The sequence below is a fragment of the Jaculus jaculus genome, chromosome 7, assembly GCF_020740685.1.
Source record: "Jaculus jaculus isolate mJacJac1 chromosome 7, mJacJac1.mat.Y.cur, whole genome shotgun sequence".
Lineage (NCBI taxonomy): Eukaryota > Metazoa > Chordata > Mammalia > Rodentia > Dipodidae > Jaculus > Jaculus jaculus.
Genome location: NC_059108.1, coordinates 143,599,381 through 143,670,005, shown reverse-complemented (window position 1 = coordinate 143,670,005; position 70,625 = coordinate 143,599,381). Strand labels below are relative to the sequence as shown.

The 70,625-nt window shown below is 47.4% G+C and overlaps 2 protein-coding genes and 1 non-coding gene across 4 annotated transcripts in view; 1 reads left to right on the top strand and 2 right to left on the bottom strand.

Moving 5' to 3' along the window:
• Nucleotides 1-2, top strand: part of Vrtn (vertebrae development associated) — a 2,184-nt gene extending 2,182 nt beyond the window's left edge. Inside the window, exon 1 of the mRNA XM_004649413.2 lies at nucleotides 1-2. This exon is cut by the window's left edge and continues 2,182 nt beyond it. Within this exon, the coding sequence (XP_004649470.2) occupies nucleotides 1-2 (2 nt within the window).
• Nucleotides 3-28,369: 28,367 nt separating this feature from the next.
• Syndig1l (synapse differentiation inducing 1 like) lies at nucleotides 28,370-55,193 on the bottom strand. 2 transcript variants are annotated; one of them, XM_045155043.1, is made up of 4 exons: nucleotides 55,121-55,193; nucleotides 30,660-31,136; nucleotides 28,701-28,841; nucleotides 28,370-28,571 (listed from the first exon to the last, which is right to left on the bottom strand). In XM_045155043.1, exons 2-4 carry the CDS (start codon nucleotides 31,074-31,076, stop codon nucleotides 28,413-28,415), a joined length of 717 nt encoding a protein of 238 aa, XP_045010978.1. In that variant the 5' UTR covers nucleotides 31,077-31,136; nucleotides 55,121-55,193; the 3' UTR covers nucleotides 28,370-28,412. The 2 variants fall into 2 exon arrangements, with proteins under 2 accessions (XP_045010978.1, XP_045010979.1); XM_045155044.1 differs by having other exon boundaries at nucleotides 28,436-28,571; nucleotides 28,654-28,841.
• A 13,135-nt stretch (nucleotides 55,194-68,328) lies between these two features.
• On the bottom strand, nucleotides 68,329-68,491 carry LOC123462680. Its single transcript, XR_006638461.1, has one exon. It is a non-coding gene; the product is annotated as a U1 spliceosomal RNA (small nuclear RNA).
• Between the last annotated feature and the right edge of the window lie 2,134 nt (nucleotides 68,492-70,625).

Below are 70,625 nucleotides of genomic sequence, written 5' to 3'. Positions count from 1 at the left end.
GACGGGGGATGTGCGAGAGGCTGGATGGAAGGGGAACCACTTTGGACAAGGGTGGGGGACCCGCGATGTTCCCCTGGCCTGACCGGCACGCCCTTTGCTCTGGCTCCCATGGCTGCTTGCAGAGTTTATTTGTGTTATTTCCTGGCACTGGCACAGAGAGCCAGAAATCAGCCATCTGGTCTCCCCATGAAGCAGTGGAGGTGCTGATGTTCTCTGCTTATTGGCAGTTAATTATTATTATTTTTTTTTTAAAGTTGTGGTTTAGGTTTTTTTGTTTGTTTGTTTTGACTTAGGTGGGTTGGCTGGGTCCCTTTGCTGGTGTTGGAAGCTGCAGCCTCGTGGAAGGAGGCACTGAGAGGCTGGGTAGCTAAGGCTTCCTGCAGTCTTTCTTAGCCCCAGAACACTACTGAAGCATGGCCATCTTCCCAAGGGGAAGAATGAATGTATGAGTTTGCTTTTCTTTGAGGATGGCATCCCCTTTACTCAAAGGTTTTCCCCAAAGGAACTTTAGAATTAAGTGCGGGACAGGTTGGGGTCTCCTGTTCTGAGAGACAAGGTGCTAGGGTCCCTGTGAGCAGCAGACACTTGGGAAGAACCTCCAAGGAAAACCCTGAGGCTCCTGAGATTACAGGAAGGCCTGCTCCACCTGCTGGTGTGCCCCCTCCCCACCCCAATAGGTCCCTGCCAGATGGCTGGCTGTTAAGGTCCTGCCTTTCTGATGAGCCTTTTCAGAGACTGAGCCATATCTTGTGGCCAGGGACCACAAGGTGGCTAGGCAGGTGGGAAACTGGATTTGCGTTGTCCAAAAGTAAAGTTGGAAAACCAAAGAAATAAAATGCTGCTGTGTCCAGAGCCCTTGGTCTCAGGGTTTGTTTTGCTAGGATGTGACTGCCTGTTCCCAGGCTCCCTTTTGTCTTAAGGTGATTAAGTGACCCATTTGTCATCATTCCCCCCCCCCCCCGCCCACAGTTCTGCCTTTTGATAGGACATATTGAGGATGAGGACCTGGGGGGGGGTGATAGAAGGGCTCACTTTGGGAACTATCTTGAACTGTTTTGTAGAAGTGACATTGGGTGATTATCCAACTAGGGACTGGTCTTTGGCTACCAACCTTCTTCCTCTGGGAGAGACCTGTTATGCTATGTGAGCTCAAGTCCGTTACAAAAACATTAAGGGTGGCCGGGTGCGGTGGTGCACCTTTAACCCCAGCACTCGGAAGGCAGAGGTAGGAGGATCACTGTGAGTTCGAGGCCACCCTGAGACTGCATAGTGAATTCCAGGTCAGCCTGGACCAGAGTGAAACCCTACCTCAAAAAAACAAAAAACACTAAGGGTGAAGTGCCAGGCCCGTGTTTGTTCCTAGCACAAAGTAGGTCCTCATATTTGTCAAAAAGAGAAATGAAGTGGGACCTCTGTTCTTTCCTTACTGTTAATACATTTGGATCTGCTTTTGTTTTTTTGGGGGGAGGGTATTTTTATTTATTTAAGAGTGACAGACAGAGAAAGAAAGAGGCAAAAAGAGAGAATGGGCACATCAGGGCCTCCAGCTACTGCGAACGAACTCCAGATGCGTGCGCCCCTTTGTGCATCTGGCTAATGTGGGTCCTGGGTAATCAAGTCTTGAAGCTGGGTCCTTAGGTTTCACAGGCAAGCGCTTAACCGCTAAGCTATCTCTCTAGCTCCTGTTCTTGTTTTGAGGTAGGGTCTCACTCTAGCCCAGGCTGACCTGGAACTCCCTCTGTAGTCCAAGGCTGGTCTCAAACCCACAGCAATCCTACCTCTGCCTCCTGAGTGCTGGGATTAAAGGCGTGTGCCACCCTACCCATCTTTTTTTTTTTTTTTAAATCTCTGATATTGCAGTGTTTTTCTTTTCTTCCTTTTTCCCAGGTAGGGCTTCAGACTTGCAGTGTTTTTCAAATGGACTCTGTTCAAACTATCCCATTGGGTCCTCCTGATTAGAGCAAGAATGATCTTAGTGACACCCCAATCTAATCCACTGCTGGTTTCCTCTTGAGCACAAATCAGAACTGTAATGAGGCCCACACAGGTCCAGTCCCCACCCACCTCTGAGCTTGTTTCTCACATTCATAATGTACCCCTTATACAGACTACTCTTCCCTGTCCGCCTCTCCCAGCCCCCCCAGTAGGGCTAAATAGAGAGCATTGTTGAGGCCTGCTTGTCTGAGCTCCTGGGTCTCCACTGACCCACCCACAAAAATTTGGTGAAGAGATTGGACCAGGGGCTGTTCCCCTCTGACCTGTGATTGCAACCTGTAGCCAGCAGGTGGCAGTGTGGTGCAGCAAGAGATACTCAAGTTTCCAGAGGGCACAGCCCAGCTGGTTTGCAACCCCTTACCACTTTGGTCATCAGAGGGTAGCCCCAGCCTCCCTCCTGAGAATGCCCTGATGGAGGCTCTGCATTATTCAGTTGGCTCTCTCTCTCTTTTTTTTTTTTAAATTGAGAGATAGAAAATTGTTGTGCCAGGGCCTCTAGCCACCGCAAACAAACTCCAGATGCATGCGCTACCATGTGCTTATGTGGGGTCTGGGGAATCGAACCTGGGTCCTTAGCCTTCACAGGGAAGCACCTTAACTGCTAAGCCATCTCTCCACTCCCCAGTTGGCTATCCTCCCTGCATACAGCACCAACGCAGGTCCTCTGATCCTGGGAGCAGTTTCCTAGTGGGGTCTAAAAGCCACCAGGGGGCTATGGCTGGAGCTCAGTGCACCTGCTCAGCATGGGTGATGACCTGGGTGTTGCAAAACCTGAATCACCACCCTGTGAGGGATTTCTTGGGACGGTAGATTCCAGATCCACTGATGCCCACTTTAGACATTGGTAAGCCTCACTTTCCCTCCTGAAGATTGGAGATGGGATTGTAGTTACTCCCCTCCATAGTGTGGTCTCTCCCCTGTTGAGAGATAATATATATATATATGAGAGAGAAAATATAGGCATGCCAGGGCCTCTAGCCACTGCAAATGCACTCCAGAAACATGTGCCACCTTATGCATCTGGCTTATGTGGGTACTGGGGAATCGAACCTGCATCCTTAGGCTTTGTAGGCAAGCACCTTACCTGCTAAGCCATCTCAAGGATATGCTTGCTCAGGGTTACCCTCCAATCACACACTTAACTGCTGAGATGGAAAGGTTTTTTTTTTTTCTGTTGGAAAAAATTAAATACAAATGATATGTCAATATTTATTGATTTGGAAAACAGTTTTGTAAACAAGGTTAAATTATCTTTGTGTGGAAGAACTGTTTCTTTTATAATCTGCTTAGAAAGGTAGAGTTACCTAAGTGGTGGTCATATTTACCAAGAAGGCTTCATGCTGATTTTGAAATTGACATTTGATAAAATTATTTGTGGGTTTTCTTTCTTTCTTTTTTGGTGCTACCTTCCATTCTGGATGCCTATACTGGAAGAAACCCCATGAAATAAATATGAATACAGGAGGAAAACAGAGTGTGAGATTAGCTTTACCTTCTCTTAAAATTCTATGCAGTTTTGAGGTTACAACTGCTTCTAAAGATTTTAAAGTAGCAATGCTGCTCCCTAAAAACCAGTTGAGTGAGACATGAATAATTTTTTTTTACCTCATTTCTACATTCATCACCATAGGAAAGGGATCTCTATTTTTTTTTCTCCCTAGGATCTCTATTTTTTATTTTTAAATATTTTATTTTTTTATGAGACAAAGAGGGAGAGAAGGAAAGAGAATGGGCATGATAGGGCCTCCAGCCACTGCAAATGAACTCTAGATGTATGTGTCATCTTGTGCATCTGGCTTATGTGGGTCCTGAGAAATCGAACATGGGTCCTTTGGCTTCACACACAGTCAAACGTCTTAACCACTAAGCCATCTCTCCAGCCCGGATCTCTATTATTTTTGTTCATTTTTATTTATTTGAGAGCTATACATAGAATGGGTGCACCGGGGCCTCCAGCCACTGCAAACGAATTCCAGACGTGTGTGTCCCCTTGTGCATCTGGCTAATGTGGGTCCCGGGGAATCAAGCCTCGCACCGGGGTCCTTAGGCTTCACAGGCAAGTGTTTAACTGCTAAGCCATCTCTCCAGCCCCAGATGTCTATTTTTTTATGATTATCTTGTTTTAATAATGGCACATCTCTTGCCCCTCCAGTATTTCTCTGGAGTTAGCCGAGTATGGTGACACACACCTGTATTCTCAGCATCTAGGAAGGAGCCTGAGGTACCAGCTCCCATCCCAGCTGTTCTCGCCAGTGCCTCGGTCTCACTCACTGCCATTGTCTGTTCACCTTCTCCCCCTCCCCCACGAGCTCACTTTTCTCTGTATCCTGGTTATGGCAGCATCTACTGATAGTTGAACTGGCCAGAGGCTGTTAGCCTAGAATGTTCTCTCCCATGTCTCCATCCCAGCAGGGCTATAGGAACGTCACAGACTTTGGGAAGTTGCATGCTGCTGGGTTTTCACAGGGACAGAATTGATTGTCCATCTCACCCTTTCCTCTGAGCTCAGGCCTCATGGCAGGTTATACCTGCGGCCACTGCCCAGCCCAAATCTGGTGGAAAATCGAGCAGGCGTTCCCTGCTCTCAGGGAGATGACAGGCATAATAATAGGCTCCCACCCAGTGACCTCTCATAGGCCGGGGTCTGTGTTGTAAGCTAAGGAGAGTTAATTGGCTGCGACTTGTCTTTTCTAAGGCTTTTGTGGCAAGACAGCCTTCCATATGAAATGCACTGAGCACAGTAGGATCGTGGGGCGCACGTGCTGATGTCGCCTGGCATCTCAGCTCATCCTCAGGGCCCTGGCCAACCTACAGCTGCTTAGCACCAACCCTTCTCTGAGAAATGCGGCCATTGCTTCTCAGGTGTCCCTGGTCCATGGCTTGAGAAGACCCATCGTGGGGGGCCAGGGTGTGGCTCCCTAGTAGAATCCTGCCGAGTATGTGCAGCCCTCACCCTTCCCTGCCCTGGAGCAAACAGACTCCTGTCAGATTGGTGGGCACCGCAGGAAGGCTGAGAAGCAATGCTCTGTGGGTGCCCGGGAACCCCTGTCCCACTTCTCCCAGGAAGCTTCCCAGCTGGTGACAGCAGTTCCCTGCGGGGACAGTGTTACCGTCAGTCCTCAGTGTTCCCATTGCTGGTTTATGTCATGGAGGAGGAGGAGGAGGAACGCTTTCAGGAAATGAGGGACAGCAGAAAGTAGGCTTAATGGCATGAACTTGTTTTGTTCCATGGAGAATGACCTCAAACATAGCGTGAAATCTGCTTAAGTCTAGCAGCACCTCTATGCTGGGCGCTGCCAGGGGTGGGGTGGGTGGCAGGGAGCTGCTCATGAAGCACTGCCTGGGGCAACCACTGAGGTGGCAGAGAGCAGAAGTGGGGCCCTTGGTGGGACTGGAGGAGGAAAGCCAGACCGTGGGAGACACTGGAGAGCACTGAGTGCCTTTGGGTTCCCTGTGCCTCCTCCCCAGGCCGACCTGGCTCAGATCCGAGTCTCTGCCTTACCTGGCTTGTGGGTGTTGACAGTTTCTAGGCTCCCCTGACTCTGGCAGAGGATGGAACTGGGGGCACACCTAAGCTGTTTGACAGAATCCGGGGACAAGAGAAGGCTGTGGGATAGGGCAGAGGCTCGACTCTGGATATTGGACGCGTCTTTCAGTCATCCACAGTCATCGAAGCCTGAGGGTGAGGGAGAGGGAGATGACCAAGGAAGACCCACCCTGTGCCCACCTTGTTTCTAAACGTTACCTGTGCATCTGGTTCATAATTCCGGGTCCCAGGGACCCAAAAAGTGCAGTCTGTACTTTATGTCTGTCTTCAGTTGGAATGTCTTAGAAAATCATAATTTTACAAAAGACATCAAGGCAGGACTGGAGAGCTGGCTCAATAGCTATAGGTCTTGCTTGAAGAGCCTGTTGGATCAGGTTCAATTCCTCAGCACCCATATGAAGCCAGACACAAAAGTGGCACAATCATCTCGCATTCATTTGCAGTGGTAAGAGGTCCTGGTGTGCACATGTACACACACACACACAAATATCCGCCCCCGCCCCCCGCAAAGTAGGGTCTCACTGTAGACCAGGCTGACCTGGCACTCTGTAGTTCTAGGCTGGCCTTGAACTCATGGCAATCCTATCTCTGCTTCCCAAGTGCTGGGATGAAAGGTTTACTGGGATTAAAGGCATACATTACCATGACTGGCCCTAAACATGTTTTGTAAAAAGACATCAGCCAGGTGGGGGGGTGTGGGGATGGCCAGAAGTAACCTGGGCTACAGTGAGACCTTGAAAAATCTAAATAAATAAATAAATAAAAATAATTTATAAAAAGGAAGATGAATAGGGAGAGAAAGTGGAGAAAAGGTCCCTGTTGTTCTAGAACCTTCCCAGCTGGATGAGAATGGACCAAATCCATCAGGTCCTTGTTTTGGGGGATTAATGAGTGTAGCAAATATCATTTGGATTTTCATTAAAACAAAATTATTGGCACGTGTGTGTGTTGGGGGACGCTAGCACCTCTTTTCACTGTAATGTACTCCAGACACATGTACTACTTTTGCATCTGGATTTTTGAGGGTACTGGCGAACCAAAGCTAGGTTGGCAAGCTTTGTAAGCAAGTGCCTTTAACAGCTGAGCCATCTCCTCAGCCCACAATTTGTTTTTTTCTGAGATAGGTCCTCTCTAGCCCAGGCTGACCTGGAATTCACTATATAGTCTCAGGGTGGCCTTGAACTCACAGTGATCCTCCTACCTCTGTCTCTTGAGTGCTGGGATTAAAGGCGTGTGCCACCACGCCCAACTAACAATTTTAGTACAAGTATGCTCCATGCATCATCTGAGACACACCTCAACAATTGTGCATTGCTTACCTGATGTCTAACACGACATAACTGCAGTTTTCCTCTGGGGAGTCAGTGGTATGTTAGAAAGTGTCCCCTGAGCCCTCTGATTTCATGAATGTCCTGTTTCCTCCTATCCGGGCAATGGAGGGATGGCAGGGGACCCTTTCTCCAAACAACTCCATCTTCGTCTCCAGGTTTCCTGAGACACCTTGAGCTTGACCACTCTGAGAAGCTTTCTCTTGGCCTCCATGGAGCAAGCAATAGACTGCCTGGGCCTCACCAGTAGACAAATCTTGCAATCACCAGGGTACTTTTTAAAACTAGCTTTGCTGAACGTGGTGACGCATGCCTTTAATCACAGCACTCAGGAGGCAGAGGTAGGAGGATCGCCATGAGTTTGAGACCACCCTGAGACTACATAGTGTATTCCAGGTCAGCTTGGGCTACAGTGAAAACCTACTTGGGAAAAAATAAAACAAAAACTATTTTTGCCCAGGTCAACTGCACACCAATTAAAACCAGAATCTTGTGCTGAAGAGATGACTTAGCAATTAAGGCACTTGCCTGTGAAACCTAAAGACCCATGTTCAATCTCTCTCCAGATCCCATGTAAGCCAGATGCACAAAAGTGAGGCAGGTGCAAGGTCGCACATCCCACTAGGTAGTGCAAGTGTCTGGAGTTCAATTTCAGTGGCTGATGCCCTAGTGTGCCAACTCTCTCTCTGACTCTCAAAAAAAAAAAAAAAAATAAGACTCTTTGCATGCTATCATTAATCTGTCCTGTGACTTACTACCTTACTACCTTCTAAATGTAGACTCTGACCCCTTCACTTTTCATCCACTAAACTGTGTTGTACTTCCAACTAATCTTGTCTACATGCATTCTACATGGATCCTTCCAGAGCTAGGGCAATGTGTGTATTAGGCAAACACTCTGCTGCTGAGGTAAGCTACACTCAGTCTAGCCCTCCTGGTCCTCTTCCTTTCTCTCTCTTTAAAAATATTTATAAAGGGCTGGAGAGATGGCTTAGTGGTTAAGCATTTGCCTGCAAAGCCAAAGGACACAGGTTCAATTCCCCAGTACCCACATAAGCCAAATGCAGAAGGTGGCACATGCATTTGCAGTGGCTGGAGGTCCTGAAGTGCCCATTCTCTGACTCTCTCTCTCTCTCTCTGTCTCTCTCTCTCTCGCTCTCTGTCACTCTCAAATAAGTAAATAAAAATATTTTAAAAATATATTTTGTTTGTTTATTTGAAAGAAAGAGGCAGTTAGAGAATGTATGCTCCAGGGCATCTAGCCACTGCAAATGAACCCCAGATATATCTGCTATTTTGTGCATCTGGCTTGTGTGGGTACTGGGGAATCAAACCTGGGTGCTTAAGATTTGTGGGCAAGTGAATTAACCCCTAGGTCATCTCTCCAACCCTAAAAATATTTTTATTTGCCAGGTGTGGTGGCAAACACCTTTAAGCCCAGCACTCAGGAGGCAGAGGTAGGAGGATCAGTGTGAGCTCAAGGCCAACCTGGGACTACAGAGTGAATTCTAGGTCAGCCTGGGCTAGAGTAAAAAGCTGACAACATTTATGTGTGTGAGAGAGAAACAGAGAAAAAGACAGACTGGGTGCACAAGGGCATCTAGTCCCTGCAAAGGAACTCCAGATGCATGGGCCACTTTGTGTGTCTGGCTTTATGTGAGTGCTGGGGAATCAAACGTAGGCCACCCATCTCTCCAGCCCCCCCCCCCCTTTGTGAGACAAGATCTTACCATGTAGTCCAGGCTAGACTGAAACTCTCCACCCTCCTCTGTTTAGCCTCCTGGCGTTGGGATTCTAGGCATGTGCCACTGTGCGTGGCTCCCAGCTGATCTGTTCTGTAATTGGTGTGTGTAAGTGTGTATACCTGGGTGAATGCATTTTTGCATGCATGTGAGCACATGCATATGCAGGTGCACATGTGTGTGGAGGCTAGAGGTTGATGTCAGTGTCTTCCTTCATCACTCTCCATCTTATTTATTGAAGCAAGTCCCCCCTTGCTGATTTGAGTAATCGAGCTAGCCAGTTTGCCCTGGAGATTCCCCCATCCCCACCTTTGGAGCCCTGGGGTTGCACACCTGACATTTTACAGAGGTTCTGGGATCCAAACTCCAGCACTTGTGATTGTGCAAGGGCACCATCCACCTAGCCGTGGTGTGATCTATCTATACTGCAAACACAAATCTAAATCTGCCATCTTCTTTTAATATTTTATTTTTATTTATTTATTTGAGAGAGAGAGAGAAGGGTGTGCCGGGACCTTTAGCCACTGCAAGCAAATTCCAGATGCATGCACCACCTTCTACATTTGGCTTATGTGGGTACTGGGGAATTGAACTTGGGTCCTTTGGCTTTGCAGGCAAATGCCTTAGCCACTAAGCCATCTCTCTCACCCTATTTTATTTTTATTTATTAATATTAATAAAATTAGAGATGAAAAAGCCACCTCTACAACAGATACCAAAGAAATTAAAAAAATCATGATGGCATATTTTAAGAATATATATGCCTCTAGGCTTGAAATGGATGATTTCCTTGACTTACATGACCTACTAAAATTAAATCAAGATGAGATTAACCACTTAAATAAACCTGTAACAAATATGGAGATCCAAGCAGTTATAAAATGTCTCCCAACTAAAAAAGTCCAGGCCCAGATGGATTCACTGGTGAATTTTACCAGACTTTTATGGAAGAACTAGCACCACTGCTTCTCAAACTTTTCCATAAAATGGAAAAGGAGGGCTGGAGAGATGGCTTAGCGGTTAAGCGCTTGCCTGTGAAGCCTAAGGACCCCGGTTCGAGGCTCGGTTTCCCAGGTCCCACGTTAGCCAGATGCACAAGGGGGCGCACGCGTCTGGAGTTCGTTTGCAGTGGCTGGAGGCCCTGGCGCGCCCATTCTCTCCCTCTCCCTCTATCTTTCTTTCTCTCTGTGTCTGTTGCTCTCAAATAAATAAATAAAAAAAAAGAAAAAAAAATGGAAAAGGAATTCTACCAAACTCCTTCTATGAAGCCAGCATCACCCTGATACCCAAACCAGACAAAAACAATAAAAAAAGCAAATTACAGACCAATCTCCCTCATGAACATAGATGCAAAAATTCTCAACAAAATATTGGCAAACAGAATACAAAAATATATCAGAAAGATCATTCACCCTGTAGGCTTTATCCCAGAGATGCAGGGATGGTTCAACATACACAAATCGATAAATGTAATGCACTATATACATGGGCTGAAGGACAAAAAACACATGATCATCTCAATAGATGCAAAAAAGGCATTTGACAAAACACAACATCTCTTCATGATGAAAGTCCTATAGAAACTGGGAATAAAAGGAACATATCTCAACATAATAGACTATTTATGATAAACCTATAGCCAACATAATACTAAATGGGGAAAAACTTGAAGTTTTTCCACTAAAATCAGGAACGAGACAAGAGTGTCCACTGTCTCCACTCTTATTTAATATTGTACTGGAAGTCTTAGCTATAGCAATAAGAGACACACCTAAAAGGGATACAGATTGAAAAGGAAGAGATCAAATTATCATTATTTGGAGATGATATGATTCTATACATAAAGGATGCTAAAGGCTCTACCAGTAAACTGTTAGAGCTAATAAACATTTTTAGCAATGTAGCAGGATACAAAATAAAAACACAGAAACCAGTAGCTTTTCTATATACTAACAACAAACATGCAGAGGCTGAAATCTAGGAATCACTCCCATTCACAATTGCCTCAAAAAAAAAAAAAAAGTACCTTGGAATAAACCTAACCAAGGAAGTGAAGAATCCCTCCAATGAAAACATCAAAACACTCAAGCGAGATATTGCAGAAAACATTAGGAAAGACAATCCATGCTCTTGGATTAGAAGAACCAAATATTGTGAAAATGTCAATTTTACCAAAAGCAATCTACATATATAATGCAACCCCATTAAAATTTCAATGGTATTCTTTGTGGAAATAGAAAAAAAATTCTAAAATTCATTTGGAAGCACAAAAGTTCTTGAATATTCAAAACAATTTTGAGCAACAAAATAAGGCTGGTGGTATCACCATACCCAATTTTAAGCTATATTGCAAAGCCATAGTAACAAAAACAGCATGGTACTGGCACAAAGACAGACACATAGATCAATGGAACAGAATACAGGACCCAGATGTGAATCCAGGCTGCTACAACTATTTGATTTTTGACAAAAATGCCAAAAACATACATTGGAGAAAAGATTGCCTCTTTAACAAGTGGTACTGGGAAAACTGGATATTTCTATGTAGAAGGATGAAAATAGATCCTTATCTTTCTCCATGCACAAGAATCAAGTCCAAATGGATCGAAGACCTTAATATCAGACCTGAAACTTTGAAAAAGTAGGGGAAACCTTTCAACATATTGGCATAGGCAATGACTTTTTGAATATAACCCCAGTTGCTCAGGACATAAAATCACTAATCAACCAATGGGACTTCATGAAATTGCAAAACTTTTGTACGGCAAAGGACACCATGAATAGAGCAAAGAGAAGGCCTAAAGAATGGGAGAAAATCTTTGCCAGCTATACATCTGACAGAAGATTAATAAGCAGGATATACAAAGAACTCAGAAAATTAAATAATAAGAAATCAACCCAATTAAAAAATGGGCTAGCCAGGTGTGGTGGTGCATACCTTTAATCCCAGCACTTGAGAGACAGAGGTAAGAGGATTGCTGTGAGTTCGAGGCCACCTTGAGACTACATAGTGAATTCCAGGTCAGCCTGGATGTGATACCTTCCAGTGATTTGTTGGCCAGGAAAGACCCTGATGCTCCCCAAAACATTATGGGCTATTGCCAAGGCTCATGGTTTCCCACCAGGAATAGATGATAAGACCCTATTGCTGAAGACTCCACATGCTTGCACTGCAAGGTCACCGAGAAATCAAACTGGGGTTGAGCTGAAAACCAGCTGACAGATAGCTGGAAAAAGCTTCACTGCATGCAGCCTTATAGGAGACAGAAGCATAAGTGGTGAAAACAGTGGACACTGCAAGCCTTAAGTATGGCCAGACAGGCCAAATGAGCCAATGGATGCAATAGTGGCATGTCTGTTATGGGGGAAACCAACTACTCTCTAATTGGACTGGAGACCTTCTCTATGGGAGGGAATACATGCTTGGTATTGAAAACCTAATCAAAAGCTTATGATGGGGGAGGTTATGAGCCTTAGGAGCATAACGCCTGCTCCTATTTGGCCAAATTCATATATTATGCCCCACCAAACTGCCCTGGAAGCATTTTACTTAACATTCATATTCATGTATTAATGCTACTTTCACTTCTGGTTAGAGAAGCTTCTCTTTTCAGATGGGATGGAGGTGACCACTGGTGACCCAAAAGGCATCATAGTGCTGAGAAGATGTGACAGAGGAATTTTCAGCCCTGAAACACCTCTATCACACCTTCCAAGGCTCAGGGTACATTGGGGAGAGAGGGGACAGAAAGAATGTAAGAGCCAAAGGAAGGGTAGAGCTGCTTACAATGCAATTATCCAGTCAGAAATTGGCCTCGATATCCATGACCTCATAATGTCTAGCACTACCTTCACAAAACCCTCATAATAGGAGGAAAAAGCTGATGACATCAAAATAAAAGACAGACTAGACTAATGGAGAGAAGAGAGGGAGGGGATCTGATGACGTGTGGATGTGTGAAGGGGAAGGTGTGGGAGGGGAAGGAATGATCATGGTTTATTGCCTGTAAATATGGAACCAGTCAATAAAATTTCCTCCTTCTCAAAAAAAAAAAAAATCCTACTAGGTGAGAATATGGCTCAATATCAATATAAATCTCTAAGCAGGCTAGGTAGATCAGTGCTTAAAGGTGCTGGTTTACAAAGCATGCTGATCCAGGTTCAATTTCCTAGCAGGGTCTCACTCTATCCCAGGCGGACCTGGAATTCATTATGGAGTCTCAGGGTCTCAGGGTGGCCTCGAACTCACAACGATCCTCCTAACTCTGCCTCCCGAGTGTTGGTATTAAAGGCGTGCACCACCACGCCCAGCTCTTTTTAGCTTTTCAAGGTAGGGTTTCACTCTAGCCCAAGCTGACCTGAAATTCACTATGTACTTACTCTCTGGGTGGCTTTGAACTCACAGTGATCCTCCTACCTTTGCTTCCCAAGTGCTGGTAGAAATATATTTTATTTGTTTGTTTGTTTATTTGAGAGAGAGGGAGAGAATGGGTACACCAGGGCCCCCAGCCTCTGCAAATGAATTCCAGACGCATGTGCCATCTTGTGGATCTGGCTTCGTGTGGGTACTGTGGAATTGAACCTGGGTTCTTTGGTTGTGCCAACAAGTGCCTTAACAGCAAAGCCATCTCTCTAGCCCAAAATGTATTTTTTTACAAAGCTCGCCAGGTATGGTGGCGCATGCCTTTAATCCCAGCACTTGGGAGGCAGAGGTAGGAGGATTGCCATGAATTCGAGGCCACGCTGAGACTACAGAGTGATTTCCAGGTCAGCCTGAGCTAGAGTGAGACCCTGCCTCAAAAAATTAAAAAAAAAAAAAAGCTCCTAAGGAAGCCAGGTGTGATGGTACATGCCATAAATCCCAGTACTTGGGAGGCAGAAGTAGGAGGATCGCCATGAGTTTGAGGCCACCCTGAGACTACATAGTGAATTAGCAGATTCCAGGTTAGCCTAGGCTAGAGTGAAGCCCTACCTCGAAAAACCTTAAAAAAAAATCCCCTAAGAGCTCTTGTCTGGGTTATCAGGGCCTACAGAGAGACAGAACCTCCCAGCGTCTCTTCTCCAAAGGAGTGCTAGCTAGTTTCATTTATTCCTCAGTGTCTGGCTAAGGATCAGCTGGTGGTGGGCGAGAGGCGGTTTAGGCTGTCTGGGTGGAGGAGATGGGAGCAGCTCAGAGACTGATGTGCAGCGTTTACCTTGGAAGTATGTGCCAAGTGGAAGACTTGATTAAGTTTTAATTAAATTTAATTTAATGGAATTAAATGTTCCCAGGGGAGAGCAATAGCTCTTAGATGGTGAAGAGGGCCAGAAAGAATACCTAAGAGAAAAAGGGTATTTATTATCGGTTCAAAAACACCCGGAGCACAGGGAAGAAGAGAGCTCTGGAATGAGGCCACGCAGGGCAGGGCAGGTGAGGTTATTTGGGAGCCTATTTATAGGGTGTAGTAGAATGTGACACCAAGGCTTTTGGTGCTTTTTTTTTGTTGTTGTTGTTGTTTTCTGAGGTAGGGTCTCACTCTAGCCCAGGCTGACCTGGAATTCACTATGGAGTCTCAGGGTGGCCTCCAACTCATGACAATCCTCCTACCTCTATCTCGCAATTGCTGGGATTAAAGGCATGCGTCACCACGCCTGGCTTCCTTCATTGTTTTTTTAAGAAATACTTTTTTATTGAGGGCTGGAGGGATGGCTTAGTGGTTAAGGCGTTTGCCTGTAAAGCCAAAGAACCCAGGTTCGAATCCCCAGGACCCACGTTAGCCATATGCACAAGGGGGCACACATGCCTGGAGTTCATTTGCAGTGGCTAGAGGCCCTGGTGCACCCATTCTCTCTCTCTCCCTCTTTCTCTGTAAAATAAATAAATAAAAAAAATATTTTTTATTGAGCTGAAGAGATGGTTTAGTAGTTAAGATGTTGTCAGCAAAGCCAAAGATCCCAGGTTCTATTCCTCAGTACCCACATAAACCTGAATGCACAAAGTGGCTCATTATGTCTGGAGTTTGTTTACAGTGGCTAGAAGCCCTGGTGCTCCCATTCTCTCTCTCTCTCTCTCAAGAAAGAAAGTAGAGAGAGAGAGAGAAAGAGAATGGATGTGCCAGGGCCTCTAGCTGCTGCAAACAAATTCCAGATACAAGTGCCACTTTGTGCATCTAGCTTTATGGGGATATGGAAAATTAAACCTGGGTCGTTAGGCTTTGCAGGCAAATGTCTTAACTGCTTAGCCATCTCTCCAGTCCTGATATCAAGTTTTATAATATGGATGACCTTTGGAGCTGTGGGCCTGTCCCAAAATTATGTATAATGTCCACTGTGCAGAGTTGGGCTTGGTGGCACATGCTTGTAATCTCAACACTCAGGAGGCAGAGGCAAAAGGATCAGGGGTTGAAGGTCATCAAGTACATAGTGAGTTTGAGGCCAGCCTGGGCTACATGAGACCCTGTCTCAAAAAAAAAAAATTGGGCTGGGCATGGTAGCACACGCCTTTAATCCCAGCACTCAGGAGGCGGAGATAGGAGGAGCACTGTGAGTTCGAGGCCACCCTGAGACTACATAGTGAATTCCAGGTCAGCCTGGGCTCGAGTGAGACCCTACCTCAAAAAACCAAAAAAGCCAAAAAAAATTAAAAAATAAAATAAGGGCTGGAGAGATGGCTTAGCGGTTAAGTGCTTGCCTGTGAAGTCTAAGGACCCTGGTTCGAGGCTCGGTTCCCCAGATCCCATGTTAGCTAGATGCACAAGGGGGCGCACGCGTCTGGAGTTCGTTTGCAGAGGCTGGAAGCCCTGGCGTGCCCATTCTCTCTCTCTCCCTCTATCTGTCTTTCTCTGTGTCTGTCGCTCTCAAATAAATAAATAAAAAAAATTTTAAAAATAAATAAATAAAATAAAACAAAAATAGTTGGGCTGGAGAGATGGCCTGATTCCTCAGTACCCATGTGAAGCCAACACACAAGGTGGCGCAGGCGTATCTGGACTTTGCAGTGGCTAGAGGCCCTGGTATGGCCATTCTCTCTCTATGTCTCTCTCTCTCTCTTGCAAATAAATAAATAAATAATATTTTTTAAAACAAGTTAATTATTAGAAAAATAGGTTCTTTTTTTGGTCCAGGCTGACCTGGAATTAACTCTGTAGTCTCAGGGTGGCCTCGAACTCATGGCGATCCTCCTACCTCTGCCTCCCGAGTGCTGGGATTAAAGGCGTGCGACACCACGCCCGGCAGAGAAATAGGTTCTTGTTGCTCTCTCCAAGTCACCTCAATTTCATTCCTTAGCCTAATGCTAGAGAGTGTAAGGGTGTGTGTGTGTGTGGGGGGTCTTGTGTGTGTGCATGCATGTGTATGTCTGTGTCTCCTGGACCATCTACCTCTGTCATACCCTCCCCATCCAGGCTTTCTGGGGACTGTCCCCAGTGGTTTTTACCTCTCAGGTCTTTGTAAGTTTGGAGTTGGAGTGTGAGTTTTCTTGCTAAGGAGTCACATCTATTGCCTTCCTCCTCCTAAATAGTTCTGCCCTGTTCCACCCTTTCTTTCTCCTGAAGTAGCTCTCAAATGTCACTGATGAGTGATGAGCAATAACCCAAGTGACATATCTGAAGTCACCTCAGGATACTTCCGCCTCCGTCTCCTCCTCCTCTTCTGCAAAGCTCCGGGCTTTGGCCTCCCTGGCTTTATACCGTACGTCCCAACTCTCCTAAATCACCAGCCTTCTGCGTCTTTCTGACTGAACTGCTGCTTTGTTTTGTTTTGTTTTGTGTTTTGGAGGTCAGGTCTCACTCTAGCCCAAGCCGATTTGGAACTCACTCTATAGTCCCAGTGTGCCCTCAAACTCACAGCTCTTCTAGGATTGCTGGGATTATAGGTGTGCACCACCAGGCCGGCCCTGTGTGCTTCTTGATCTTAACAATAATGAGGAGCTGGAGAGATGGCTTAGCAGTTAAGGCGCTTGCCTGCAAAGCCTAAGGACCCGTGTTCAACTCTCCAGGTCCCATGTAAGCCAGATGCACAAAGGTGAGGCAAGTGCAAGGTTGCACATGTGCACAAGATGGTGCACACGTCTGGAGTTTGATTACAGTGGCTGGAGCCCCTGGCACACCAATTCTCTCTCTCTCTCTCATAAATAAAATTATTTTAAAAGTGAGGTTTTTGGGCTGGAGGGATGCCTTATGATGTTTGCCTGTGAAGCCAAAGGATCCAGGTCCAATTCCCCAGGACCCACGTTAGCCAGATGCACAAGGCGGTGCATGCGTCTGGAGTTCGTCTGTAGTGGCTGGAAGCCCTGGAGCGCCCATTCTCTCTCGCTCTGTCACATAAATAAATAAATAAATAAATAAATATTAAAAAGGAGTTCTAATATTTAAAAAAGTGAGTTTTTAAAAAAAATTATTAGCATTTTCCATGATTATAAAAAAAATCCCATGTTAATTTCCTCCCCCCCAAACACTTTCCCCTTTGAAATTCCATTCTCCATCATATTTGTTGTTGTTTTTGAGACAAGATTTCTTATAGCCTAGGATGATCTTGAACTGGATACATTATAGAGGCTGGCTTTGATCTCCTGACTCTCCTTCCTCAACCTACTGAATTCCGGAATTGCAGGCATGTGCCACCATGCTCAGGACAACAGTTTTATCTTTAAATGGAGACTCAGGAAGATTGAAAATTTCAACTGGCTGGCATTTATGGCTGATATAATTATAATGAAGAACACTGTTTTAGGGCTATTTTTTTGTTTGTTCATTTATTTAATCAGTTAGTTAACAAATTAGTAAGTGTTGGAACAACAGACAGTTATCACCATGTTCAGCTCAGCTCCTTGTATTATAAGCACAAATGTTTGTACACATGCATTCCCGAAAAGGCGTATCATGTATGTGGTACAACACACAAACTTCTAATATTATTATTTTTTATTTTTATTATTTGCAATCAACTCTTCAGTTATCTCAGAGGTGATAGCATATAAGAAGGCCTATCTTCCTCCATGTCCTTAATACCTACACATCATGCCATTGGATGATTAGACCAGCTTTTGTGTAACCAGTCCTCTACTGATAGACATTTAGGCTATTTCCAAAAAAAATTGTTTTTTGTTTTGAGGCAGGGTGTTGTTCTGTAGCCTGGAATTCACTATGTAGCCAGGCTGACCTTAAACTTACATTGATCCTCCTGCTTTACCTCCCATATCATGCTGGGATTATTTTTTTTACATTTTATTTATTTATTTATTTGAGAGAGAGAGAGAGAGAGAGAGAGAGAGAGAGAATGGGTGCACCAGGACCTCTAGCCACTGCAAACAAACTTCAGATGCATGCAACACTTTGTGTATCTGATTTACATGGGTCCTGGGGAATTGAACCTGGGTCCTTTGGTTTTGTAGGCAAGCACCTTAACTGCTAAACCATCTCTCTAGCCCTCATGCTAGGATTATTTTAAATGTCCTTACTTATTTATTTGAGAATGAGAAAGGCAGATAAAAAGAGAAAATGTGCCAGGCACATTCTACATGAGAATGTAGGAGGATCACGGTGAGTTCAAGGCCACTCCAAGATTACATAATGAATTCCAGGTCAGCCTGGACTAGAGTGAGACCCTACCTCACAACCCACCCCCCACAAAAACAAAAAAACCCCACTTTGACCTAGAAATTCCATTTCAAGGCATTTATCCAAGAAGTATTCAGTGATTTATGGAATAATAAAGCTAAAAGGAAGGCCAGGTGTGGTGGCACATATGTTTAATCCCAGCACATGGGAGGTAGAGGTAGGAGGATCACTGTGAGTTTGAGGCCACCCTGAGACTACATGGTAAATTTCAGGTCAGCCTGGGCTACAGTAAGACCCTAACTTGAAAAACCATAAATAAATAAATAAATAAATAAGAGAGAGAGAGAATGAGCACACTAGGGTCTCCAGGCACTGCAAACAACCTCCAGATGCCTGCGCCACCTTGTACGTCTGGCGTTACGTGGGTCCTGGGGAATCGAACTCAGATCCTTAGGCTTTGCAGGCAAGTGCCTTAAGTGCTGAGCTAATTCTCCAACCTTCATACTAGGGTTATATCCATGAGCCACCAGGCCTGGCTGGTTTCCATATTCATACCATCCTAACACAAAGCTTAAATAAATATCTTTAAATCTACATCCCTAGACATTTGACCCAACAATTCCACGTCTCGATGTTGTGTCATAGGGAATGGATGCAGACAGGGATATTTATAGTATGAATTTACCACCAGTGGGCGTGCTTGGGCTACCACTGTGCCTTAGAGGGCTTCACTCTTTGTGCTCTGCAGTGCCCAGGCCAGCTCTCCACTGACCTGAAATCTCTGAGCTGAGAAGGTCATCGGCATTCACTAGGGCCCTCCGCCTTTGTTTGCTGGTTTTACACTTCATGAGCCTTGTGGGTGGATGGTGGGTGCATGCAGGTACAGAGAGCACAGAGTGAGCAGATGGGGTGCTTGCCTTTGAGGAACTCATAGCTGAATAGGGAGACAGACACACAAACAAACAATTAAAATTTTAATAGGGTATGTGTGAAACATTGTAGGAACATTTTATCGACAGTGAAACCAAAGCCCCCATCAAAGAGAGTGTGGGGGAGAAAAAGAGAATATGGGTGTAGATCTCTCTCCCCCTGTTATTTTTAAAAATCAGGGTCTATCTCTATTTTTTTTTTTTTTTTTTTTTTTTTGAGACAGGATCTCATGCAGTCCATACTGGCCTAAAAACTCACTATGTAACTGAGAATGACCTTGAACTCCTATTCCTCCCGGTGCTGGGATTATTGGTGTATCGTCATGCCCAGTTTTATGCTAAGCTGGGGACCAAGCCCAGGGCCTCCAGTATGTAGGTAAGCACTTTAACAACTGAGTTGAATCCATTTTGTCTTTGTGTTAACTAAGGATCAAACCCAGAGTCTCGCACATGCTCACATCCGTAACTGAGGACCGTGCCCCGCTCCGGCATGTGGCATGGCCTGAAGTCAGGCATGGTGATGCACCCAGCTTTATTGCTTCGCTCAGGATGGCTTTGGCTGTTTGGGCTTTTGGGGGATGAATAGGAATTTTAGGAACGTATTTTTCTATTTCTGTGAAGAATGTCATTGGTAGCTACAAAATTTTGGGAGGATGTCTTTCTATTTTGGTGTGTATATTCTCTTCAATATTTTTTAAAATATATTTCTTTTTTTAGTGGTGGCGCATGCCTTTAATCCCAGCACTCAGGGGAGGGTCCCCATGAGTTCAAGGCCACCTTGAGACTATAGCGAATTCCAGTTCAGCCTGGGCTAGAGTGAGACCTTACCTCAAAAAACAAAAACAAAAACAAAAAAAAGTGTTTATATTTTGAGGCAGGACCTTAGCCCTGTTTGACCTGGAACTCACTCCATAGTCTGGGTTGGCCTAGACCTCATGTCAATCCTCCTGCCTCAGCCTCTTGAGTGTTGGGATTAAAAGCATTCTCTGCCCACACTTTGATCTCTTCAATATCTTTCTTTTTGGCTTTTCAGGAGTCATGCAGTGAGGAAGACTCCCAGAGGCTATGGCTGTGTTGCCATTCACTGTGCTTTGCGCCTTGCTGGCCTCAGTCTTCCTGTCTGTAAAATGGTATGGGAACAGCCGTCGCCATCACAGAGAGCTGGTTGTTAGGTCCTATGTGCATTCTAGATGTTCTTTTTCTAATTTTTTAAAAAATTATTTATTTATTTGAGAGAGAGAAAGAGGTAGAGAGAGGTAGAGAGAGAGAATGGGCATGCCAGGGCCTCCTGCCACTGCAAATGAACTCCAGATGCATGCACCCCCTTGTACATCTGGCTTATGTGGGTCCTGGAGAATCGAACTGAGGTCCTTTGGCTTTGCAGGCAAACACCTTAACTGCTAAGCCATCTCGAGCCCTAAAAATTTATTTATTTATTTATTTTTAGGGAGAGAGAAAGGAAGACAGAGACAGAATGGGTGCGCCAAGGCCTCTACCCACTGCAAACAAACTCCAGACACATGCGCCACTTTGTGCATCTGGCTTATGTGGGTCCTGGGGAATTGAACCTCGGTCCTTAGGCTTTGCAAGCAAATGTATTAACCACTAAGCAATTTCTCTATTTATCTAGCCCTCCTATTTTTTTTTTTTTTTGTCTTCTGAAGTAGGGTTTCACTCTAATTCAGAAGGCTGACCTGGAATTTACTTTGTAGTCTCAGGGTGGTCTTGAACTCACAGCAATCCTCCTACCTCTATTTTTTTGATTTTTCTTAGGTAGGGTCTCACTGTAGGCCAGGCTGACCTGGAATTCACTATATAGTCTCAGGGTGGCCTTGAATTCATGGTGATCCTCCTACCTCTGCCTCCCAAGTGCTGGGATTAAAGGCGTGTTCCACCATGCCCGGCTTCACTCTAGATGCTCTAACAGAGCCAAGAGTGGTGGCTTGTGTCTATAATCCCAGCATTCAGAAGGCTGAAGTCGGCAGATAGCTGTGAGTTCAAGACAGCCTGTGCTACAGAGTTCCAGAGCAATCTGGGCTAGAGTGCAACCCTTCCTCAAACAATATATAAAACCACAAACAAACAAAAAAAGATGCTCTGTCAATACAGCCTGTCCCTGCTTCACTTCACCCGGGTGCAAACATGCCCTTTGCTCTTGCTATCTCCTTCTGGGCTGCCTCTGGAAAGACCCTGGGAATTTCTGTCATTCCCCATAGAGTTGAACTGGCTTTGAAGCTAGCCTGGATCTTCAGAGGGAAAGAGGGAAAGGCAGTTCAAGGGACACAGGTTGGAAGGTTGGAAATGCAGACGAGCCACACGATCACCTTTTATTTTTGAACACAACACCTGAGTCTCTCTGCGGAGAGACTCCTCTATCAGTGGAAGGGATGTTGAGAGCCCCTGGGGCCGACTGAGCCAAAGCTGTCACCCTCTCTCCCTTCCTGGCCTTGCCCCTCAAAATAACCAGGGCCAGGGTTTTAGCCGTAGGGAGGGGCTGACTGGGGAGGTCTCTGAAGCAGGAGGAGACACCTGGAAGGGGAGGCCAAGGAGCAAGTCTGTTAATAAGTCACAGGGCAGTGGCAGCTGGTGGCCCTGAGTTTTCTGTGTCTCTTCACAGCCTAAGATCAGCAGCTCCAGGGCCTGGCTCCCAAGCTGCTATGAGATATTGGGCAACTCACCTTCTTTTCTGGAGATTGACATGGTCACCTCACAGATTTCTGTCTTCTGCAATATTGCCACGTCCATGTCCTGGAGGATTAGGCCATGGTACTGCCCCTCAGCCTACTTGCTGAGTGCGGTTTGGAGGTAGCTTGTCTGTGACCTGGTCTGAGACAGCTAGAAAACAGTGGCATCGCTGGGCAGACTGGAGAGGAGGGTTTGCCCAGAGCTTCCTCCTTGAGAAATTTCCTTAGGGAGTACTGAGACAGTCAGATGATGTCTTCCTGGCCAGGGACAGGCAAGGCCATACTTGAGATATTGACCCATCAGAGGAATCTACTCGGGGACCTGTGCATTTGGTGGAGGGGACCAGTGTGTCTGGGTTTGGGTTCCTCACAAGCCAACCCTGTGTTAAGCATTTAGTTCTGGGGTAAGGGGAGGTCTGCAGGGATGGCTTAGCGGTTAAGTAGCGCTTGCCTGCAAAACCAAAGGACCCAGATTCGATTCCCCAGGACCCACGTAAGCTGGATACACAAGGGGGTGCAAGTGTCTAGAGTTCATTTGCTGTGGCTGGAGGCCTTGGCGCGCCCATTCTCTCTCTCCCTCTTTCTCTGTCAAGTAAATAAAAAAAGGAAAGAAAAGAAAAAGCTGCTAGGTTCCTGTGAGCTGATTTCTAGTCATTTCCATTGTCTTTCCTCAGAGTGGCAACAGATCACTGTCTTCATGTGGCCCAGCGTCCTCTCCAGGAGACCCCTTTCTCCCCAGAGCTGTGTGGTGAAGGGAAGGGTGGGGCAGGGGGGACCCTCCCTCCCCTCACTCCTTTCTAAATTTTTTTTTTAATTTTGTTTGTTTATTTATTTATTTGAGAGCAACAGACAGAGCGAGAAAGAGGCAGAGAGGGAGAGAGAGAGAATGGGCATGCCAGGGCCTCCGGCCACTGCAAAGGAACTCCAGACCCATGTGCCCCCTTGTGCATCTGGCTAACGTGGGTCCTGGGGAAATCGAGACTCGAACCGGGGTCCTTAGGCTTCACAGGCAAGCGCTTAACCGCTAAGCCATCTCTCCAGCCCCTCACTCCTTTCTAATGGCACCTTTGGCTCTGTGGCTTACAGGTAGGAGTAAGGAGGAGGGTGGTTCAGCTGTTGCCAACCACAGGTCAGGTGGCATCCACTCCTGGATCCTCATGGCTGCCTTACTCAGTCCTCTCCTCTCCCTGGCACAGGCTACTGCTCGATAACACCCCCCTCCCCCCGCCAGGTCCCTCACCCCTAGGAAAAGGCATTTCTCGTCTCGTTTTGGGCTGGCCCTTAGAGAACCTCGAGGAGGGCTTGGACCAGAGCAGGGCAGCTTGGGAGGGAGACCAGGGATTCTTGGAGCAGGGCCCCCGTTCTGCTGGCTGCCCCAACTTCTCTATGCAGCCATTTCAGTTTCTATTTTAAACAGTTTGGGTTGGTTGCTTCCTTGCCTTCCTGCTGAGTGTTTATAGTGAAGAAAATAATTGGTAATATTTGCACAGATGTGCTGGCACTGCAGCTTATCACGGGCACTTTTCACCCAGGGGACCCTCCCTGCCCCCAGTCTCTCTCTCTCTCTCTCTCTCTCTCTCTCTCTCTCTGTCCTAGGAGCCAGGAGCCAGCCTGAAGGGGAGGAACTGAAGCCCCAGGGCCTCCCTAGAGTCTCAGGCAGGCGGCACAGGCAGATCTGGGAAGCAGAAGGCCCAAATGCCCCAGGCATGCCAGAGGCAGGCTTCATCCAGAAGGGAAGGAGCTGTGACAGCCGGGCTCCAAGGACTCTAGGACAAGCCCTGGCTCCACAGGGCAGGACTTTTCTAGGGAGCAAGAAGCCTCCAGAGCCCTGTTTCTCATTCCATTTCCTCTTGTAGAGCCTGAAGATACAACGAAAGGTGGGGACAGAAGTGAAAGGGGATAGGACAAAGGTTGAAAATAGTAAGCCAGGGGCTGGAGAGATGGCTTAGTGGTTAAGGTGTTTGCCTGTGAAGCCTAAGGACCCAGGTTCGATAGATTTCCCAGTACCCATGTAAACCAGATGTACAAGGTGGCACATGCATCTGGAGTTCGTTTGCAGTGGCTAGAGGCCCTGGCATGCCCATTCTCTCTATGTCTACCTATCTCTCTCAAATAGATAAATAAAATAAAATAAAATAGTAAAGTAGGGCTGGAGAGATGGCTTAGGGGTTAAGGTGCTTGTCTGAAAAGCCTGAGGACCCATGTTCAACTCTCCAGATCCCAGGAAAGCCAGATGCACAGGGTTGACGCAAGAGTGCATGGTCACACATGAGCACAAGGCGGCACATGAGTCTGGAGTTCGATTACAATGGCTGGGGACCCTGGTATGCCTCTTCTCTCTCTCATTCTCACTCTCTCTCTCTCATAAAGAAATGACTAAAACAGCCAGGCGTGGTGGTGCATGCCTTTAATCCCAGCACTTGGGTGGAAGAGGCAGGAGGATCACCATGAATTCAAGGTCACTGTGAGACTACATAGTGAATTTCAGGTCAGCTTGGGCTACAGCAAAACCCTACCTCAAAAATAAAAATACACACACACAAAAAAAGAAAATAGTAAATCAAACTAGGTGAGGGTTGTGTGTGACTATAGGTTGAGGCACTCTGGAAGACGGAGGCAGCCTGCACAATTCAGCGAGATAGAGACCGAGAGAACAGGAAATCAAACTGGGGATTCAGCTGAGTTGGTCCAGAGCTTGCTAGGCATGCACAAAGACCAGAGCTTGATCTCCAGGACCACATACACTGGACGTGGTGGCATAGACCCGACACGGTGCCCAGTACCTGTGATACCAGCACTGAGGAGGTGGGAGCAGGAAGATTAGAAGTTCAGAGTGACCCTCAATGACATGGCCAATTTGGGGCCAGAACGGGTACCATGAGGCCCTTCTGCAGAAGAAAGAAATTAAAAACAAACAAACAGGATTGGAGAAGTGGCTTAGGGATTAAAGGTGCTTGTTTGCAAAGCCTGATGGCCTGAGTTCAGTTTCCCAGCACCCACATACAGCCAGATTCACAAAGTAACACACAATGTCTGGGGCTCGTTTGCAGCGGCAGGAGGCTCTGGTGTGCCCATTCCCTGCAAATCAATAAGTCAAATTTTGAAAAACTTTAAACATCAAAGAATATATTTGAATATATTGAGATGACTCAGTAGTCAAAGGCACTTGCTGGCAAAGCCTGCTGGCTGGGGGTTCAGCAACCCAGCACCCATGGCAAGCTGGACACAAAGTGGTACATGCATCTGGCACTTGTTCGCAGCAGCAAGAAGTCCATGGAGAGATGGCTCGCTGGTTAAGGCGCTTGCCTGCAGAGCCTAACGACCCAGGACCCATGTAAACCCAGATGCACAAAGTGGCGCATGTATCTGGCGTCCGTTTGCAGAGGCTGGAGGGTGGATGTGATAATGTGGCATGCCGGGGACCTTCAGGGAGGACAGATAGGTGGCTTAGGTGTTAGCATCAGCTGAAGAAAGCTGTCTCACCCAAGATCACACCCCTTTCTGTGTAGCCCACATCCACTGACTATAGGGTAAGGGTAGAAAGAAAGGCTTGACCCGGAGCTGGGAGATTGCTCAGTGGATAAAGCACTTGCTATACAACTCTGAACGCCTAAGTTCAAACTCACAGGTCCTAGTTAAAAGCCAGAAGCCGGGGCAGGCCTTGGTAATCCCAGTGCCTCTATAGAAGGGAGGGAGAGGCCAGGGAAGTTGGGGAGTTTCCCAGAAGCTTGCAAGCAGGCCATGAACAGCAGTTATGAGAGCCTGCCCCCAACGAAGTGGAAGGCAAGGATCTGACCTCCACATGCAAGCTATGGCACCCGTGCGCCTGCACTCTCAGACATCACCAAAGAAATAAAAATTCAATTAGCTAGGCATGGTAGTTCCCACCTTTGACCCCAGCACTCGGGAGGCAGAGGTAGGAGGATCGCCATGAGTTCAAGGCCACCCTGAGACTACATAGTTAATTCCAGGTCAGCCTGGGCTAGAGCAAGATACTACCTCAAAAAACAACAACAAGAAAAAATAAAAAATAGGGCTAGAGAGATGGTTTAGCTGTTAAGCGCTTGCCTGTGAAGACCAAGGACCATGGTTCGAGGCTCGATTCCCCAGAACCCACGTAAGCCAGATGCACAAGGGGGTGCATGTATCTGGAGTTCATTTGCAGAGGCTGGAGGCCCTGGCGCACCCATTCTCTCTCTCGCTCTGCCTCTTGCTCTCAAACAAATAAATAAAAGTAAAAAAAATTTTAAAAGCCAATAAATAAATAAAAATTAAATTAAAAATAATTTCCTAGCTGGGTGTGGTGGCTCATGCCTATAATCCCAGTGCTCAGGAGGCTGAGGTAAGTTCACAAGGAGTTCAAGGTCAGCCTGGGGTACAGTGAGACCTTGCCTCATAAAACTAAAAGTAAAAAAAAAAGAAAACAAAAGAGAGAACGAAAAAGAAAGAAATAAAGGCAAAAAATAATTTAAAAAACTGCTTGGTCCATCCTCCCACCTTGGATCAAGTCTGAAGGATGTCCTGGCTCCACCTCAGGGTGGCCCACACTCTCTCTCATTCTGGGCTCCATGCAGCCTGACTTCTCCCTCTGCCAAGAATCTCCAGCTCACACAGTATGTAGTTGTGTGTGCAGATATGTGTCTTACAACTGTGTCTTACAAGTGGGTGCTCACTGTGTGTGGGATGTTCAAAACCCGCTACCCTGGGTCCTTCCGCACAGAGTAGCCTAGAAGCCCTGTCAGGTCCTCTGCTGGCCCAGGTGGGCCTCTGGGGCTCTAGGACCAAGAGGTATTGGGTATTTGGTGCTGAGGCTAGAACCTAAGGCAGAAAGAGATGGCTTTCTCTCCACCCTGCCCAGGAGCAGCTCTGAGGATGGAAGATGTGGGGGACCCACAAATGGATGGCAGGGGAGTGGGGCTGTTGGTCCATCATATCCTGTGTCTACCTGTGGAAGCCCCAGGAGCTGTGTGAACCCTCAGTCACACCGGTACCCACCCTTCCCTTCCTGTCCTCCAAGGCTCTTCCACTCAGGAGGGATTTTTCTCCCATCCCACATTCTGCCTTGGTTTGCATGAAGTCAAATGCAAGCCAGTAGCCTATGTCCAGACTACTCCAGGCAGAGGAGTCCTGGGACAGGGTTAGCCTCTGGCTGGCTGTCTTCTTGAAGCCCACCTGGGGGTTCAGAGCAGCAGGCGTAGGGTGATGGAGGTGAGCCCTGGCAAAGACTGGGACACAGGAAAAGGACAGCAAGAGGCCCGGAGGACACCAGGTGTTACAGAAAAGTTTATTACCAGGACAAATAAATACAAGGAGGGGACATTAAAACTGCTGATGCAGGGAGTGGAGGGCTGGGCAGTGCCTGAGGTAAGGGAGGGAGAGGAGAGCGCGGGGCAAGGGATGGGCAGTGCTGGGGTCACAGCTCCATCTGGGTGCTTGATGGGTCACAGGAATGACCAGGTGTCCAAATCCATGCACAATGGGGTCCAGTAGCTTGAGCCTCAAGGGGCCTGCCTTCCCAGCGTGCTGTGTCGCTGTCTGCTTGATGTCACTAAAACACCGAACATTCTATAGTGGCTTGGGGGGGGGGGGCTGGGGGGGTGTTGAGACCTGGAAAACCGCCACTTAGAAATGGCTGCCCCTGGGTTCCACCCAAGCACCTTGGCAATGAAACCCACTATGGGAGGCTCTTGCCACCCCTCTGCCCACCAACACTAGAAGTTATGTGGAAGCAAGTCCCTTACATGGTTTCTCCGTTTAGGCCCTGCTCAAGAGGACACCTCCCTGCTTCAAGTCCTCCGGGAGCACTCCTGGCTCAGCAGCCCCACGGCTGCCTCTATCCCTTCCTCATCCATGTTCACTAGTCCCCAGACTCTCTCCTCACCCCTTTCTTTCCCAGAGGCCATGGACCCAGGGACCTTCTGTCAGTAACTGGAGAGTGACAGTACCCTCTGCCAGTCTCGCTGGGAGGACAGCAGCTCCCATGGGCAGAGTCCAGAAGGGACGGCAGGGCTAGGAACAGGGGCAAATTGGCGAGAAGATGTGGTCTAGCGTGTTTCAGGGCCGTTAGTTCTGTGGCATTGCATCTGCCTTTTGTGTGTACACGGGCGCTCTGCACTCGGGATCCACAGTGTTTTATGTGCCTGCAGGGGGGATATGCAACCCCAAAGGTGAGAAAAGGCAAGGGATGTCTGGGGCTCCATGTATTTCCATCTTGACCGTGGGCATTATTAAGCTGCAGGTAAGAGAGCTCAGTGGTGGGGGCAGCTGTTCCAATGCATAGGTGGAGACCCTTTGGGCTGGTCCTTCGTCCCCTGGTCAAACCTTTCTCGCCCTGGAAACTCTGCTCTTTCTCTGTGGGGAAACTGGTTAAGTGGGAAATGAGCTGCCATGCCTGTTGAGCGGCCCCTACCTCTCCAGCTCTCGCCTATAGCTGACCTGCTCTGGGGCTGGGAGCAGTGGGCGAGAGAGGAGGGTTGCCCTGGGCAGGCTGCAGACGGGGAGACCTCCCCTCGAGGAGCTGCTCCCACAGGGTCCTCCTCTCCAGGGCCAGGGCTCTCCATCGAGTCCACAGCCCCAAGCCCACCCCCCCCCCCGCCCCCACGGCTTCCTCTGATGGGTCAGGAGAGTCAGGACGTGGGGCCCCACTGGCCACTAGCCATGGCCATTCTGGGACATGTAAGCCGACAGCGCCACGACCACTGCCACATAGAGGCCGGCCCCCACGGCGATGGAGAGCGTGGCCAGGAAGAGCGCGCGGCGGGAGGTGGTGCTGGCCAGGCGGAAGTCCCCTTTGGAGATCGCCTTGCTGGTCTAGGGAGAGAGGTGGCTCAGTGCAAGACGGCAGCCCTACCGCGGCCACCGCCGCCACCAACCACCGAAGGCCCCAGCTCACCAGGCTCTTTGAGCAGAGAAGCAGCCCTGGGCCCCCAGTGCGCTTACCCCCTGGGAGAAGTAGAAGGCAGCAATGCCCAGAGGCCAGAAGCAGCACAGCATGGAGAAGAGAGTGAGACCCAAGTGGTCCCTGGGGGGCAGCGTGAGGAAGTTGTCTTCGCTTTCACTCTCCGTGGAGCTGGTGTCACTCTGAAAAACAGTGGGGTTTGGTAGCCAGGTCCAGGGTCAGAGTCAACTCTGACGGACCAGCAAGAATTAAAGGAATAAAATAAAATAATTTTTTTTTTTTTCTAGGTAGGGCTTCCCTCTGGTCCAGGCTGACCTGGAATTCACTATGGAGTCTCAGGGTGGCCTCGAACTCACGGCGATCCTCCTACCTCTGTCTCCTGAGTGCTGGGATTAAAGGTGTGCGCCACCATGCGCTCTTTTATTCAATTTTAATTTAATTAATTAATTAATTTTGAGATAAAGAGCATGAGTGAGTGACAGAGAGAGAAGTAGATAGAGAGAGAAAGAATGGGTATGGCAGGGCCTCCAGCCACTCCAGTCTTATATATGTGCTAGGGAATCGAACCTGGGTCCTTAGGCTTCACAGGCAAGGGCTTTAACCACCAAACAATCTTTCTAGCCCCCTAGCCTGACTTCTTTTAAAAAATATTTAATTGGGGCTGGAAAGATGGCTCAGCAGTTAAGGTGCTTGTTGCAAAACCTAATAACCCGAGTCTGATTCCTCAGTACCCACATAAAGCCAGATGCACAAAGTGGCACACACATCTGGAGTTCATTTGCAGTGGCTGGAGGCCCTGGCCCACCCATTCTCTCTCTTTCTCTCTGCCTCTTTCTCTCTCTGTCTGTTGCTCTCAAATAAATAAACAAAAATGAACAAAAAAATATGTTAAAAAAAGAAAGTACTCAGAAGCTGGGTGTGGTGGCGCGCGCCTTTAATCCCAGCACTCAGGAGGCAGAGGTAGGTGGATCCTCATGAGTTCAAGGCCACCCTGAGACTACATAGTGAATTCCAGGTCAGCCTGGGCTAGAGCAAGACCCTACCTCAAAAAAAAAAAAAAGAAAAAAAAAAAGTCAGGGGCTAGAGAGATTGTTCAGTGGTTAAAGGCACTTGCTTACAAAACCTGCCTGTCCATGTTTGATTCCCCAGTACCCCACATAAAGCAGATGCACAAAGTGGCACATGTGTCTGGAGTTCATTTGCAGTGGCAGGAGGTCCTGGCTCACCCATATTCTTGTTCTTTCTCTCTCAAGTAAATTTTATATATATATATATATATATATATATATATATATATATATATATATATATTTAACTTATTTATTTGAGAGAGAGAGAGAGAAAGTGGCAGATAGATAGAGGGGAAGAATGGGTGCACCAAGGCCTCTCGCCACTGTAAATGAATTCCAGACACATGCACCACCTTGTGCATCTGGCTTATGTGGGTTCGATTCCCTGTCACTCATATAAATGGTCCTATGAGGTAGGCCACTTTTTAAAATTTTTATTTATTTTTGAGAGAGAGAGAGAGAAAGAGGCAGAAAGAGAGAATGGGCACCCCAGGGCCTCCAGCCACTGCAAACCAACTCCAGACACATGCACCCCCTTGTGCATCTTGCTAACGTGGGCCCTGGGGAATTGAGCCTCAAACTGGGGTCTTTAGGCTTCATAGTCAAGCGCTTAACCGCTAAGCCATCTCTCCAGCCCCTGATTTCTTTTTTTCAGACAGGGTCTCAGTATGTCATGCAGACTGTCCTATAACTCCAGACTGGCCTTGAATCCCCATCTTCCTGCCTTGGCTTCTGGTGTCTTAGAACTATGGCCGTGAGCCGTCATGCCTAATACAAGCTAGTGTTTCTGAAAGTGAGAACTGAGCCTACGCCAGAAGGACCTTTTCTTTTGAGGCAGATTCCTGTCTGCCTCCTGCCCGCAATCTAGTCCTGCCAAATCCAATGTCTGGTGGGGGCCTGGAACTCTGCGTTTGAAATACATGTGCTCACCTCATCCTCATCCTGGCTGTCCTCCTGGCCCTGCAGTTCCTCTTGAACCCCGTAGGACACGGTGTGGATGGTGACATCCTCTTCAGCGTGACCAGGTTCTGAGCCTTGCTCTGTGGGCCCCACTGAGGGCTCTCTGGCCTCTGTGAAGCTGGTCTCACAGCTGCCTGGCTTGGGTTCCTTGACCTTGTCCCTCCCCAGGAGGCAGGTGGGCCGGTACCAGGCCTCCACAGTCAGCTGCAGGGACCCTGGGTCCAAGAGCTGGTGGGCCCGGGCAGGACCAGCACCACCCAGGAGGTAGGAATAGAGCTTCTCCTGGCAGGACCAGCTGGCCGGGGTCTCTGGGTAGGGGAAGGGACCATGGAGGCGGGCGGAGCTTCCAGGCAGTAGTGGGTTTTGCAGTTCACTCAGGCTCTCCATGACTCTGCAGGCAGCTGCTGGGGAGAGGAGCCTGTGCCGGCCGAACTGCCCTCGTGGCGCCTGTCAGGAGAGCAAGACAGACAGACAGACACTGATGCCAGGACACTAGCTGCATGATCAGGAGTGATAATATACTCCTAAATCCTGCTCCACCATTTGTCTCCCCTGAACCTTGACCCCGCTACTTCTCAGAGCCTCGCTTTCTTTGTCTGCGAAGTGGGGAGAGCAGTGACGCTCTCCCTCCTCAGACAGTTGGTTTGCACGTCAGCTCACTCCACACCTGCTTATCAAGCATCAGCTACACGCTAGACACTTGTACCCGAGGCTGAGAATACAGCAGTGAGAAAGGCAAGAGGTGGGGGAAAGGGAGGGTGCCTGCTTTGCCTTAATGGAGCTTGTGATTGGAGGCCAAAGACCATTGTAAGATCGTGTCTGTGTGTGAAGTACAGGCCATGGCCAGCTCTGACACAGAGATGCTAAGGTGAATGGATGGTGTAATAGCTTGGATCTGAATGGCCTCCAGAGGCTCCGTCCTGTCCTCCGTGTAAAGGGAAATAGTGGACACCCCTAAGAAGCAGGGACCTTTGCAAGGTTTTTTTTAGCCATTGAAGGTGTGCCCTTGAAGGGGACTGTGCAATGCTGGTCTCTCTTGCTCTTTATTTCTTTTTAATGTTTAATTTAATTAATCAATTAATTTGACAGAGAAAGAGGGGGAGAGAGAGAATGGGCATGGCAGGGCCTCCAGCCACTGCAAATGAACTCCAGACATGTGTGTTCCCTTGTGCATCTGGCTAATGTGGGTCCTGGGGAATCGAACCTGGGTCCTTTGGTTTTGCAGGCAAATGTCTTAGCCACTAAGCCATCGCTCCAGCCCTCTTGCTCTTTCCTTTCGCTTCTTGGCCACCATAAGGTGAGAGGCTCACTCCAAGCTCCCAACCATGGTCATGAACTGCAACTTCTGTGACAAAATAAACCTCTCCTCTTTTTGATTAGTTCAGGTATTTTGTTGCAGTACTTGAAAGCTGACTAATACAGATGGGGAGCACATTTCACAGGGAGAGAAGAATGTTTGCAAAGGTCCTGTAGCTGGGCAAGGCATGGCAGAGAGGAGAGCCTGAGAGGGTAATGTGGCTCCGGGTAGAGAAGGACGCATGACACAGTGCAGAGGTGTCAGCAGGAGCGTCAGGACGGGATTTGGTTTCTGAGACCTTACTCACAGCTGTGACTGGATTGAACAGGGTCAGGTCTGAGGGTGACAGCATTATGATTTTTTTTTTTTTTCATTTTCCAAGGTGGGGTCTCACTCTAGTTCAGGCTGACCTGGAATTCACTATGTAGTCTCAGGGTGGCCTTGAACTCATGGCAGTCCTCCTACCTCTGCCTCCCGGGTGCTGGGATTAAAAGCGCGCGCCACCACGCCCGGCAGCATTATGATTTTTAAAAAAGTTTCTATTGATTATTTACAGAGAGAGAAGGGAGAGAGAGAAAGAGAGAGAGAGAGAGAGAGAGAGAGAGAGCACCAGGGCCTCCTGCCACTGCAAACAACAAACTCGAGACACATGCACCACTTTTTGTATCTGGATTTATGTGGGTACTGGGGAATCAAACCCAAGCTGTCAGGCTTTGTGAGAAGGTGCCTTCAACCACTGAGCTTTCTCTCCAGCCTCACAGTTTTTTGTTTTGTTTGTTTGCTTTTTTTAGGTAAGATCTTTCTGTGGCTTCAGGTAAGCTGAGCATAGATACCAGAAGCAGGCCTGTAGTCCCAACCTCTAAAAAGGCTGAGGCAGGAGGATTGCAAATAGAAGGTCTGCCTGTGCTACCGAGACACGTGGAACTCAATGGTGATAGAGATAGAGAAAAGGGGACAGGTGGGTCTTGGGAGATATTGACAGGCCTTGGTGGTAGGAGGCACTTGGGGTTGAGGGAGGATTTCTTCTGAAGTCAAATGGGACTGTACTTAGCTTGGCACAAGGTCCACACTTTCGGCTTACGGCTCTTGCCAGAGGAGGATGCTTCTTCCACCGTCCTTAGGCTAATCAGCTCTCCAAGGAAAACCGTGAGCTTAAGAAGCTCCTGCAGGGTCCAAGGTGGGGCCTCCTAGGCGCTGAGGTCTAGAGTCCCACATCCCAGCTGGAAGTGCAACATTCCAAGCACAGAGCACAGGCACTCAAAGGCTGCCTTCTCTCTTAAGCCAGCCGGTCACCCACTGGGCAACTGGGAAGGTTGGTTGAAGGAAGGAGACCAGTCCCTGAATGTGTGTCTTCAACAGACCCACACACAACAGCTGTGGAGCAACGAGTGGGACAGGCCAGGTGGCCTCAAGGACTTTCTGCTCTCTCTCCTTCCAGGCCCCTCTTGAAGGTGAAGGGTGACTGGCTGTGCTTGGTCCTGAACTGTGGTCTGAAGACATGGATCCCACTTTAGCTTTGATGTCTTGGGTGAACGTGTATGACCTGGGTTTCTTCACCTGTGAAGAGCAAATGATAACCCCTGCCCATCCAGTGAGGTTGTTTTGAGTATCCGTAAGGATGGCTGAGGTGACAGTGTGCTGTTGTCCGTGTCGTTGGCAGAGGCTGTTGTCCTTGTTTCTGGGCGGGCTTCAGAACTTGTCTTCACCCACCAGGATCACGTCTGGCCTCTCAGCAGTCACTCGGCTAATTATAGAGGGCCAAGTGGGGAGATAGTTCTGTTTCCAGACCTATCTTGTCTCATCCCTACTCCCAGCCCCTATTCAAGAATCCAAGTCGGGGCTGGAGAGATGGCTTAGCAGTTAAGGTGTTTGCCTGCAAAGCCAAAGAATCCTGGTTCGATTTTCCAGGACCCATGTAAGCCAGATGCACAAGGGGGCGCATGCATCTGGAGTTCATTTGCAATGGCTGGAGACACTGGTGTGCCCATTTTCTCTCTCTCTCTCTCAAATAAATAAATAAAATATATTTTTTAAAAAAGAATCCAAGTTGGGGCTGGAGAGATGGTTTAGCAGTTAAGGTGCTAGCCTGCAAAGCCAGAATACCCAGGTTTGATTCCCTAGGACCCACATAAGCCAGATGCACAAGGTGGTACATGCATCTGGAGTTCATTTGTAGTGCCTGGAGGTCCTGGTGTGCCCATTCTCTCTCTGCTTCTTTATTTCTTTCAAATAGATAAATAAAAAAATAAAATATTAAAGAAAAGAATCCAAGTCAATACTGGGTGTGGTGGTACACTCCTTTAATCCCAGCACTCTGGAGGCAGAGATATGAGGATCACTGTGAATTTGAGGCCAGCTTGAGACTACAGAGTGAATTCCAGGTCAGCCTGGTCTAGAGAAAGAGCTTACTTTGAAAAACCAATACACACACACACACACACAGAGAGAGAGAGAGAGAGAGAGACATACATATGTGTGTATAATCAAGGCATGGCTAGATTCTAGAACATAGTTCTTGAGAAACCTGAAGGTAGACAGTAGCTCCAAGAATAATGCCCAGGTAGAGGGAATGAGGGGAGAAGAAGGGCAAGCAAGACTGGAGCAGGCCACAGAGGGTATATCCAAGGGGTGCTGGGTTGCCCTGACTGGCTCTCTGTCTATGGGAGAGAGTGTGAGTTATTGCCTGATGAGGGCAAAGGAGTGGGCAGAAACTGCCACATGTTGAGCTGAGCTCCCCCAGAATTGCAATTATAGCTCAAAGAATGTACAAAGAAGAATCACAAGTGGGGTTGTGGCCCCAGGGCCCAACTCTTCATGCAGAGAAGGCCCAGATGGTGCTGGAAATGCTGGCCAAAGGGAAAGTGTTGGTACATTAACTTGATTCACATGGTGTCACCCAGCTGGGGCAGAAGCTTCCATGTGCAATGACAGTGTGTGCTGCTTAGGCCAGGCATTCGGGGTCAGGTCATGCATGGAGGGCCTCTTCCTTCCTCCCAGCGAGTCCAAAATACAGGAAGGCCCTTGGACTTCAGGGGTGGGGAGGGCAGCTTTTCCCTGCAGGCAAGGAGAGGCCTCAAGAGCCAGGCCTGTGCCTAGGCAGCTCTGGACAGGTTCCCACAGGGGCCAGTTTCTTCTGACCCCCAAGGGCAGCTTCGGAGCCCTGTGCTCTCCTCCTGTCTCCAGATGTAGCCAACAGGTGTGGAGTTGGACCCTGAGGCTCCTGGGTTCCGTGTCGGGGACACTACGTTCCTTTCTTGGCCCCTCTCTGGGAGCCAACCATGTAGATCCCAGGGACCCCCTCCGCCCCTCTTTATCTGGTCTTAATGCATGGCCCCTGGACTTAGCCCTTCTAGCTAAGGTGCTGCTCTATCCCTGTGAGCTGAAGTATCCAAGGGGTCTTAGGAGTGAGGTGGGATGGGCCCCCTCTAGCCCGCAGAGCAGGTTCATGTATCAAACTCACCCCTGCTCTACCCTTCACCTCACCAGGAGGCCTTGGCAAGTCCTTAACCTCCTTACTGATGCCTCCAAAACAGAGGGATTGGCACCAGGAGCCACAGGGATGTTTGCAAGGCCTGTTCAAAGCGGGCAGGGGGGCTCCAGCTCACATTCTGCTCCCACCAGACTCCCCTGGTGGAGGAACCTGTAACCGACTCGGCCACACACAGCCTCTCCTGGATTACCTCCCCATCTTTGCTCTGGGGGGGTCCCTGAAGCAGAGTCCATCACCCCTCCATGAACAAAGACCCAGGGTCCTGCTTTCATACCATGTAAAAATGGAAAGTCACTCCAGTGTCTAACAACTGAAAACAAGTTCATTAAATGATGACTCACAGCCCGGTGCAAGGCCTTCGGACAGGTTAAATGCTCATCGTGGATGCGGTGGGAAGGGGACGAGCGATCGGCAGGCACATGCAACCTCTACTCCGTGAAATGTCAACAGTGATTAGCTCCTGGGGCGGGAGCCCAGGTGCTTTCCATTTCCTTCCTTCTATTCTCCACCTTTCGTTTTTCTGATGATGCACTACTTTTAAACTAGGGGGAAAAAAATTAAGTGCATAGATTTCTTCTGAGCCAAATTATCTAAAATCAGTTGAAAGCCTCTCCAGGCTAAGGGTTTGTGGCTGAGAGCAGAATTAAAGCCTGTCCCCGCCCCCAGTCACATCTATTTTTACAGAGTCACCCCCTGGTGACCTGTAGTATCCTGCCATGGCCCAACCCCTAAGAGCCACGCTTCTCCATACTGTGGTGTTTCAACTGCATAACTACTAGGACCATAATGGAGTTCACAGCCTGATCCTAAGGACCCACCTCCGAGAACTGGCCAGAAGAAGGACTCAGGAACCAGATGGACGCCATGACAGGCTTCAGAGTCCTCAGTAGGCCTAAGTTTCTATTTTCTGGTAAGGGTGGGTTTAACACTTACTGGAAACTGCTTACGCCATACATTCCTGTAGTCATAGGTAAATTCAATTCCTGCCAACTTTGCCCGCCAAGATCCTAAGCCAATAAGAAGAGTACACTGTTTAAATCAACCAACCATGTACCCGTCCCCTTCTTCTTTGTCCAAATCCCTGTAAAAACCCTACCCTGCCGCTACTGAGGCTCTTGCACGGATCCACTGTGATGGTGAAGAGACCGAGCTTCAGCCCGAAATAAAGCTCCTTGCCCTTGTATACGTGTTTGGCTCTCCTTGGTGGTCACTGGGGGGGCCGAGAGCCGGGCAGAACAGAAGATCTCCAGGCCTTTCCGGCTGCTCCTTAGGTCAGCCTCTCCCTGTTCCCCAGAGTGTGAACCTGCACCTGAGGAAGAACTCTTTGCCACCTCTGCGACCTGGTCACACCAGACCCTGGGGTGGCTGCTGGTGTGTCTCTGGTATGTGTGAGTAGCATGCACGTGCTCTGACACGCACATATCCAGGCACGAGAGGCTTGGGATCTGAAGCTAAGGAGATCGCTTCAAATTGTGCATTTGGGGCTGTGGGTCTGGGCCCTGCAAAAGGATCCAGGATGGAGTGGGGAGGTGTTTTGGAAAAACCCCAGCCCCTGGGTTGTCTCTTGAACTAAGAACTTAGCTGAGCCCTAAGGCTTAAGGTTTTGCACTCCCAAACCAGGGGCAATAAACCATCCAGGGGTCCCCGGGAGTCCAATTAAAGCTTCCTGCCAACAGACAGAGTAACTTTAGCTTCCTTATCAGGAAAATGTATGGGAGCATTAGAAAAAGCTGACTGTAACTCAGCTCAATAGATCCCTGTGTCTCCACTGGGAGAACAATAACTTACACTTACTGAGCTTTTACCACGTGCCAGGAACCAAACTGTTCTGAATGCTCATTTGACTCTGAATTCTAGTGGGAGCGGAACAATGGGGGGGGGGGACTTTCTCTCCCAGCTGTGGCAGACTGTGTCACACCAAACTGCCAACAATAGCTAGAGATGCTGAGGGAAAACATGAAGACACTGAAGAATCACCAAGGACACAGGGATTTGGGAGGGATCAGAAGACCAAGACCTTAGAGGAGAGAGAGAGAGACCCAAAGAGGCAAGCCTCTCCTTGGGGCCTTGCCTGATGTTCAAGGGGCTGACAAGGAGCAGGGCCCTATTAAACACTCCATGTTTCCAACTGGAACCTCTCAGAGGTAGGAATAAATCAGAAATAGACCAGCTCTCACAAGGGCTGAAAGCCAGGCTTGGAGTCAGCTACCCTTCACCTGAAGAGGGTGACCTGCCCTGAAGTAACAGGGCTGTCACTGCACAGTGACTCTCAGACTCAGAGTGCGCGGACACCTGGGCTCTGTGACATTAGCACCCTGGATTCTATCCTCACTGCTGACGGTTTGGGGACAGGGACTGAGGATTTATTTATTTACTATTATTATATATATGTTTTGGTTTCTTGAGGTAGGGTCTCACTCTAGCTCAGGCTGACCTGGAATTCACTGTGTAGTCTCAGGCTGGCCTTGAACTCACGGTGATCCTCCTACCTCTGCCTCCCGAGTGCTGGGATTAAAGGCATGCACCACCACGCCCAGTTTAAGAACCACTTTTCTGTTCACTAAAAGAATAAAAGACGGTATCATCAAAAGCTAGTAGGTGCCAAGTACATAATGGTAAAAATGCCTGGTTAATCTAAAAGGAGGAACCCCCCCCCCCTCCGCAACAACAACAAAAAGCTTGATAGAAAAAGGAATATAGATCAGGTGAGACAAAGAACAGTGAGTTGAGATGTTAGAATTAACCTAGCCTGGTATAAATTGTACTACTTTGGAGGCTAAGATAGAAAGGTTGAAAATTCAAGGTCTGTGTGGGTCACAGAGTGAGTTCAAGACCAGCCTGGGTAACTCTGCAAGACCCAAACTCAAAATGAAAAACGAATGCATGTATATGTATATATGTATGTACGTCTGTGTTTTAAATATTTTAAGTTAAAATTTAATTTTATATAAATGTACGTATATTTATGTTTTTCAATTTATAACATAATGTAATATACAGTGGGTGTGGTGGCGCACGTCTTTAATCCCATCACTGGGAGGCAGAGGTAGGAGGGTCACCACAAGTTTGAGGCCAGCCCGAGACTCCACAGGCTAGACAACATGTGCTAGAGTGAAGCCCTACATGGAGAAAGACAAAAAAGATAATAGAATTTTTAAATTGAAAATGAAGGGCTGAAGAGATGGCTTAGTGATTAAGGCACTTGCCTGCAAAGCCTAAGGACCTAGGTTCAAATCCCCAAAACCCACATAAGCCAAATGCACATGATGGTGCATGCATCTGAAATTGATTGGCAGTGGCTAGAGGCCCTGACGTGTCCAGCTTTTTTTTTCTCTCTCTCTCATAAATAAATTTTAAAAAATAAAATATTTAAAAAGATAAGTACTGGGCTGGAGAGATGCCTTAGCGGCTAAGCGCTTGCCTGTGAAGCCTAAGGACTCCAGTTCAAGGCTCAATTCCCTAGGACCCATAAACTATGGCATGGTGGCCTCTCAAGAGGAAATGGAGATGCCCCAAAGGACAGTGTGATATGTGGCTAGAGTTGAGTGATACTCCCGGGAGGGGGGGGGGGGCAGCCTTTATCAAAACCATGTAAATTGGTGACAGCTACAATTGACTCCGTCTGCCAGGTGTGGTGGCAAACACCTTTAATCTCAGCACTTAGGAGGCAGAAGTAGGAGGACTGCCAAGAGTTCAAGGCCACCCTGAGACTACATAGTGAATTCCAGGTGAGCCTGGGCTACAGCAAGACCCTACCTTAAAAAATAAAAACAAATTTAAAAAGCCTGGCATGATGACACACACCTTTAATGCCAGCACTTGGGAGGCAGAGGTAGGAGGATCGCCATGAGTTCGAGGCCACCCTGAGACTACATAGTGAATTCCAGGTCAGCCTGAGCTAGAGTGAGACCCTACCTCACAAAACAAAACAAAGCAAACAAACAAACAAACAAAAAAGCAACAAAAATGGCAACAATGACTGCATCTTTACCTAAGCCTTCACTAACTAACCAGTTTGTTTTTGAGACAGGTCTAGTATTGAACTCATACTGTTATCTTGGAACTTCTGATCCTCCTGCTCCGTGACAGATGTGCGCCGCCGGGATTAGCTCCAACCATGTGCTTGATTTCTAACCTCTGAGCCATCTCTCCAGCCCAGTGAACTTTACCTGAAAAAGCTTACAACAGAACCAGGTGTGGTATATACCTGCAATTCCAGCATTCAAGAGGATGAGGCTGGGGGATCTTGAGTTGAAAGCCAGCCTGTGCTACATAGCAAGACTTTGTTTCGACAAAGTTGAAACTAACTCATGAAGCTGATTATTACTACTTCCTGCTTTTTCAGATGAGAAAAGTGGAGCTCAGAGAGGCTGGTGCGGTGAGATTGCACAGTGATGGGCGTCTGGATTTGAACTTGGGTGTGATTTAGTCCAAAGCCTCTTTGACACACCTCTTAAGAGAGTTGCCGAGGGAGGGTTAAGAGTGGGAGAGGGAGCTGATTTCGAATGGGTTAAAATTGGAGCCCTCAGGGGATAGAAGGAGAAGTGCTGGCTTTAAAAAAAAGATTAAGAGATATGGGGGCGATTTAGCAGCTCAGGGTTGCTGCCTGGATAACCTTTGAAGGCCTGGATTCCAATAAATACGAAGGCACTGTGCGGATCCTGAGCTATCAGCTGCTGTCTCTCAGAACAACTGGAGACATTGCTTTTAAACTAAGAGATAAAAACCAGAACTTCCTACTAGGGGAAAAGATTAAGCAGAAATGATTACCATCCAGTAAAAGGGCGAAATCTTTAAGAGTAGGCGTTACACTGTCCTCTAATCAGATAACACATTAACTGCTCAGCAAACTCCAAGGCGCTGTATCTATGTTCTTGATTTGTAGATTTAGGCTGGATTAATGACTCCTGGCCTGTAAGCAAGGGAGCCCTCAAGCGAGCTCGCATGAGCTGTGGCTCATGGCTTCTGCCAGCGAAGGGAGAAAGCCAGGTGTGGGGATGGGGCCAGGAGGATGGGGTCAAAGGAAATGGAAGATTTGAGGGGTTTTGGCTTGTTTGAATTTGCTTCCTCAAGAAATAATAGTTTATCATCTTTTCTCTCACCTCTGTCTTTCTCAGTTCCCAGCATTCTTCCTAACAGCTTTAAAAAATATATTTTATTTTTATTTATTTATTCATTAGAGAGAGTGAGAGAGAATAGGCACTTCTAGCCACTGCAAACGGACTCCAGATGCATGCATCACCATGTACATAAGGCTTGCGTAGATTCTGGGAACTCTAACCTGGGCCCTTAGGCTTCACAGACAAGTACCTTAGCCACTAAGCCATCTCTCTAACCCAGGGTTTGTTTTTTTTTTTTTTTTTTTCAAGGTAGGGTTTTGCTCTAGCCCAGGCTGACCTGGAATTCACTATATCGTCAGTCTCAGGGTGGCCTCACCTACCTCTGCCTCCTGAATGCTGGGATCAAAGGCATGCACTACCACGCTCAACTTTTTATTTTCTTTCTTTTCTTTCTTTCTTTTTTTTTCTTTCTGAGGTAGGGTGTCGCTGTAGCTCAGGCTGACCTGGAATTCACTATGTAGTCTCAGAGTGGCCTCGAATTCAGGGCAATCCTCCTACCTCTGCCTTGCAAGTGCTAGGATTAAAGGTGTGTGTCACCACACCCAGCTTTTTAAATTATTTTTCAAAAAAATTAATTAATTTCATTTATTTATTTGAGAGAGAGAGAGAGAGAGAGAGAGAGGGAGAGAGAGAGAAACAGACAGAGAATGGGCACACCAGGGCCTTCAGCCACTGCAAACGAACTCCAGACACATGTGCCAGCTGGTGTATCTGGCTTATGTGGGTCCTGGGGAATCAAACCTGGATCCTTTGGCTTTGCAGGCAAGTGCCTTAACTACTAAGCCTTCTCTCCAGCTCTCTTTTCTTTCTTTTCTTTTCTTTTTTTTTTGTGATAAGGTTTCATTTTAGCCCAAGCTCCCCTGGAATTCACTATGTAGTCTCAGGGTGGCCTCGAACTCATGGTGATCCTCCTACCTCTGACACCTGAGGGCTGAGATTAAAGGAATGCGCCACCATGCCTGGCTTTTTTTTTTTTTTTTAACGACAGTCTCATGTAGCTTATTGGCCTTGAATTCCCGTCTCTCTCTCTCTTTGATTTTTAAAATACCATATTTTATTCAGATTTTACAAAAGAGTGGGGAAGGGATAAAACTGGGAGGTAAGGGAAAATAAATTAGGGAGAAGAGAGATACACCACGTGGAGCCCAAAAGCCCATATAGGCCACGTGGAGCCCAGGAGACCAAGAAAATGAACATGGGCTTTAGAAAAATTAAAAAACAAAACAAAATTTGTTTCTCTTGCTCGACTCCCTAAATGCTGGGATTACAGGAGCACATCACTATGTCTGGTCCTAGTAGCTTTTAAACATGATGTAGTCTCCCTCACCTAAAAATGATACCATGGGGGGCTGAAGGGATGGCTTAGCAGTTAAGGTGTTTGCCTGCAAGGCCAAAGGATCCAGGTTCGATTCCCCAAGACCCATGTTAGCTAGATGCACAATGGGTCTGGAGTTCATTTTACAGTGGCTAGAGGCCCTGGCATGCTTATTATCTCTCTCTCTCTCTCTCCCTCTTTCTATGTCAAGTAAATAAATAAATAAATGAAATAATTTTAAAAAATGATACCTTGGGGCTGAGGAGTTAGCTCAGTGGGTAAATGCTTGTTGGCAAGCATGAGAACCTGAGTTCAGTCCCCACCACCCACATGAAAAGCCTTGCACAGGCTGCAGAGATGAGTTAGCAGTTAAAGTGCTTTCCTGGGAAGCCTGAGGACCCGTATTCGACTCTCCAGGTCCCACAGAAGCCAGACGCACGAGGTGATGCAAGCATGCAGGTGCACACATTTGGTGTTTGACTGCAGTGCTGGAAGCTGTGGTGTACCAATTCTCTCTCTCTCTCCCTCTCTCTCTCTCTCTCTCTCTCATAAAAAATTACAAAAATAAAAGCCTTGCATGGCTGTGCATCATTGCAAGCCAGTGCTGAAGGGAGTGGAGATGCTGAAAGGTCACTGGGGCTAGCTGGTCAGCCTGTTTAATTGAAAAATGGCAAGCTCCAAGCTCAGGAACAGATTCTGTCCCAGGCAAATCAGGCAGAAGAGCAATAGGAGAGGAAACCCAATGTCCTTTCCGGGCCTCCTCATGCCTGTGCGTGAAGCACACGGATCTTTGCATATACATGCATACATCATACATGCATGCTCATGTGCTCGCTCCACCCCACATACACACCAAAAAAGAAAGAAAGAAAGAAGGAAAGGAAGAAAGGAAGGAAGGAAGGAAGAAAGGAAGGAAGGAAGGAAGGAAGGAAGGAAGGAAGGAAGAAAGAAAGAAAGAAAGAAAGAAAGAAAGAAAGAAAGAAAGAAAGAAAGAAAGAAATCATGAACAGGACATGGTGGTACTCACCTATAATATTAACAGTCAGGAGGTAGAGGCCAATCTGATCTACATATTGAGTTCCAGGCTAGCTTAGAACTCCATCTTAAGAAGAAGAAAAAGAAGAAGGAGGAGGAGAAAGAGGAGGAAGAGGAGCAGCCGCCAGGTATGATGGCACACACCTTTCATCCCAGCACTTGGCAGGCACAGATAGGAGAATCTCTGTGAGTTTAAGGCCAGACTGGCCTACAGGGTGATTTCCAAGGTCAGCCTGGACTGGAGTGAGACCCTGCCTTGAGAAAAACACAAAACAAAACAGAAGCAGCTTGGGAGAGGACTCCGTGGGTAAAGTGCTCGCCGCACAAACGCAAGGACCTTAGTTCAGGTCCGCAGCCACGCACATAACATGCCAGGTGTGGTGGTGCCTGTCACTTATTCTAGAGCTCTGGGGAGGTAGATATGGCTTGCTGGCTAGCTAATTCAGCTGAATTGGTGAGGAGGCCACCTGGCATTGACCTCTGGCCTCTGCATACATGCACACACAAATATGTGTATCCACATACATGTGAACACCCATGCACACACACAGAAGAAAACAAAGAAAAAAATCCTTATGGGGCTGGAGAAATGGCTCAGCAGTTAAAGTATTTGCCTGCAACGCTTAATGACCTGGGTTCAATTCCCCGGTTTGCACATAAAAACAGATGCACAAAGTGGTGCATGCACCTGAAGTTTGCAATGGCTAGAGGCCCTGTCACACCCATTCTCTTTTTCTCTCTCCTTGCAAATAGATAAATAAAATATTTTTAAAAATCCCTATGAGGCTAGAGAGATTGCTTAGCAGTTAAATGTGCTTCCTGCACATGCTTAAGGGCCTGAAACTGTCTGGGTCTGACTCTTCGGAGCTCACACGAACAGCTGGGTGGCCACAAGCACCCATAACCCTGGTCCCACAAAAGAAGGCAGAAACCAGGGAGTCGTGAAAAAGCAGTGAACTCCAGTATCAGTCATGAGACTCACTCAAATAAGAATGGGTGGTAGAGCACCCAATGGGTATTCTGCTCTAGCCACTGCTGGTGAGCGCCCCTAACACAAGGTGCCACAAAGGCACAAACACATGCACATACCACCCACCCCCCGCCACCCCCACATAGCACATTACATATCCACAAGCAAAAAAAAAAAAAAAAAAAAATATTGCTGGGACCTTGGGATAGGGTTGTGAGCTCAGTGATAAGTTTGCTTAACGTGCACCAGGGCCCCTAGCTTAATTTCCACTACCACAAGGAAAGAGGGGGAACTTGTGATTTGACACCCCTCCTGCTGTGGGGCTGGGGAGTCTGGGAGGAGTGGGACTGCTTCCACAACTAGAGCACAGCCAGAGTGATACCATGTGACTTCCGAGGCCAGCTTATGGAAGACCACGCGTCTTTCCTTTCTTGCTGGCACAATCCCTTGGAATCTTGAGCTGTTCTGTAAGTAGCTGAACTACTGGAGGCCACTGTACCAGAGCGGCCATGTGTGAGCGAAAGCTCAAGTTGATGGAACCCATGGGCAGCCTCTTCGTCATTTTGCAAGATGCCAGACGTGAATGAACCATCCTGGGCTTTCCCAACCTGCCCACCTGTCGCCAGGTGAGCTCTGTTGATGCCACACGGAGTAGAAGGACACACAGCGGGTGCAGCCTGCATGACTGACCCCACAAAGTCACGAAGCAGGATGACATGTCTGCTGTTTAAGCCACTATGTTTTGAGGTGGTTTAATGTCCTCCTTGCTGCCTTTGGACCTTTTAGCTCCTGTGCCTCTCTTTCCTCCTCTTCAGAGCCATGATTCTCAGAAACTCCACTCACATCAGTTTGTTTTAGTTCATAGCTTAAAGGCTACTTCCTCAGGGAGCCCATCCCTGCATCCCCAATTTAGATTTTGGTTCCCTGGTTATCTACTCTCCCTGGCTCTACGCTGTTCCTCTCAAAGTGCTTATCACAGACTCTATTTATATATGTGTGATTCCTTGATTAGTGTCTTTCTCTCTCACCAGATTGTGAGCTCCAAGGGAGTAGGGACTGTGTGTTTTGCTCATTCTTGCATCCTCTTGCCTCGTATATAGTTGGTACTCAATAGACAGCTGATTTCATGAATGCCAGGATTAGTGAGTGAGTGAGCTAGGAGCTCTGTATTGAGGCTCCCTGGGAGGAAAGCACTTCCTAGGGCCTGGGGTGGATGGAACGCACCTGCTGCAGCTACATTCGGTGCTGTGCAACAAGCGTGTCTTGGGTAGTTACTTGAGGCCATTTCTTGGGATGCAAAAAGCAGCACCTGCTCTGACGAGGGTGGGGAGCCCAGCCTGGCACATGTACAGTTAGTTCACACAGAATGGAGGCAGCTGCTCTGGCTGCACACAGAGGGCAAGGGACCCCTATCCTGGGATGGTAGTGGATGGTGGGAACTGGGAAAAGGCTTCTCAGTGCAGACTGAACAATGACAGCAGGCATGCACCACAATGCTGGTGGGGAGGAAGCCAGGTGGTTTGGTAGATGGAGATGGGCAGGTAAGGTGGAAAACCCTCCAACACTATGGGCACTGGTGAGTCGCTAATGAATGTAGCAGGGTATGACATGGCCCTGCCTGTGTTTCAGACCGAGCCTCCTGGTTAGTAGCAGTGGACAGAAAGGATTGAGTAGGTAGATGGTGGTTCAGAGTGGAGGTTAGGAATTATATTAGAAGATTAATGTGGTTTCAGTTCCATTCATAATAGGTAAGATATGTAATCAATCTAGATGTCCACTAACAGCAAATGAATAAAGAGAATATAATATATGGCCGGGTGTGGTGACTCATGCCAGAATATTGCAATGGGTAGATATACCTTTTTTAAAAAATTTGTTTGTATGTGTGGATGTGTATGATGTACATAGGGGCACATGTATAAAATGATAAGGAGGGCTCCAGAGATGGCTTAGTGGCTAAGATGCTTGCCTGTGAAGCCTAAGGACCCAGATTCAGTTTCCCAGTGCCCATGTAAGCCAGATACACAGGGTGGCACATGAGTCTGGTTTGTTTGCAGTGGCTGGAGGCACTGGCATGGTCATTCTCTCTCTCTCTTTGTATCTCTCTGCTTGCAAATGATTAAATAAAATATTTAGAAAAAATGATAGGGATGGACTGGAGAGATGGCTTAGTGGTTGAGGCACATGCCTGCAAAGCCTAAAGACCCAGGGTTGATTCTTCAGATCCCACATAGGTCAGATGCACACGGTGGCACACATGTCTGGAGTTTGTTTGCAGTGGCTGGAGGCCCTGGTGTGCCCATTCTCTGTCTCTCTCTCCCTCTCTCTCTCTGTCTCTAATAAATAAATTGAAAAAATAAATCTTTACAAAAAATGATAGGGAGATATACACCAAACCCATTATTATGTACAATTAACACATGCTAATGGAGAGGGAAGAGAGAGAGAGAGAGAATTGTAAGAGTGCCGGCAGGAGAAGGTGAGGATTTGAACTACAATGTAGCATAATGGTTCTGAGGATTAATTAGGAGGCTAAATGAACTGGAGTTTGTAGTCAACTAGAAGTGAGAGGGACAGACATGATTGCTAGATTTCTGGCTTTATCAAGCAGGTAGAAGTTGATGGGAACAACTGAAACAGAAAAGAATCAGAGAGGCTCTTGGTTCAGGAAGACAGGCTGCGCCCTCTTTTCCTTCTTAAGTTTCTATTAAAGTTTCAGGATCTGCTTATTTATTTATTTTAATTGCATTTATGTATTTTTAAGATAGGGTCTCACTCTAGCCCAGGCTGACCTAGAAGTCACTATGTAGTCTCAAGGTGGCCTCAAACTCACAGGAATCCTCCTACCTCTGCCTCCCGAGTGCTGGGATCACAGGTACATGCTACCACTCTGGGCTCTTTCATTCTTTTTTCTTTCTTTCTTTCTTTCTTTCTTTCTTTCTTTCTTTCTTTCTTTCTTTCTTTCCTTCCTTCCTTCCTTCCTTCCTTCCTTCCTTCCTTCCTTCCTTCCTTCCTTCCTTCCTTCTTTCTTTCTTTCTTTTTGAGATAGGGTCTCACTCTATAGCTCAGGTTGTACTGAACTCACTATGTGGACCAGGCTGACCTTGAACTCTTGGCAATCTGCCCTCAGAGGCCCCAGGGTTGGGATTACAATCGTGAGACAACATACTTAGCAGAAAATGTTATTTTTTTGTGGGGGGGGGTTCGAGGTAGGGTCTCACTCTAGCCAAGGCTGACTTGGAATTCACTATGTAGTCTCAGGGTGGCCTTGATCATGGCGATCCTCCTACCTCTGCCTCCTGAGTGCTGGATTAAAGGTATGTGCCACCACGCTCAGCAAGATATCTTTTTTGTTTTGTTTTTTGAGGTAGGGTCTCACACTAGCTCAGGCTGACCTGGAATTCACTATGTAGTAAGGCAGCTTCGAACTCTCAGTGATCCTCCTTCCTCTGCCTCCCGAGTGCTGGGATTAAAGGTGTGCACCACCACACTCGGCAAATTCTTTTTTTTTCTTTTTAATTTTTATTTATTTATTAGAGACAGAGAAAGAGGGTGGAAAAAAGAGAGACAGAGAGAGAATGGGTACACCAGGGCCTCTAGCCACTGCAAACAAACTCCAGACACATGCACCACCATGTGCATCTGGTTTATGTGGGACCTGGAGAATTGAACCTGGGTCCTTTGACTTTGCAGATAAGTGCCTAACCACTATGCAATCTCTCCAGCCCAGGATATGTATTTTTCAAAGGGTGAAATCATAACAAAAACTAGAAAATGAAACAGAATGACATCCATGGGCCAGAAACCTTGAGGAATTCCTCTGAGATAAATAACAAATTATTCCTTGATGAAGAAACCATTGCTAAGTAACCCGCAGCCCTAACCACAGAGAGGACAACCCCCACTTGAGGGAGATGGCTGTTGAGGAAAGAAACTGACTGAAGTGCAGAGGAAATCCATACCAGCTGCTCAGTTTAGTTGACAATACCTTCTTGCATTCATAAGTACAAAGGGCAGAAAAAGGATAATCAAAAAGAAATACATGGAAAAAGACGTTAGTGAATGAAGAGAATGATCAGCTTAAGTATGATCTCAAAACCATTCAAGTTACCAGAAGGGATTCTTGAGGGTTTTTTTTTAATTCATATTTTCAGAAAACTATGAGTATATTGTCTCTGTAAAACAAGAAGAGGGACTGGGGAGATGGCTCAGCAGTTAAAAGGAGCTTGTTTACAAAGCCTGTTGGCTGGGGCTAAATTCCCCCAGCATCACACAGAGCCTGATGCAAAGTGGTGCAAACATCTATGACCCCAGTGTGCTATGGCCGTGGCATGTGAGCGCCCATACACATACACATGCATACATATATGCACATGATAAATCAATAACTTTCTATATTTTATTTTTACTTATAAGAGAGAGAGAGAATGGGCATGCCAGGGCTTCTATCCAGCCACTGCAAATGAACTCCACACACATGTGCCACCATGCCTCTGGCTTATGTGGGTACTGGGGAATCGAACCTGGGTCATTAAGCTTCATAGGCAAGTGATGGCTAAGCCATATCTCCAGCCAATAATATTTAAAAAATATATTTATTTTCCAATAACTTTTAAAAAAATTTATTTTATTTAATTTTTAAAAAATATTTTTTGTTTATTTTTATGTATTTATTTGATAGTGACAGACAGAGAGAAAGAAGCAGAGAGAGAGAGGGAATGGGCACGCCAGGGCCTCCAGCCACTGCAAAACTCCAGACTAGTGCGCCCCCTTGTGCATCTGGCTAACATGGGTCCTGGGGAATCGAGCCTCGAACCAGGGTCCTTAGGCTTCACAGGCAAGCACTTAACCGCTAAGCCATCTCTCCAGCCCTCCAATAACATTTTTTTTAAAGAGAGGCTTTGTTATTAAAAAAAAAAAAAAAAAAGCCAGGAGTGGCGGCACACACCTTTAATCCCAGCACTTGGGAGGCAGAACTAGGAGGATCACCATGAGTTCAAGGCCACCCTGAGACAACATAGTGAATTCTAGGTCAGCCTGGACTAGAGTGAAACCCTACCTCGACAAACAAAAAAAATAAAACCAAGAAAAGGCTACTATGAAAAGAGCCATTAAGCCCAGCGTGGTGGCACACAGCTTTAATCCCAGCACTTGGGAGGCTGAAGTAGGAAGATCACTGTGAGTTCAAGATCAACCTGAGACTACATTATGAATTTCAGGTCAGCCTGGGCTCTAGTGAGATGCTACCTTGAAAAAAAGAAATGAAAAAAAAAAAAAAATCGAGCAATGAAGCTGGGGATATGGCTCGGCAGTTAAAGGTGCTTGCCTGCAAGGCCCATCGGGCCTGGGTTCAACCCCCAGCACCTACATAAGACCAGATGCACAAAGCAGTGCATGTATCTGGAGGTCATTTGCAGTGGCAGGAGGCCCTGGTGCACCTATTCTCTCTCTCTCCTCTCTCTGCTTATAGAGAAATACAATATGGTTTTTTTTTTTTAATGCAGGGTCTCACTCTAGCCCAGGCTGACCTGGAAATCACTATGTAGTCTCAGGGTGGCCTCGAACTCATGGCAATCCTCCTACCTTTGCCTCCCAAATGCTGGGATTAAAGGCATGTGGCACCACACCCAGCTTTACAATAATTTTTTTTTTAAAAAAGAACAATCCACAAAGATAAAAGTTTTTAAACTGAAAATAATTGTCTAAAGTTTCAAAAATTCAATAAAGAGATTGGATAATGGAATGGTACAGTTAAAGTTTAATCTATCTATCTATCTGTTTTCTTTTCTTTTCTTTTCTTTTCTTTTCTTTTCTTTTCTTTTCTTTTCTTTTCTTTTCTTTTCTTTTCTTTTCTTTTCTTTTTCTGAGGTAAGGTCTTGCTTTAGCCTAGCCTGACCTGGAAGTTACTATGTAGTCTCAGGCTGGCTTCCAACTCACAGTGATCCTCCTACCTCAGCTTCCCAGGTGCTGGGATTAAAAGTGGGCACCACTATACCTGACAAAGATTAATATTTTATTTATTTATTTGAGAGAGAGGGAGAGAGAGAGAGAGAGAGAGAGAATGGGCACTCCAGGGCTTCTAGCCACTGTAAACGAACTCCAGATGTGTGCGCCATCTTGTGTATCCAGTTTTACATGGTGATTGAGGAATTGAACCTGAGTCCTTTGGCTTTGCTGGCAAGAACTTTAACCACTAAGCCATCTCTCCAGCCCCTAATCTTTTAATGTAAAGAGAAAGCTAATGGGCTTTCCTAAGACAGAAGTAAAAAGATAAAACTTAGAACTTATGAAAGAAAGCAGACACATGAAGAACCCCAGGGGTTCTAACACCCATATGTAGCAGTTTGACAATGACATAACAGATGAGAGTAGAAAACAGTGAGAAAAGAAACATGACACTATACTCCTTAAGCATCTACAATTCTTATTTTTCCATTAAAGATCAAATAAAACACATAGAAGCATTATAAAATGTTTTTACTTGAAATGCTCCATTCAGTACTAGGCTGGAGAAAGGAACTTCTATGTGGAGAAGCAGGAAAGGGGAGATATGGGTGAGTTTGGTTTGAAAATATCTTGGGATATAAGGTAGAAATTCTGCCTGGCAATTTAATGTATGTAATGGAAGTCCTTGGGTAGTGGTCTGAGCTAGAGAGAGATTTGAGAATCATCAAAGGATCTTTGGAGAGAGAGACAAGGAAAGAGAGAGGAGAGGATGGGAAAGAACTCAGGAAGAACAGAGGCAACAGCTGAACCCTCCTGTGTTCTCCTGGGAAGCGTCTTGGTTGCTGTCTTCCAGGGAGCATCAATCTATCCCCTGAGCTCCCCCAGAGCTAAACTGGACTCCTCTCCCCAAAGCATGATACCTCTGCCTAGGGGATGGGTTTGTGGCTGACAACAGTGAAAACTGCTGGGAAATTGAGATGCTGGCTCCTCTACGCAAGTCAGTCCATTTTCAGGTGCAAATCAAATCTTTATTCTTGCTGAAACAACCTGTCTTTCCACTGAAGCAGCTCATTGTGAGCCACTTAAAAGCAAACAGCACATCTAATGACGAGAGGCAGGGCAGCGGGCCTCATTCCGTGCATGGCTTGCCTGGGGAGAGAGGCAGGGGAGGAAGGAGAAGAGAGCATAAGAGAGGAAGTGAGACTTGATACAAAGATCAGAGATGAGGCCCAGTCTTAACTGGACCCTAGCTTGCAGCAGGGGGGACCATGCCCCATATGGGATGCCAACTGGCCCTCTGAGAAGGCAAGAGGACTAGAAAATGCAGCTCTTTGCAAACTGGGATGTTATGCGTGCCCCAAGTCAAAGCTCTTCCTTCTGTGTCTTTCTCCTTAGATTGATACACTCTGGGGCTGGAAGTCTCTCTTGGACCCTTTGAACCTGAAGGTAGTTAATAATGTGCACATTTGGCCGGGCATTCTCTGTCTCTGTCTTTTTGTGAGCGTTGTGCAGAGGAAGTGACTTGCATGTATGTTTCATATTTCAACCCCTTGTTTACATACACACATCATTTCCTTCCTTCTTTTCTTTCTTTCTTTCTCTCTTTCCCCTCTCTCTCTCTCTTTCTTTCTTTCTTTCTTTCTTTCTTTTTTTCCTTTCTTATTTTTTTTTCAAGGTAGGGTCTCACTCTAGCCAAGGCTGACCTGGAATTCACTATGTAGTCTCAGGGTGGCCTCGAACTCATGGCGATCCTCCTACCTCTGCCTCCCAAGGGCTGGGATTAAAGGCATGCACCACCATGCCCATCCTTCTCTCTTTCTTTTGGAAGCCTCACTGGGTATAGGCTAGTCTCAAGTTTGCAGTCCTCCGGCCTCCCTCCAGACTGCTGGGGTCACAGGTGGGTGCCACCTTGCCTGGCTCTGTATATCCCATTTCTTTTCTCTTAATATTTTATTTATTTATTTGAGAGAGAGAGGAAGACAATGGGTGCACCAGGGCCTCCAGCTACTGCAAATGAACTCCAGATGCATGTGCCACCTTGTGCATCTGGGGAATCAAACCTGGGTCCTTTGGCTTTGCTGGCAAGTGCCTTAACTGCTGAGCCACCTCTTTGACCCCTAGTATATCCCATTTATTTTTTATTTAATTTTTAAAATTTGCTTATTTGAGAGCGACAGACAGAGAGAGAAAGAGGCAGAAAAAGAGAGGGAGAGAGAATGGGCACGCCGGGGCCTCCAGCCACTGCAAATGCACTCCAGACGCATGTGCCCCCTTGTGCATCTGGCTAACGTGGGTCCTGGGGAATCGAGCCTTGAACCGGGGTCCTTAGGCTTCACAGGCAAGCGCTTAACCGCTAAGCCATCTCTCCAGCCCTATATCCCATAATCTTCCTCTTCTCCAGTTCCCTCACTCCAATACCCAATATCACACAACCATGTGCATGTTGACTCCTTCCTCCCCTTCCACCTCCCTCCCCCCCCCCCACAAGTCCCTGCAGAGTGGCCAGAGTAGGAGCCTCTTCAAGGAGGAGGTAGGAAGGGAACACAGGAAATAGCTGATGAATAGCTTTCCCCGGTTGGGAGAGGAGCCTGATATTATCTGCCTGGGTGACCAGAGATGCTCTGAGCCCTGACAGCTCTGAGGTGGGGTGGACACCCACACAGCTGGAGTGGAGGGGCAGCAAATTGTCCTCAGCCTTGAAGCAGGCCAGATACCACCCCCACCCCCACCGCCAAAGACCAGTCCTGTAGGAAATAAAAAACCCTGGCTATGCTTGCTGTTGCTGCTGCCTCTGTCACTTTGTTATGAGGGTTAGTGACTGTCCACTAACTCTGGAGCTGAGCCTTGCCAGTGCTGCATCAACAGCTGGAAGCCAGAATGCGCTGACGTGGAGCGGGGGCCGGGGGGGGGGTGGCTCCCCATCCTGACTGGGCACACGCAGGGGAAGTCAGAGAGGTCATTGGCATGTCTTCGTCAGCTCTACCCGAGTGCCAATTAGCTAAGGTTTTCCTGAACATTGGCTGGGTCTGCCACAATTGAGGGAAATTATTGTCACAGAAGCTTTTTTTTTGTTTTATATAAAATATCATCCTCTTCATAGTGGTGAATCTTTCCTCCTTCTCCAGTCTTCCTAGTGGGAGATCCCAGCCAGCCAGGGTCCCTGGGAAGAGATGGCTGAGGGTCGGGTCCTTGGCCCGTGGCTACTCACGAGGGTGATTGGTGGAGGAGGTGGTCTCTGGTCTCTTGGCTTGGAAGCTGAGATCCCCCAGCCCAGCCATTGTGGACATACTCGTGGCTTTCCCAGATAAATAAGGAAAATGGGATTCTCAAGAAAATGCCCGGTTTATAAATGGCTTTTTTTCTAGTTCCCATAGCTCCCTTCCACTCCATTCATAAAAGCCATCTCATCATGGAAAGGCCATTAACTTCCTTGTCAAGCCAGGTTAATGAAAGTGGGATCCTGTATCCAAGGAGAGCGGAGAGGTTTGTGGGTTCAGAACAGCCTCCAAGAGCCTCACAGAACCTCAGGGCTAAGATTCTCAAGACTCATTTGTTTCAAGTCTTGCCTTTTACAAGATGAGAAAACTGAAGCCCCCAGAAGTGAAGGGACCTGCCTGAGACGGTTAGTGGCAGATATGGGACCAAACAGTGGGCTCCTGATTTCCAGCCAAATGCTTTTATTCTGATACACTTTCACATTTCATTCCCTTATTTTATAGCCAATTACTGAGTCCTTACTATCTTCCAGGTGCTGTGGGGGATGTGGTGTGGAGGGAAGCAAAGAGATGAAAACAACGCAGTCCCTGCCTTCAAGGAGCTGTTTTCCCTAGATCTGCGATTCTTGGGGGAAAATTAAAAAAACAAACAAACAAACTGTGACTCAGACTCTCATCCTATATCATCTCCTATAGGTGAATATGGATAACACGAAGGGGACTGGAAACCCTTTCATTTCCTGAAGATTTATAAGCTGGACTTCGTTGATTCTAAGACTATAGGGAGGCCAAGGACAAAGGAACCGATGGTTGGGAGAAGAAAAGAGGAGGAGAGAGGAGAAGAGGAGGTGAGGATGACAATGCTCAGGTCACTGCCTGCAGGCCTGGCTAAGGGATGAGGTCAGTGGCGACAGCAGCTCTCACTGGATGGCGATGGACTTGTATTCAAGTACTTTGTTTCACAGTCTTGAGACGGTTCCTTGAGGGGAGCAGATGCTCAGAGTTCTCATTGCCACCTTAGGAGGTGAAGAAGCCGAGGCTCAGAGAGCTTGGCTAACTGGCAAAGCCAGTGAGTGGCAGGTGGCAGGTGGCAGCTGGCAGCCAGGGCCCTTTTGACCACTGGAGGTAGAGAACTGTGCTGAACTGGAGGTGACCATGAAGCCCCAGTGGTCAGCCTCAGCAGTGAGCAAACCTTCCTCTACGCAGTTTTATTCTGACCGCCACGTTCTGCCACTCATACAACTCTACTGCGAAGGACTGGAAGCACTTTGCAGGCCTGAATGAGCTCATTCCACACATTCTTTCCGGGGAGAGGGAGAGAGAGAGAGAGAGAGAGAGAGAGAGAGAGAGAGAGAGAGAGAGAGAGAGAGGGAGGGAGAGAGATATCTCCAATGGAGGTTCTGTCCAGGGTCATCAGCACCCAGGCACATAACAGAAAACCAGACCCAGGGTCACTACTCTGTCCTCATGAAGCAAGCAAAACTGGCCTCCTTACACGAGTGAAGAGGGTCACAGGATAAGCGGAGGCATCTTCTGGTATTTCCTTCCTTCCCTGGAGAAGCACATTAATCAGTCCTGAGAAGACAGACCCTTTCCTTGGCCCAATGGCCATTTCCAAGGCAAAGAAATCTCACAGCAGAGGGTTCCCAGCCCCTCCAGTCACCCTGGTGACCAGGCTTGGCTAGGAGAAGAGAGGAGGGCACAGCAAAGCCCTCTTAGATTCTGCTAGTGTCGTAGAATGTTGGTGGGGACCGGGGTACCAGGGAATCTAGGAGGCTCTCTTAGGTGCCGGAGGTCGGTTGGGGTCAAGGCCTGGTGATGTAGGGTCAGGGTGCCTAGGTGTTTGTCTGGGTCCCTCGGGCTCCTTTTTAGTGTCCCCAGAATACGGGATGCAGGGTGGAGATGGACGTGGCCGGGGCTCTCGGAGGAGTGCGGGGTGCAGCGAGCAGCAGAGAGTCTGAGCTCCAGCCCCGCCTGGGCATCCCCGGCCGGCTCTCCCCAGCTCACTCCGCGCTCCCGCTGCGCCCCCAGACGGCCCCTTACCTGTCGCGCTGCGGACGGTCCCGCCTCCTCGCGGGGGCTCGGGGACCCGGCATGGGCCGGCGAGCCGAGACGTCCCCGGTGCAGCGGTGCAGCTCCCGGCAGGGCTCCGGGGCCCGCGTCCCCGCCGCCGCCGCCGCCGCCGCTTCAGCACCGCGGACAGCTCCCGCGCGCCGCCCGCCGCCGCCCTCCGCTCGCGGCGCGGTCCCCCGAGCCCCGCATCCCGGCGGCTCCGCGCCGACTTGGGGAAGCAGCGGGGAGGGCCCCCCGCCTCCCGCCGCCGCCTCCCGCCGAGCTCCGTTCCACGCTCCAGAATCAGCCCACCAGGCACTCCGGACCCAGCTCCCCGGAGGGCGGGGCGGGGCGGGGCGGGAAGTCGGGGAGCCCGGGGCGGGGAGGGGGGGTGCGGGGGGAGGCGACCGAGCGAGGGGTGCGCAGCTGGAACCCGCTTCTCTGGTTCCTGGAGCTGAGCCCTCCTCCCCGACCCTCCTCCGCTGCACCCCAGAAGCCACGAGCTGCCCCCCCCTCCCGGGCTCCTTGGAGCATTTTGGATCTCCTAGACTCTGAGTTTTTGTATTGATCTGCCCTAAAAAAACGAGAAACATAAACAGAAAGCATTTATTGAGTGTCTACTAAATGCCAGACGCCACACCAGGTTATTGTTGTTATTAATAATTATTATTTTGTTTGGTTTTTCCGAGGTAGGGTCTCGCTCTAGCCCAGGCCGACCTAGGATTCACTATGTAGTCTCAGGGTGGCCTCGAACTCACAGCGATCCTCCTACCTCTACCTCCCGAGTGCTGGGATTATGCCAGGTTTATTATTAGTAGTAGTAATAGTAGTAATATTTTGGTTTTTCAAGGTAGGGTCTCACTCTAGCTCAGGCTGTCCTGGAATTCACTAAGTAGTCTCATGATGGCTCAAACTCTCAAGACCCTCCTGCCTTTGCTTCCCAAGTGCTGGGGTTAAGGGTGTACACCACCACACTTGGCTCTTATTATTATTTGTTTCTGTTTTCTTTTTGGTTTTTCAAGGTAGGGTCTCTCTCTATCCCAGGATGACCTGGAATTCACTATGTATTCTCAAGGTGGCCTTAAACTCACAGCGATCCTCCTACCTCTGCCTCCCAAGTGCTGGGATTAAAGGCGTGTGCCACCACACCTGGCCCTTATTATTTTAAGACTTTTATTTCATTTGGCCCAAGAATTGGTTTGTTTATTTATTTATTTGAAAGAGAGAAAGAAGCAGAGAGAGAGAGAGAGAGAGAGGGAGAATGGGCACGCCATGGCCTCCAGCCACTGCAAACGAACTCGAGACGCATGTACCCCATTACGCATCTGGCTTATGTGGGTCATGGGGAATAGAACCTGGGTCTTTTGGCTTTGCAGGCAAGCGCCTTAACTGCTAAGCCACCTCTCCATCCCCTTATTATTATTTTTAACCAAGGTAATCTCATTTAATTTTCTGCACAACTCTATTAGGCACTCCCCTCCTCTAGCACGGATGGGAACACTGGGCCCACAGGGGTCAGATCTCTGGATCTGGAGATATTAGCGTTGTGCTGGGAAGTGCATGGGCTTCAAAGCCCATGGTCTAAGTTCTGATGGTGACATCCCTCTAATTGTGTGATCTAGAGCAAGTCACTTGACCTGTCAAATCCTCTAGGCTCTCCTGGGCAAAAAGGGGAACAGTATCCATCTATGACAGGTCATATAAGGACATATGAGACACATTAGCACCCAACAGGCCCAGATCGGGTGAGCCTCAGTTCTCCCGGGGAGAGGCCTAAAAGCTGACCACAGGGCCCCTGGCTGTCTTCCCCAATATGCTTTCTCCTCCTGCACTCTAGTTTTCCTTCATTTTGTTTATTTTACTTTTGGGGTTTTTTGTTGTTGTTGTTGCTGTTTTGTTTTGTTTTGTTTTGTTTTTTTTTTTGAGGTAGGGTCTCACTCTAGCTCAGGCTGACCTGGAATTCACTCTGTACTCTCAGGGTGGCCTTGAACTCATGGCGATCCTCCTACCTCTGCCTCCTGAGTGCTGGGATTAAAGGCGTGCACCACACGCCCGTCTTATTTTAATTTTGCATGGGAATATATATTCCTTGAATACTGTGAATGGAGGGAGCTATTGTTCCCCTCTCCCTTCCCACAGCAAGGTCCTGAGTCTCAGCCGGGTACCCAGGTCAGGAGAGCACAGTTGTCATCTAAGCAGGGGCCTGCGAAGGAAACCCTGGAGCAGACTGAAGCTGGGCTGTGGCAAGAGGACGCTGGGAACCAGGGGCTGTAGTGATTCCTCCCTTCCCCTGCTCAAGGATGCCACAGCACGCTGAATGGTGGGTTTCAATGGATACGGGGTATCTGGAGCAGTTCTTCTTAGCCCCTAGCATGTAAAGGAGGAGCCAAGAGCTGGTCCCATCATCAGCAAAGGGCTTGGGTGGCTCTCCCTTTAAGCTGGCTAGAGACCTGTCTTGGCTGGAGGTCTGTCTCGGTTCTGATACTGGAGGTTAACTTGTTAGGTATTAACTATGTCCTTGTTTTACCTGCCCTTACCCCATGGACGTATAAACCCCCTGAAGGTAGGAAGTCCCCATCTCAAGCCTTTGCCTTTCCTATCCCTTTGCTCCCTCCTGGCCTCCCTCTCACTGCAGACTATGGCCTCCTTCTTGGCTTTGGCCTCCCTACTGCTTCGCTCCTCCCCACACTGGCTTTGCTCCGTGCCTGGCCGCTTACCGAATTACTAATTGAAAGGACATTACAAAAAGCCAGTGAAGCAAAAGCCGCATATAAATTCTAAGTACTAGTGTTGATAGTGATGTGCTGCTGTCTGGAGGGAAAGCTCGAAGAGAGACCGTGGGTCAGTGTTGTGTCCAGGGCCCTGGCCTACGCTCCAGGGAACCTTAGGTGCTGCTCTCACGTCGTCATCCACTGGCCGGGCCGCCACACAGGCAGCGTGGCCTAACCTTCCTGGGCTTTAGTAGTCAAGCTCCTTCAAGGGCTCTGGCGAACATGTAAGGATAGTCAGCGCCATAGGAAATCTGTAAGGGGGAACGGTGGACTAATGTTCCCCAGAACCCACATAAGCCAGATACACATGGTAGGGCATGCATCTGGAGTTTGTTTGCAGTCGCTAGACCCTGGTATGCCCGTTCCCTCTCTCAATCTCTCTCTCTCTCCCTAATAAGATAAACAAGTAAAAATTTAAAAGAATTTCTTTTCAGCAATGAAATTATGAAATTTTCAGGGAAATGGATGGATCTGGAAAAGATTATACTGAATGAGGCCCAGAAAGTCAAACGACACATGTTCTCTCTTTTATGTGGATCCTAGATTCAAATGTTTAGATTTGTATGAGAGTTGGACTAAAAGTCAGCAATAGAGGCCAGGGGGCTAGAAAGGGCCCATGAGGGAGGGAGAAGAGAGGAGGGCCTAAGAGGAGGGTCCAGTAGATATGTAAGCATAAGGGTAGAATGCTGGGGGCGGAGTGGTCTAAGTGGGGTCAGGGGAAGGAATGGAGGAGAGGACAGGCTGGGAGGAGGGCTAATAAAAATTTAAGATGCAGCCGGGCGTGGTGGCGCACGCCTTTAATCCCAGCACTCAGGAGGCAGAGGTAGGAGGATCACCATGAGTTCAAGGCCACCCTGAGACTCCATAGTGAATTCCAGGTCAGCCTGGGCTAGAGTGAGACCCTACTTTGAAAAAAAAAAAAATTTAAGATGCTATGAATAAGCCATATGGAAGCCTACTTCTTGGCTAGCTAATATGCATGTGGAAAAAAAGAGAGTTTGAGCAGAAACATCATGTGAAGGTGGATAATGGTGGGCCCAGTAGTCACAGTTGTTAGAAAAATTCCAGTGCTAGGAGTGGTATGCCTTCCAGCAAGTTGTTGGCCAGGGAGGCCTCTGATGCTCCCAAAACATTGCAAGCAATTGCTAAGGTTCCTGGTTGCCCACCAGAATTAGACGGTAAGAACCTATTGCTGAAGACAGCCCATATTCGGGCTGCCGGTCACAGACCTGCTGTAGCTGAGGCAGAAGCCTCCTCCATTTGACTAGCTGTCAGTATGCTGCAAAGAACTATGCAGCGTGCAGCCTTTGGGGGAGAAAAGTCATCATTGGTGTTAACCAGCAGTAGACCCTGAGAGCCTTACCACTGGCCAGCCAGACCAATGTACCAACTGGTGCAATGGTGGCATGTCTGTTATGGAGGAAACTAACCCCTCTCTTATTTGGCTTGAGGCCCACTTCACAGGAGGAAGTTCATGTCTGGAACTGAAAACCTAATCAGAAGTCTAACTGGGAAGGTTGTAAGCCCTAGAGGGAAAAGTAGTACTGTTGTCTGGCTAAATGCATATATTATGCCCACCAAACTGCCTTGTAAACACTTATGTTTATGCCCATATATTAATGCTACTCTCATTTTTGTTTAGAGAAGCTTCTCTTTTCAGATGAGGCTGACCCCCTGGGAAGACTCAAAACTTACCATAGTGCTGAGAAGAAGTGACAGTCAAGTGTTCAGCACTATGGGAGACATCTCTATCACACCCCCCAAGGCTCAGGGGCTATTGCAGAAGTGGGTGGTGGAAAGAAGGTAAGAGCCAAAAGAAAGGGAGGAGTGCTTACAATACTGTCTTTCAGACACAAAGTGACCTTGATATTTATTTATTTTATTTACTTACTGGTTTTTCGAGGTAGGGTCTCACTCTGGCCCAGGCGACCTTGATATTTCTGACCTCACAGTGGCTGATGCTATCTACACAAGACCTGCATAATAGGAAGAAAAAGATAACATTAAAATAGGAGAGAGACTAGTGGAAAAAAAGAAGGGGTTCAGTGGAGGGGGATTTGGGAGGGGAAGAAGGGAGAGTGACAGGAGGGGATTATGATCTTAGTATATCATCTATATGTATGAAGTTATCAACAAGAGTTTAAAATGGGTGAGTGGAGAGATGACTCAGCAGTTGAAGACATTTACTTGCAAAGTCTGAAGGCCCACGTTCAATTCCCCTGCACTCATGTAAAGCCAGATGCAAAAGTGGTACATGCATCTGGAGTTTGGTTGCAATAGCGAGAGGCCCTGGTATACCCGTCCCCCACCTCTCTCTGCGTGCAAATAAATGAAAACATATATTTCCAAAAAAAAGGATACAAGTTGAAAATATATAAGAAGTACTGTTAGGGCTTCTGACTTCTAGAAAACTGACATTTTAAATTTTCCTTTATTTATTTGCAAGCAGAGAGAGAGAGAAGAGAGACAGAGAGAGAATGGGCACACCAGGGTCTCCAGCCACTGCAAACAAACTCCAGACGCATGTGCCTCTTGTGCATCTGGCTTAAGTGGGTGCTGGGGAATTGAACCTAGGTCCTTTGGCTTTGCATGCAAACACCTTAATTGCTAAGCCATCTCTCCAGTCCAAGCTGACACTTCTTTTTTTTTTTTAATTTAAAAAAATTTTTATTTATTTATTTGAGAGCGACAGACACAGAGAGAAAGACAGAGGGAGAGAGAGAGAATGGGCGCACCAGGGCCTCCAGCCACTGCAAACGAACTCCAGATGCGTGCGCCCCCTTGTGCATCTGGCTAACGTGGGACCTGGGGAACCGAGCCTCGAACCGGGGTCCTTAGGCTTCACAGGCAAGCGCTTAACCGCTAAGCCATTTCTCCAGCCCCAAGCTGGCACTTCTTGTCAGAGGATATCAGGAGGGGAGCAAAGTCAATGTCCCCTTTTTGATGATGCATAATGTCACTTACCCCTAAAGCTCTTAGATCCTTACATGGTCTCTTTCAATTTAGTCTCACTTGAATTCCTAGGAAAGGTTTTAAAGCCCCAAATTCCCCTGCAAGATTACTTTTATTTACTTTTTGTGTGTGAATGTGTGTGTGCAGTTGTGCATGAATGTGTGTGTGCGCAGTTGTGCATGTGGTGTCTGCACATGTGTGTGCAGAGGTCAGAGGAGAACATTGGGTATCCTCTCTACTGCTTATCCACTTGTTCCCTTAAAACAGAGCCTCTTCACTCACATGGAGCTTGCCATTTTCTTGAGTCCCTACTCTGGTCTCTGTTCCCTGACCCCAAGAGGAATAAGGAAGTCATGGCCGGCTCTGTATGTTGTTCTAGGAACTGAACTCAGCTGTCTCGGGCCCTTTCCAACCCTCATGCTTGTGTAGGAAGTGCTCTTAGCCATGGAGCCATCTCTCCAGCTTCCCTTTAAAAATATCTTTGTGTATGTGTATGTATGTATAGGTGTGTGTGTGGTGCATGTATATGCATGTGTATATACATGTAGATGAGGGGATGGACACGCCATGGGGCAGACAGAGGACACTCTCTCTTTTTGTTTTTTTTTGAGGTAGGGTCTCACTCTAGCCCAGGCTGACCTGGAATTCACTATAGAGTCTCAGGGTGGCCTCGAACTCACGGCAATCCTCCTACCTCTGCCTCCCGAATGCTGGGTCTAAAGGCGTGCGCCACTACGCCTGGCTCAAGGTAGGGCTCTCTTGTTTGCCACCGTGTAGGGCACGCTGGCTGGCCTGGGGGCTTCCCTGCCTCTCATCTTGCCACAGGCCTGCTGAAATTACAGATGTGTGCTACTGCATCTGGCTTTTATGTGTGCTCTGGAGGTCCGAACTCAGGTCCTCACAACTGTAGAGCAAGTGCTGTGACCCACCGGCCTATCTCCCCACTCGGCAGCTCACCTCCATGGTCTTAGTGGAAACGGAAGGCGTTGGCACAGGCCAGGAGAGGCGGAGCGGCACCAGACCCCTCTGATGTGGCGGGGGGTGGGGGGCAAGGTTCATAAAGAAGGGACAAATTAGGCACTGAGTGACCATCTGGGATGAGATGCCCCTGTGTCCAGTTCTCCTTCCACCTCAGTGGCAGTCCCCAAGGGAGACGCAACACTGGTGGGTTCTGATTCTGTTGCAGTCAGCTCGGGCTGCTAATCTCTTTCCACCTGGGGACTTCCTTTCAAAAGCTTTTTCATGCATAAACTCTTAGTTCTTTTTTATCAGGGGTCGATTTCTTCACACTGTTCCCTAGGGAATGTAAATCAGCACCAAACGTAGGAGACCTGCTTTGCTTGCTGCCATCAATAGACTGCGAATTGAAAGAGCTGCTCCCCATAAGGGGAAAGGTGACTTGCTTCACCACAGGCGGGGAGGGGGTGGGGGGGGATTAGGTGGGGGTGCGGAGGAGGAGCCCAGCACCTTTCAGTCAGGATCATGGTCAAGGCTACCTGACTGTGTCCTACGAGGCCCTGGTAATAGGAAGTTCAGGCTGGAAGAGGACAGGGATATATAGGCTCTTTGGGTGGCCTAGGAGCCAAGCCCTAAATCCATGGGCATGGGTGGCTCTGGAAGTACACAACTCTTTTAAAAATTTTTATTTATTTATTTGAGAGTGTCAGACAGAGAAAGAGGCAGTAAGAGAAGGGTGTTCCAGGGCCTCCAGCCACTGTAAATGAACTCCAGACGCGTGCGCCCCCTTGTACATCTGGCTAACGTGGGTCCAGGGGAATAGAGCCTCAAACCGGGGTCCTTAGGCTTCACAGACAAGTGCTTAACCGCTAAGCCATCTCTCCAGCCCCACAACTTTTTTAAAAATATACTTTATTTATTTATTTATTTGAGAGAGAGAGAGAGAGAGAGAGAGAGAGAGAGAGAGAGAGAGAAAGAGCATGCCAGGGCCTCCAGCCACTGCAAATGAACTCTAGATGCATGTGCCTCCTTGTGCATCTGGTTTATGTGGGTCCTGGGGAATCAAACCGGGGTCCTTTGGCTTTGCAGGCATATTCCTTAACTACTAAGCCATCTTCTCCAGCCCCAGAAGTACACAACTCTTTGAATGAGTGCAAGTGGGTAATGGGGAACCAATTCTCAGTTCTGAGCCCGAGAGAAGAAACCTATTGACCCTCACCGCTTCCGAGTCAGGCCTTTTGGTTAGAGGCAGATAGACCCCCTCAGCAATAGTGGCTGAGGTCTGTCTCTTATACTTCTCTTTTGGGGGCTTTGGAAGTACACGACCAGCTGCCCTCTTCCTCTCTACGGGAGATCCCGAAACTGAAGCTGAGGCCATGTCTTTAGAAATGCAGAGATTTGTTCCAGGGAAAGACGAGCTCTCTGTCCCAGTTCTGTCCAGTTCCCCATTGTCCTGCCGGACCCATGCTGGCTCAAGCCGGCCGAGGGGTGAGGCGGGAGTGGGTGACTTACTGTAACTCTGAAAGGCAGAAGAGCAGAAGGTGGAGGAACAGAGCCATGGCAGACGGCACAGCTCACAGCTCCGTGTTTACGCTGGCATCCACCGGCTGCCTTGGGGCATGGAAGCATTTGCTGGTTGGCAGAGAAGCTGCACTGTTGACACTCTCGTTTTTTTTTTTTTTTTTTTTTTTTGCAGAGCGGAGATGTGTGGGCGTGCAAGGTGGGAGGGGAGTGGGGTGGGGTGATGAGCAGTGGCAAGCGGGCGAAGGGTTCCTTCTTCTCTGGATCTGGTAACAGAATGAAAACAGCAGAGGAGCAAGGACACTTGATTTGCTTCACATGCTATGGCCTAGGAAATGTCGGCTTAGCCACAGGCTCACTGGGTTCTTGTCACCAGGCACCATCCCAGTGTGCACACAAGAAGGTACACAAGTTTTAGAGAAGTCGCCCCCAACTCGCAAAAAGCCAAGTCAGAGATCGGAAACAAGCCAAAGGCAAAGAAATGAAATGGGTGGGTGACATCCCTCCTCCCTCTTTAAAATAAAAAATATTTATTCACTCATTTGAGAGAGAGGGAGAGAGAGAGGAGAGAGAGGGAATGGCTGCACCAGGGCCTCTAGCCACTGCAAATGAACTCCAGACACATGTGCCATCTTGAGCGTCTGGCTTACGTGGGTACTGGAGAATTGAACCTGGGTCTTTAGGATTCTCAGGCAAGTGCCTTAACTACTAAGTCATCCCTCCAGCCCTTTTATTTATTTATTTTGGTTTTTTTGAGGTAGGGTCTCACTCTGGTTCAGGCTAACCTGGAATTCACTATGTAATCTCAGGGTGGCCTCAAACTCATGGTGATCCTCCTGCCTCTGCCTCCCAAGTGCTGGGATTAAAGGTATGCGCCACCACACCTGGCTCCTTTTAAAGTTTTTTTTTTTTTTTTTTTTTGAGGTAGAGTCTCACTCTGGTCCAGGCTGACCTGGAATTCACCATGGAGTCTCAGGGTGGCCTCGAACTCACGGGCAATCCTCCTACCTCTGCCTCCCAAGTGCTGGGATTAAAGGCGTGCACCACCATGCCCGGCTCAAAGTTTTAAAAAATATTTAATTAATTAATTTATCTATTTAGAGAGAGAGGGAGAAAGAGAGAGAGAAAGAGGGAGAGAGCCCTCCCTCTTTTCCCTGCCCTTGAAGCCACAGTTGTCCCGGTGGGGTTTGCAGAAGAAGGCCATCTTAGCCTTCACCTTGAATTAGGATAATGCTGAGTGGCCCCAAAACTCCTCCAAGACCCTGAATGAAGCCCTGTGGAGGGCTTCTACCATAGGCCCCAGGTCAGTGTGTGGGGTGGGGCAGGGTGTTTTTACCCCAGGAGTGACTTTATGATTCCTCCTCCTCCTTTCCCTCTTCCTCCTCTTCTTCCTCCTTCTGCACCTCTTCCTTCTCTCTGTCTCTCTCTCTCACACACACATAGTCGGTGTGTGTGTGTGTGTGTGTGTGTGTGTGTGTATTATAGGGAAATACCTTTCTTCATGCCTTCCTGCTGTGGATCCAATGTGCAGATAGGAATCATGGCCCTTTCTACTCCACAGGTCCTGATTTGGGGAGAATAGATTGTTGGAAGAACTTCCTAGAGAAGCTGGGGGAACTTCTTATCCTTTTCACCCATAATAAGAAGAGAGGAATGGAGAAATGGCTTAATGGTTAAGGCACTTGCCTTCAAAGTCTTAGGACCCAGATTCAATTCCCCACATAAGCCATATACACAAGGTGGTACATGCATCTGGAGTTTGTTTGAAGTGGCTGGATGCCTTGGTGTACCCATTCTTTCTCTCATCTGCCTCACTCTATCTTCCTCTCTTAAATAAATAAATATTTTTTAAAAAAAGAAGAAGAGTAAGGGGGTTTGAGAGATGGCTCGGTGAATAAAATGCTTACCACATATGCCTGAGTACCTGAGTTCAGCTCCCCAGGACACACATAAACATATGACGGATTCAGTGGCAGGTATCTGTAGTCCGCTGTACCTAGGGTGAGAAGGGAGGGATAGGAAAGTACTTTGGACTCCTGGGGAGCCAGTTATTCTGGTGAGAGCTGCAGTGACAATGACAGACCCTGTCTCCAGCAAGGTGGAAGGTGAGGACTTGACACTCAAAGTTGTCCTCTAGTCTCGACAAACGAGCCATGGTGTGTGCATGCTCATGTTCACACACATTCATATACTACATCCCCCCAAAAGTTCACTTAGGTTTTCTTGTTTGTTTCTTGGTATTAGGATTGAAATTAGGGCATTACAGAGCCTGGCATGGTGGCGCACACCTTTAATCCCAGCACTCAGGAGGCAGAGGTAGGAGGATCACTGTGAGTTTGAGGCCACCCTGAGACTCCATAGTGAATTCCAGGTCAGCCTGGGCTACAGTGAGACCCTACATCAAAACAAAACAAAACAAAACAAAGCCGGGCATGGTGGCGCATGCCTTTAATCCCAGCACTTGGGGGGCAGAGGTAGGAGGCTCGCTGTGAGTTTGAGGCCACCCTGAGATTCCATAGTGAATTCCAGGTCAGCCTGGGCTAGAGTGAGACCCTACCTCAAAAAAAAAAAAACAAAAAAAAAAAACAAACAACCGAATACTAGATAAGCACTCTACCACTGAGATTCATATTCAGCACTCTTTTTATTTATTTATTTATTCACTTTTTGTTTTTTTGAGGTAGGGAGACTGACCTAGAATTCACTATGTAGTCTCAGGGTGGCCTTAAACTCACAGTGATCCTCCTCTCTCTGGCTCCATAGTGCTGGAATTAAAGGCTTGCACCACCTCGCCCAGCTCTTTTTACTTAAAAAAATAAATTAAATATTTATTTATTTATTTGTAAGCAGAAATCAAGATTGGGCACACCACAGCCTCTAGCCTCTGCCAACAAACTCCAGACACATGTGCCACTTTGTGCATCTGTCTTATGTGGGTAGTGGGGAATTGAAACCGGGTTGTTAGGCTTTGCAGACAAGTACTGTAACCACTGAACTGTATCTCCAGCCCTCTTTTCACTTTTTATTTGGAGACAGGCATTTACTAAGCTGCCCAGGTTGGCCTTGAACTTACTCAGTAGTCCAGAGAGGCTTTGAACATCCTATTCATCTGTCTTAGTTTCCAAAGGAGCTGGAATTCAATATATGAGCCACCAGCCTGGCTCAGTTGTTTTGTACTTACTTGTTTTGTGTTTTTATCATTTATTTTATTTTATTGGTTTTTTGAGGCTGACCTGGAATTCACTATGTAGTTGCCGCTAACCTTACACGCAGAGTGATCCTTCAAATAAAGACATTCCATGACAAAAGCAGGTTAAAGGAGTATTTGAAGACAAAACCAGCTCTACAGAAAATACTTGATAGAATCCTCCATGCTGAAGAAAAGGAAAAGCACACATATAAGGAACCTAGAAAAAACAAGCAATACTCAAATACTAGTTAACAAAAGAGAGCGCAGGTAGAACCAGAAACACACACACACACACAAAAATGGCAAACAAAAATACATACCTTTCAATAATATCTCTTAATATCAACGGCCTCAATGCCCCAACGAAAAGACATAGATTTGCAGACTGGGTTAAAAAAAAAGCAGGATCCTACAATTTGTTGTCTCCAAGAAACTCACCTTTCTACAAAGGATAGACATTATCTTAGGGTGAAAGGTTGGAAGATGGTGTTTCAAGCAAATGGGCCTAGAAAACAAGCAGGGGTTGCTATCCTAATATCAGACAGGGTAGACTTTCGTCCGACGTTAGTCAAGAAAGATAAGGAAGGTCACTTTATATTGATTAAGAGCACACTCTAACAGGAGGACATTACAATCCTAAACATATATGCACCTAACATGGGGGCTCCCAAATTCATCAAACAAACACTATTAGAACTAAGGTCACAGATAACACCAAACACAGTGGTGGTGGGTGACTTTAACACCCCACTCTCATCAATTGACAGGTCATCCCGGGAAAGAATAAACAGAGAGGCATCTGGACTAAATGAGGTCATAGAAGGAATGGACTTAACAGATATATACAGGACATTTCATCCAAAGGCTGCAGAATATACATTCTTTTCAGCAGCACATGGAACATTCTCTAAAATAGACCATATATTAGGACACAAAGCAAATCTTAACAAATTCAGGAAAATTGAAATAATTCCTTGCATTCTATCTGACCACAATGGAATTAAACTACAAATCAGTAGCAAGAAAGGCTATAGAGCATACACAAAATCATGGAAACTAAACAATACACTACTAAATGATGACTGGGTCAATGAAGAAATCAAAAAGGAAATCAAAAAATTTATAGAGTCAAATGATAATGAGAACACAACATACCAAAATCTCTGGGACACAACAAAGGCTAACCTTACACTCAGAGTGATCCTTCAAATAAAGACATTCCATGACAAAAGCAGGTTAAAGGAGTATTTGAAGACAAAACCAGTTCTAAGAGGTAAATTTATAGCCTTGAGTGCCTATATTAAGAAATTAGAAAGGTCGCAAGTAAACGACCTAATGCTTCCCCTTAAAGCCTTGGAAAAAGAAGAACAAGGCAAACCAAAAATCAGTAGACGGGAAGAAATAATAAAGATTAGGGCAGAAATTAATGAAATAGAAACAAAAAGAACAATCCAAAGAATTAATGAAACAAAGAGTTGGTTCTTTGAAAGGATAAACAAGATTGATAAACCCTTAGCAAATCTGACCAAAAGAAAGAGAGAAGAGACAGAGTGATCCTTCTACCAAGTGCTGGGATTAAAGTCATGTGCCACCACGCCAGGTTATTATTAATAAATTTTGAGACAGCGTGTCTCTATGTAGCCCTGGATAGCTCTAAAACTAGTCTAATACATACACAATGCTGGCTCCTAGGACATGAAATTCTTCCTGCTTCTGCCTCCTGATTAGTGGGATTCTAAGTATATGCCATCATGCCCAGCTTAATTATATTGCTTTTTTTTTTTCTTTCTTTTTTCTTTTTTTTCCTTATGGGGAGAGTGCAAACACAGTCCCCCACTATCACAAATTAAGCATGCTGAGTTTCCTGCATTTGAAGGTCTCAGGGGTCAACACGTCCACAGTGCAATGGATAAGCCTTGCCCTGGGAAAACCACCTTTATGATCATGGTATCTCCCCGGCCAGGTAAGAATGAATTCGATTGTTTTTAATCAAAACTCATGGATATTAAATTAATGTGCCAAAGCCATACATTTAGCTAATGACAGGCAAGATTTGAAGCCAGGACTGTCTGATAACAGCCAACTTTTATTTATTTATTTATTTATTTGAGAGTGACAGACACAGAGAGAAAGACAGATAACAGGGAGAGAGAGAATGGGCGCGCCAGGGCTTCCAGCCTCTGCAAACGAACTCCAGATGCGTGCGCCCCCTTGTGCATCTGGCTAACGTGGGACCTGGGGAACTGAGCCTCGAATCGGGGTCCTTAGGCTTCACAGGCGAGCGCTTTACCGCTAAGCCATCTCTCCAACCCAACAGCCAACTTCTTTTGCCACTCTTCCCCACAACCCTTCTCATACTCGTGGTTGTTTGAGACACTGGGACATTGAACAACAGAATCAAAGAAACAAGAGGAGACAACCTCGGAGTGCAGGCAGGAGGAGCCTTCTTGGACACACGGCTCCCTCGGTGGAAGAGAAATGGCGCAAGGCCTCAACTTCTCTGCTGTGCCAGGACCTCGTACTCACCGAGGTTTTCTGATTCTTTTCCTTTCAGACGGACTTCTCGCGACGTAGCCAAGGCTGGACTTGCCTCGAATTTGTGACCCCCCCACCTCAGCTTCGCATGCTGGGCGGGCCACATTGCTACCCCTTCCTTCGCTCAGGTCCCTTTGTTGTCCCTTTGCTTTCCTGATGTTCCTGGGCCTCACTCACCCAAGAGAGAAAGAGCAAGAGAGGGAGAGCACCCTGGGGCGGTACTACCGCCTCCAGAGGAATTAAGAGGTGCCAGACACCGTTCTCTAATTGCTCCAGGTGAACCATCTTATTGAAATCTACTCCGTGCGACAGATTTTCACCCCTGTTGTACAGATGTGAAAACTGGGACATCTTAACCCAAAGTTATATGGCTTCCAACTTGGGGCAGCCTGGCCCCATGCCTCAGTTTTCAACACTACACTTTGCATATCAAGCTGGCCATTGGGTCTGGAGAGATGGCTTAATGGTCAAGACGCGTGCCTGCAAAGCCAAAGGACCCAAGTTCGATTCTACAGGACCCAAGTAAGCCAGTTGCATAAGGTGGCACATGTATCTGGAGTTCCTTTGCAGTGGCTGGATACCCTGACACACATACTCTCCCCCCCCTTCCTCTTTCTCTCATTCAAATAAATAAATAAAAATAAAACACTTTGGGCTGGAGAGATGGCTTAGCGGTTAAGCGCTTGCCTGTGAAGCCTAAGGAACCCGGTTCGAGGCTCGGTTCCCCAGGACCCACGTTAGCCAGATGCACAAGGGGGTGCACGCGTCTGGAGTTCGTTTGCAGAGGCTGGAGGCCCTGGCGCGCCCATTCTCTCTCTCTCTCTCTCTGCCTCTTTCTCTGTCTGTCACTGTCAAATAAACAAATTAATTAATTTAAAAAAAAAACATTTTAAACACTGACCATTAACTGCATGTAGTGGCTCATATCTAGTCTCAGCACTCAGGAGGCTTAGGTAGCAGGATCATCATGAGTTCCAGGCCAGCTTGGGCTACAGAGTTCCAGGCTAGCCTAGAACTGAGTGAGGCCTTGAATCAAAAACAGTAACAACAAAAGTACAAAGGGGCTGGGGATATGGCTCACTTGGAAGGACACCTGCCTAGCGTAAGTGACGTCCTAGGTTTCACCCACAGCACCACTAAAAACTGAATGTGGAAGCACATGCCTTTAACCCTAGGACTCAAGACGTAGCAACAGGAGGATCAGAAGTTCAAGGTCATCCTCCCATAGGAATTTAAGGCCATCCTGGGATACATGAGACAACATCAACAAAAATGCCATCAAATATTAATTATTGTTATGGAAATTTTGGAACATATACAAATGCCGGCAAACAAAGCAATAGGTAAGCAAATTTAAATAACCTTTTTGGTTGCTGTTGTTAGTGTTTTGAGATAGGCTGTCACCATGTAGCCTAGGATTGCTTCAAATTCACAATCCTCCAGATTTTGTCGCCCAAGTTCTAGGGTTATAGGGGTGCATTACCTTGCCCAACCATAAGGGCTTTTGGTTGTTGGTTGTGACAGTATCTCACTTTGTAGCCCAGGTTGGCCTGGAACTTGTAGGAATCCT

Excerpts from the sequence above, each read along its gene's own strand:
- Syndig1l (XM_045155043.1), bottom strand. The coding sequence starts at position 31,076 with ATGGAGAGCCTGAGTGAACTGCAAAACCCACTACTGCCTGGAAGCTCC. Across the intron at positions 28,842-30,659 it reads ACAGCCAGGATGAGGATGAG|AGTGACACCAGCTCCACGGA; the intron begins GTGAGCACATGT and ends ACTGTTTTTCAG. Across the intron at positions 28,572-28,700 it reads CCTTCTACTTCTCCCAGGGG|ACCAGCAAGGCGATCTCCAA; the intron begins GTAAGCGCACTG and ends CTCTCTCCCTAG.